Source organism: Corvus moneduloides, chromosome Z, assembly GCF_009650955.1.
Source record: "Corvus moneduloides isolate bCorMon1 chromosome Z, bCorMon1.pri, whole genome shotgun sequence".
In the NCBI taxonomy this organism is placed as follows: Eukaryota; Metazoa; Chordata; class Aves; order Passeriformes; family Corvidae; genus Corvus; species Corvus moneduloides.
In genome coordinates this window covers 35,624,325-35,696,413 of record NC_045511.1, presented here as the reverse complement: position 1 = coordinate 35,696,413, position 72,089 = coordinate 35,624,325, and the positions used below count along the sequence as shown (strand labels likewise).

The window sequence follows — 72,089 nt, the reverse complement described above, 5'->3', positions numbered from 1 at the left end:
CTTCCTAAACCCTACGATTTCTTTGAAAAGGGGTTAATTGTGTTATGTTATTGATTTTGATATGAAACACATGCTTTTGCTTCAGTTTAAGTATTTCATGTATTAGATCATGTATTATCCATTATACATATAAAAATGATTACCGATAAAGAAATCATAATGACAAGATAAAACATTAAATCCAGAGAATTCATAGTAGTTGGGGACAATCCAGTAGATCACCTCTCTTGTGTTGTTACCAGTCTGTGTAGATTACGATGTTCCCCACCCCCGCTGAGTCTTAAAATCATAGAAAGATGAGATGCAAATCAGGAACAAAGAAAAGTTCGTGAAGTCAGTCTCTTGGTTGCAGTGGTTGGAGGAGTTCATTAGATGGTCAGAACTCCTTTCACTTTCATTCGTGCTTCTTATTCCAGCGTTCTCTTTTAGTTAAGTTCAGCATTTCACATATTCTTGCCCAACATGTCAAGTGTTAGAAAATTTTACAATAACCCAAACAAATATATATGTACTACATAATAGTCTTGTTGCTTCACGGGGATCAAAGATGTAATGAAACTCAATTGTTTCTACCTATTCAGCACGTTACTCCAGTTGGGAATTTTATGCCTTACCCTGAGGAGGCAGGAAGAGGTATAAAATACTGATTCCATAATCATATGAAAATTCAAGTTACTTTTAGGGTGGAATCTTTTCTATCCACAACCAGAGTGAAGACACAAGCATTCTAAAGCAATACTTGCAGAAAACTAAAAAACATATACAAGTCAAACAATTAAAAACTATCAAATTATTTAGTACCTTAACAATACTAATCATGATTTTTAATACTGTGTGAACCAACTTGAGTAGAACAGTTGTCCATCATTCCAAGACCCTTACAGGAAAAAACAGTTCAGCATTTGTACATATTGTTAGATCGAATTTTGCAAATTTGGAATAGAATCCATAAACCAGCCATTAATGTCAGAACTACAATAATTACACTGATGAAGTTTCTCATGGCCACGTTTAAATTTGGAATCCATGGGGTTATGCAATTAAATATATCTTCCCGTTGATATTTTTTTGTATTTCGTGAAAGATTTCGTGAAAGATTTCTTTCTGATCAGTCTGTATTCTCAGAGCCTGATCTATGTATATACGGCAACTGCTGTTGATAACTGTGCCAAAAGCAAATCCAAAGCCATTTGTTTTTGTTTAATTACCTTTGAAAGGTTGGTAATTCTTTTTGCAAGGCACTGATTGTATTACCAAGCTTTGCTGATTTATGGAGATTTGGGTTGTCTTTCTTTCCAAGAGGAACATCGCTCCAGCTGGAGGAAGACTACTAGAAAATATGGTGTTGGAATTCTCATCATTTGAAGACTTTCATGAAGTGAGTGGAAAATCCAGCTTGGAAACACAATGCGGTGTGTTATCAGTGTCACAACTTGCATTAGCTTTAGGTGTGAATTTCCCTTCCAAGGGTCAGGTAGTATTTGTTCTAGGAGTGTTGTATTAGAGTGGCCCATAGGAAAATTGACATTGTTTTCTTTCTGTCTTTTATAATCATTAGTTGTAAGTTTTTGTTGGGATGGCTGACTAATCCAGGCGTGAACAGCCATTCTAGATTATTGAAATCATTAACCTCTAAACAATGAATATAAACAATGTTATAATTATTATTTTGGCTACAGCAGATTCATTAGTTACTACGCTGTGTTGCTTCCTCTGTATATGGAGTTGTCTTTATTTTTTTATAGGAGTCCAGGAGTCTCCATTAGTAGTCTTCACAGCTGTGCAGATAGTGGACAGTCCTTCCCACTGCTGCTTGAGTGCCTCCTTGACTTACATCCAGGTATACTTCTACTCACTCTTCTGTCTAGTGAGCTTATACTTAAATATACAAAGTTATTAGAGAAACTAAAACAAGAGAATTTATGAATTATGCACTAAATTGATGCCAGTGTTGTGGATCAATTTTTTCTATCCAATTTTGTCAGCTGATACAGCTTGTTCAAATAAGTTAGGAAACTTGGTCATTTGCATGAGCTTTGACCCATCCTATGTGGATTTGTTGGGACTGAGCTTGAGTGACTTTGGTCAAATATCATACTCTGTGAAGGGTGGTTGTACCTTGGAGGCAAGTAATGTCAGTATTATATCTGAGCTAACCTTGAGATGGAGATACACATCAGTATCAAATCTGAGGAGAGTGGCTTCATCCCAGCTGCTGGTTCAACAGAAAGACATCCACTTTTATCTCCCTTGGTTGACAGCTGCTCTGCAGCTTATCAGATAAAAGTACAACTGAGTTCTCTTCTCTAGAAGGATTTCAACAGGGTGTGGCTGTGGTGTCTCCACTCCACTCCACCCTCCATTTAATCCCTCTTTAGCCTGTGTTGCATGTAGGAAGCTGGGCATGCTGACTGCATTCTATCCAGGGAGTAGCAACCTCATTTTCCCCTTTACCATAAACTGGGGGGAAAGGGGGAGCATAGGGCATCCTGATCAGAATCTCCGGCTGTTAAAAGGTAATTTTACCCCCAGTCCTTTTCCCACAAAGATGCATCACAATAAGAGGCATTCAGAGGTTCCAAGATGCTGGTCCCATATTTTGCTGAGTGGAAATAGTAAACGAGAACCGCACTGTAGAATCCCAGAAGAAAAGGGGTTGATTTGTGAGTCTCAAACACCAGTCGCTGGATGATTGTGGAACCATTGTTGGTAATAACTGACAAGGATTGTTAGCACTAACCAAAGATTGTTGGTAATAACCAAGAATTTTTAGTAATAACATGCTGTGGGAAAGAGCAAGATGTGGTTAGAGAAGGGGCCATGCAGAGGTAGGGCAGCAATTTTCCAGGACAAATGTCTTTCTTCTAGTTCCTGGAGATAAGAACGACATAGTCCAGAACAAGCTCAGCAAGGAGACCAAGAAGTGGGCATGGACTGTAGGAGGGATCAGGACCCCCAAAGCCCTTCAACCCATGTGCAGAAATGTCTAAAAGAAAGAATTGGCCATGATAACTAAATGTCATAGAAATTTCTTCTTTCCTTCCTTTCTTTCTTTCTCGCTCTCTTTCTCTCTCTGTCTTTCTCCCTCATTCTCTCTCCTTCTCTCTCTTTTACTCTCTTTCTCTTTTTCCCCTTCTCTCTCGTTCTCCCCTCTCCTCTCTCTCTTCCTGTCTTTCTCTTTAATTAGTCTCTTTCTTTCTCACTTCCTTTTAATCTTCTACCTTTATTCAAAACACTCTGCCGTGTGCTTACATAATAAATCAGGAACTAACATACCTATTTCCATGCCAAGTGTGTTATTTACTAATAAAACTTCTTTTATTAGTCTGGTTTTACAGACCCTCTGGCTTTTGTCCTTTCTTTCAACCACAAGCATTTGCAAATCTTGGGTGCTCTCTTTCCCTTAAGGGTAGTGCATCACACACACTGCAGGCATCCCGTTACGCTTTGTTTTTTCAGTTACTCTTGTTTGTGAAATGTTTGAGAGTGTCACATGCAAGACATTGCTCAAAGATTGTCCTTGAGGATCACCAGGTTCTTCCATTTCCTGGCCATCCTTAATGGTCAAAATGGAATACAATCCCTACAGATAGTACAGGAGATAGAAATAGCTTTGCCACCACATTAGCCTGTTTCTCAGGGAGCTAGTATTTCTGATCATTATTACTTCAATACTACTCTCATAAGGAATCTCTTTGTTAAACATAAAGCCTCTTCAGGGCTGCCACAGGAAATCACTAAAACAGTACATTGGTCCTATTCTAGAAAGAGCACTGTAACACCAGAGGAAATATTTAAAGGAAGTTAAAGCTGTTGCAAGAGACTCTGCTTTCTGGAATTTCTCACAAAATTTAGAATCAGTTTACATTTTTAACGGGTGTGCTGCCCAACCCTAACCATGCATGATGCCTCAAATGACTAAAGAACAAAAAGAGATAGAAAAAAACAGAAAAAAACCCACTCTAGAGACAGGCACAGTCGCACCCAAAGAGCAAAAGTAAATTAAAATTTAAAAACTATTGAAAAGGTGAAGCAGTTTCTCACATTTAGTGTGTAGTAGCCAGCTAGCAATGCTCTATTCTCTATTTGTGCAAAGTAGACCAAATTCAAAGAATTGAAAATGTGTTTGGCAATCCCAGTAGAACATTCATTTATCTGCAGCATAAACCCACAATTTTGTACAATTTAGTATGTCTAGCAAGCATCTTGGCTCAGGAGCAGCCTAGAAATAAACTAGACAGTTGATATTACAGAACAGGATTGAAGCGCATTAGCAGAGCTGTGTGGGAGTTGTGTATAAAGCATCTGCTTGCATTTTGACTTGCTCAAACCAATGCCATTTACCTTTGCTAAACTGGCCACAAAATTCCTGCATAACAACTGGAGCAAGGGAGGTGAAAGAAGGAAAAGTGCCTTGTATATGAACTTCCAAATGCAGAACAGTATTTTGCAGCCAGCAAAAATTAATGGCTACTTTTTGTCTACTCTGAGCCAAAAATTCATAACATTCATAACCATAAAGATGCCCAAGGAAAAAGAGTTTTACAAACAAGTGGGAACCTTATCAAACATCGGCAAACTCAGAAACTTGCAACAAAAATCTATTCTGTTGTTATTAACTCCTCTTCCCTAGACAGGGTGGTAACAGTACTTCACAAACTGCTTCAGTGCCGGTCCCTTCCACATGGCACAGTCCTTCAAGAGCAGAGTTCTCCAATTTGGGTCCCTCACCATGCTGGTCTTCAAACTGCCTCACTATGGTCCAGGGACTGGAGGGGTGTAGCAATTGAGGCACAGACCCACACCAGCAGGGAATTTGAATTGTTTATTCAAAGAAACGAGCTGGTTTTATACACTTTTTCAAGGCACAGTACTTGCTTACATGGCAATTCTCACTATGTGACCTATCCCATGTTGCCACATCAGCAACACACTTCCTCCTATGGGATGATCACTCGCTGTTCATCTGTCCCTCAGCTCCCGGCAGGCTCCTCTGTGTAGGGCTCTGCCGTGTAACACCTCCTTCCCCCAGGGTCTGGTGGAGACAAGCCTCTCTGTGCTGCCCTGTGCTTCTTTGTGCCACCTTGTGCCTGTGCAGGCACGTTCCACAGCTTGCAACCCAATTCTATCTTATCTCTCCCCACAGAGGGGAACCTCTGCTCCAGAACCTGGAGCATCTCCTCCCACTCCTTCTTCACTGGTGTCTGCAGGACTGTTGCTCATATATATTCCTCTCTTCTGGATACTGTTCTCCAGCAGGGCCTTTTTTTTCCTCTTCTTAACCACATAGTCCCACAGATGCTACCACCATTGCTGATGACCTGAGCTGTGACTGTTATCAGGTCAGTCTGAGTCAGGAGTTACCTGGCGGTGTCTCTGTTAGACACAGCAGAAACTTCTGGCATCTTCTCACAGAAGCCATCCAAGTAGCCTCTCTGCTTCCAAAACCTTGTCATGTATGCAGAACCAATACAGCACTTCAACAATTAATAGAGCCAGACTGTATGATTTTATAATCAATACCAGATGAAAACAGCACACTAGAAGTAAAACTGAAGTTGCTCTGAGGAGGCAACTTTTTTTACTTACAAATTCAGTGAACACTGATCGACTGTGTTATTTTTAAAAAGATCAATATTGTTATTGGAGAAGAGAGAAAGACAAAATAGTTATCCATTTGAACAAGTCAATAAAAGTAGAAACGCTTAAAAAATTCCTCAAGAGGAATAATTACATTGAGAGGATTTCATTGGTGTGGAGATTATCTTGAAGTAAATTTCAGCATCAGAAGTCAATAACTACCCAGACTGTTTTGTCCTTATTTTGCCATTTTTCCACTAGAGACATATTTCTGTGGTAAAGACAGGATAAGGTAAATAACTAAAATCTGCCACAGTATTTTGAATAGGAAAACTAATTCTAATTGTTTTTTTTTTATAGTGGTGGTATTTGCTTATGTTATACCCTGCTTTGACAGTCAACAGAAGGGATGAATTGTCATGTCAACAAAAAGCTCTTGTTCTGTCCTGTATTCAGCCATGAAATATGTAGTTCAATATCACCTATTAAATATTGAGTGCATGTTTATAGTGTTCAGACAGTTTCAAAACCTGAGAAGACTCAGTCCTACAACAAAACAGAGTTAAGAGAATTGGTCTCCTACTTGATTTTTCGTTTGATAAAAACCTGTTGGGTTAACTTTCATATCTAATACTTGGCTTTATTTTAAGTGTTTTTTTTGTATTAGGAAGGATTAGAATACTTCATAGCTTTTAGTTTGTGTCTTACAAAAAATATAATAGGAATTGGGATAGACAAAAACAATAAAGGAAATTACGGCTGAAGGAAAGCAAGATTTTTTTTCTTATCAGCAAACTGGATATTGTGGTGGTTTACTGTATATATCTAAATGATATCTTTTGTTCGGTCCTGTTTTTTGGTCTCAAAGTCTTTGGCTACTTGTATCACAACATATATTCATAATAAAGGCAGAAAGAGTATATATTTAAAAAAACAGTGAGATACTCTGAAATTTTAATATTGCGCCGCCTTATAATTAGAAATACATTTAATAAGCATGCATGTTTATAATGCTATAAACTATACTGTATACTACACTACTATACTACATCACTACTATACAACTATTTCTAAACTACTTAAAGAAATCTTTCATCCATGGATTTGGAAGCTGCCATATGTTCCTGAAACAATGAAAAGTTGTTTCTTTACCCAGGGGTGGAACTGCTTTTAAATGCAAAAACGAGACTAGAGTTTTTAAGAACTAGAAGTCGGTACATCCAATACAAACAGATGAGAATTATGTGTTTATTTGTCCATAAAAGATACTTAAGTGAGTTTAAGTGGCTTCATATACTAGGATGAGTTTTTCTATGAGTCAGCAAGACTAACAGTAACAATGTAGCTTCTTTTGTAGACGTTCACCAAAATAATAACTATTTTTGAGACAACACTTAAAAATAAATGCATCCCTTCCCGCACTAAGAAAATAGTGTTGATACTGGTATTTAACATCATTTCACTAATCTGACTAAACTAAAAGTTGTGTGTCTTTTTGTTAATCTGTGGGAGTTTTCATACTTTTCAAGACCCACAGTCTGATATTCGAAGTACTCCAAAAAGTCCTTGGAATAATGTGAGATTCTGTAGACTGGAGCCTGCCAGTAAGAGGATGTTTACTCCCCCTGCACCCATACATTAGATTTTACTAAAAGCATTTAAGTTTTAGAAAATTATTGTTAAATGTTCAATTATTTCCATGCCAAGTTTATTTCATTCCAAATTCAGGTGTACATGTCTCAGTTCTTATTTTTAAAGACATTAATATCGGCGGAATTCAAATATAACTAGTTTGGGCTAAATGCTCAATAATCATTATCCTGCCCTTACTTTTCTATAGATGGGGATATTCAGTCTCTGAATGATGCACCTCAACTCAGCACTGATGCCTGTAGCTTGAAAACATGCTCCAGCAAATGTCCTCTGAAGATTTTCACACTCTTCTCATTTAGTATCTTTTTTTAGCAGCTCACTAGTGTCAAGATCACCTTTTTTCTTTAAAATCTATTCTTTGCCCACAGTGACAACTTATTTTTATGGAGCTGAAGGGCAAAAAGATAAGTAATCAGACTATCTTTGCAGATACAGTTTTAAAGGAAAGACACTACAAAATTATTTTTTAACAATTGCTGCTGCAAAACCTAGAAACCACGTGATCTATATGTGGTCCTCTTTTATACCAAATCTCTACAGAGAAATTCTTAAAATGATTCAGTTGATATAGGTGTCTTAAAACCTACCATATTTACCTGTGTGAATTCGAGGATGACCCCTAAATAGACAAGGAAGTATCTCATAGAAGCAGATGAGTTGTTTTCTCCCTAAGAAATAGAGCCTTCTGTACCAAAATTTAATTTACCAAGGAAGTATTTGGAGAATTATCACACCAATCCATCTATACATCTTCTCTGATTGATAGAAGGACAGTCAATTAGAAAAGGGTAATTCATAGCATCCTTCACCAATTCTTTGTCTAAATTATCCCTTGGAGTATTTACCTTCCCTCTTTTTCTGTAACCTGTAAAGGCAGTTAGAGAGGAGAGGGCAAAAATGTTGTCTACATTGACTAAATCTATTGCCTGCTGGATGGTAGGACAGTAAGTTAAAACTCTTCCTTTTCTCTCCCCATTCCTAATTGCTATCATCTGTTTGCACATACCCTTGCCCAGCTTGTTTTGTATCACTCAAATACAGCTGAATGAAATCTGGTAGCTTATTTTTAGCTAGTACCTTCCAGAATGCAGATGATGTTTTTTTAGAGAGGTGAAGGATCCACTACTGCTTATTTCAGGGTTTAATCGTTTTCACTGTTCAAAATCTATTTCTTGGTTTCATTCCAGTTTCTGCCTCTGGGTTTTTTTATGTCTTTCTCTGCCTGGAAAATTGCAAAGTACTTAAGCAATTGGCTTTTTCTCTCTGTGAAAGTACTTATAAACTGCAGTCAAGTCACTTCTCAGGTTTTTCTCTCAAATGTAGAGTGTGAACTCTTTATGTATCTCTGTGATAAACATTACTTCTGCCTCTTGGAAGTGACTCTTTTTTGCACTTTGCCCAATTCCATATGTCAAATTTTAAAATGTGAGTGTACAAACCCTACATACTTGTTTTGATAATGCTTAATTTGTACGCAACAGAAAAGGTCACTTATCTTTTTTAACTTACTCTGTAGAAGCAGATGATAAGGTCACAAATCAGGGTCAAAGGGAGGTTTAAAATCAGTTATTCAATTTCTGTGATCCCTTAATGTGTATTATTTCTTTACTATACCAGCTTAAGCACTTATGTATGCTAAATTTCACAGAATATCTTGTTTCCAGTATTTTGATGGAGGGAAGTACACCCCAAAACAGATCATCACCAGTTTTCTCTTACAGATCCCCATTTATAAGACCAGTACCTTAAAAACAAATGGTGAATTATTGCTTGGAAAAACTAACAAAGATAAAAAAAATCCACGTTATAAGAAATTTAACCACAAACTGTACTTTATGCAGAATATACAGCTCTTTCTGTCTTATGTGCAAGGGGCTCTATTCTTGTTAAAAACAAAAAAGTGACATTTTATTCCAGCAAAATAAAGCAGAACTAGAGTTAACTTACAGCTAATGTAATTTGGCTAACATTTTTATGATATCAGTTGCTGTCAATTATATATTCTCACAGTGTAGTTGAAACAATTTGGATAGAATAAATTACTAGTTATTCTGAAACTATCTCCTCATAGCATAGTACTCTAAATGTGCTATAATTGCCTCTGATATCTCTCTGACAGGTTTTGGTATTTCATACTCATTGAATGAACAAAGCATGTACTCTATCCAGCAGGGTGCATTAAGAATAAAATGAAATCTGGCACTGACATGCCACTGCCATTGATATTCATGAAGGAAAATGTAGTTTAGCAGCTCAGTCCAAGACTCCTCAAAGTGAATGGGAAGAGTCACACCAACATCTATGACAGCTGAATCACAGAGGCTCAGCAGAGGCAAGCTACCTATGACACATGAAAATGAGACGGCAAGCCCAGCACCCATACTGGATGAAAAATAACAAGACTGTTCTTAATCGTGTTAATCTGTCTTGCAGTAAATATCTAATGGCCTTCTGCTTAAGTTCAAATAAATAACCAAGTCCTCTAATAAATTATTCAGCCATTTCTCTGCTGCCTGTTATGTACCAGACACATTTCTTTGACTGTCAGCACACATACCCCATTAGCATTCTTGTAGCAACTTTTTATTTTTGAATGAGAACAAAGTCCATTTCATTTCTCCTTTTATTTTTTCTTTTTATGAATTTATTTTTTTTTATTGCTGTGGTAACATCCAATGTCACTGAAACCGAAATAGCAACAGAAGTTTATGCTACCAAATGAATGGGATTTTAATGAATGTTTCTGACATATAAAATGATACCAAGTACCAGAAATAATTTCTTTTTACCTTTTGGACTGCATATTTACACTAAATTTTATGGATTTTGGAACAGTTTAAATTTTGGAAGAAATATATTTCAAACCTCAAAGGTGTTTTGAGTGTCTCAGTTGTCTTTATTTCTGTATGTGTCTTTATTTCACGGTTTCCAACAAGAGTTTGCATCAAGAATTTTCAATGTTTAGACAGGTATCTATTCTACTTCTTGGGCATGACTCCTATAAACACACTGGGACACACCTTGCAAGCTACTTCCAAGACTGTAACATATTAATTCATAAGAATTTCTCCAGTGCTTTCCCTAAATTATTACTCAAGTTATTACTTTAATGGAATTGACAGAATTAAAGAACGGCCTGTGTTGAAAAGCACCTTAGAGACTATCTAGTTCCAACCCCCCTGCCATGGACAGGGACACCTTCCACTACATCAGGTTACTCAAAGCCCCATCCAACTTGGCCTTGAAGACTGGCAGGATTGGAGCATCCATAACTTCTCTGGGCAACCTTTTCCAGTGCCTCACCACTCTCACAGTAAAGAAATTCTTCCTAATATCTAATCTAAACCTGCCCTCTAAACCTGTCCTATCACTACATGGTCTTTTAAGTAGTGTCTCTCTGTCTTTCTTGTAGGCTCCCTTCAGGTACCAGAAGGCTGCAGTTAGGTACACCCTGATGCTCTTTTTCAGGCTGAACAGTCCCAATTCTCTCAGATGTTCCTCACAGGAAAGGTGCTTCATCCCTCTAAATTCATCTTGATGGCCTTCATCTAGACTCTCTCCAACAGGTCCATGTCCTTCCTGTGATGGATCCTAGAGCTGGATTCAGCCGGATTATCTGTAGAGTAAAAGTTGCATGTGCACTTAGGTTATGAATCCAGGTCCAGTTATTTGGTTTAATTTCCCTACATGTAATGAAAATTTTCCATTTAATTTAATTTAACTAAGACTTGATTTAATCTTCCTGAATAGCACTAATTCTCTTCCTCATTTTTATGAGGAATTTGTTGCCTTTGATCTACTTCAAGTTGGCGTGAATTTCCTGACCTGTTACTGTCAAGAAGCACAGCTTACACCTGTCATTTCAGTGAGTGACTCTTGTCAAAAAGCTTCATACTGGTAACAAAGCAGTTTTAGGCTTGCCAGAAGTGTAGTATTTTCAACTGTGTTTATAAAGTAAACACTTTTGAGATAATCTAGGATGCTTCAATATGTGACCATCTGGTTGTAAAATTAGGGAAAAAAGCTTCAACATTGCTTAGTATAATCCATTTTCCAAAACTGCTAACATTTTTATTGCCATTTAAAGCTAGGGATAATAAAATTGACACAATTATTCTAGTGCAAATTTTTAGAAACTGGGGAAAAATATGCTTTTTCTATAAATACAAATATCTTCTTTAAATCAGGCTTCATTTCTTCATACTGCATGGAACTTACAAACCAGCCAATTAACCTATCTTTGCCTCTACTTACACACCAATTTTTGATAAGTGTAATCACTATACAAGTTATTAAATAGAGTAATCACTATACAAGTTATTAAATAGGTAATTAATCATGAAACAAACTATTCTATTGGCAAGATCAATTCATACTTCATACTCTTTTGAAGATCTGAATATAGGGTTTAATTTCTTTCCTTGCTTTTCCCTGCATATTGCAGAGTACTAGTTTTAGAGATGGTATAATGCTTTCTATTAATAATATATGTGTAATTCCTCTGAGATAAATATCTACTAAAGTAAAAAGTCTTTATGAAATCCTACTGACAGTCAGTTTGAAGGCAAGTTCTTAGGAAATAGTTCAGAAACTTTGTTTTCAAAACCTTTAGCAATACATTTCCTTAGTGTTAGGTTATTGACTGATACTAGAAAATAAATTACTCCAAAGCAATCTTTTTCCTAGACAATGTTGGTTTTGTAAAATCAGAATAGTCTACAGCAAGGCCCATTTAGTTTTGACAAAAGATATAATTCTTTGCCAAGACAAGAAAGGCCATTTAAGTTATTCTAACCTGTAATATTCTCCACTATCCAAGCATTGCAAATCAGTTCAATACATCTAGATTTACATTTTTCATTAAATCTCCCCTCTTCTCAAATGGCAGAGAACTTGCATGATCTCAAAGGAGATACCTTACAGCTCATACATCATAGTATTTGTATTTCCTCCACCAACCATAGTAGACAGAAGTCAAAACTAGTTTCAGAGCCTCAGTAATTCAGCCAAGCAAATTAACAACTAGCAAAAATGCAGTTCACATACAATCAACTTGAAATCAAGTTATGTTAATCATTTTAAACCAAATTTTAGGTTAGAAACAGGTCTGAGTGAAATTATTATTGAAAGTTTTGTTCTCAGAAGAACCTTTTTATATAAACCAAAAGTAAGTCTACTTATCCTTAAGGAATATACATTCTGAATTTATTTCAGTTCAAACAGATGCCCAAAAATCTTCAGGAAGAATAATATTAGTTATAACTTCATAACCCTTGGCGTGTTTTAGATGCTTTGGAAAAGGAAACATGTATTTTGTGTTACAAAATGTGTTGTGTTGGAACTCTGGGTTTAGAGAATTTAGGTTTCTGGGATATTATATATACATGTGTAACAATATGGAGGATTTTGGGTGGGGATTAGCTCTTCTTCTCCTTCTTCTTCACAAATCTGAGTGTTCTTTTATTGGGTTAAAAAACCCACACTGCAGACCATGAATAGATAGTTATTGGATTATAAATAAAAACAAGTTTTATAATTGGGTGATTTGGACCTTAAACAGACTTGAAAGTTAGAACTCGGAGCCATTTTCCATTGTGTTACCTTGGAGGCACATCCCGTGCAGCTGTGCTATAGATAAGAAAATAATAAACGTCTAAGTCTGAAGAACAATCTAGCGTCCTCTGCCTTTCAATCCAAACTGAGTAAAAGAACCTACGATTCAGAGAGACAAAAATGAAAACACAGAGAAAACTAATAATTGGTGACCCGTGTGAGGACTCAGAGTTTGAACCTCCCTGAAGAAAACGAGAAAAGAAGAAAAAGCAGCTTCGAGCTGGGAAAAGGAAGAAGACTATTCCCCGGGGAAAAAAGAAAAAAAAAAAAAGAAAAAAAAAAAAAAAAGAGAAACAGGATCTCGGACCCTAGAGGCTGGTGGAAGGAACCAGGACCGTACTTCTGAACAGTTACGGAGCAGAGGGAACTGAGGAAAACTTCTGACGTCACTGTCAGGTATGGACTTTATGCTTCAGGATTAATCCTAGAGTCATAATGGGAAATGTTATGTCAAAATCGCAGAGAGATGCTTTTAGTAAGTTAATAAGCAGCCTCCCGTGGAAATGGTCCAGCTGCTAAGCTTCTTCCTAACTGCAGAGTGGTATATGAAGTAATTGCATGCAAAAGTCAGATGGAACAGCGCAGCGAGACGCCTGCAGCTTCTCACAGCGACGCGGCTTGCGCGCAGCCTCTGCTGCCTGCACGGGAGGGAGAGGGGGCCCCGCCTGCTTCCCTCTCAGGCGGCGGGAGCTAAAACTCAAACGGAACAGAAGGCTATTTGTAACACATCACGAGCTGCCCAAAATGCTAAACACCCAGAGCAGCAGATACGGCAAAAGCGAAGCAGATAACGGAGGGGGTGCAGGGAAGCCCGGGTTCGTCCCTGGTCGATTCGCGAACCGTGGCACAGACCGACCCAGGGCTGGAGCAGTTAAAGCAACAAAAGCCGTCCCAGACACGCCAGAGAAAACTAATTGTGTTGTACGGGGCATGAGCAAGGAATATGTTCTGTCATGCATTCTGAAATCCAGAAACATGTTTGCCATTCTGTCTCATACCTGTAATTTCCTTCAGTTTAAGGTTTTCCTGCACACAAACACAGTGACCTGTCATTTATTTCTCCATGCAGAAGTAAATAACCTACAGAGAACATAACATGCAGAGTAGCCACAGTGTGAAAATTGAGCAGCAAATATAGGGGAAAACCAGGCTCAGTGCCACATATATGCAGAGAAGCCACACACACAGAGGAAATACGTGACACCAAAGAGCAGAAATATCTCCTTGAAAAATGTGGCTCAGCTGACTAAAACCTGTCCCTTAAAAACCTGCTATAACCATGGGAGCTCTAAGGTTGTACTTTAATGTTCTGTGTATCTATTACAGTGTTATTTTACAACTGTGAAGTAGATTTTTAGAGCAAATATATAACATTCTGCTAAGGCTTTTAACCTTAGCCTGTTCCAGCTATACCTTTGCACCCCAGAATTCACCAAATTGTCCAGATTTCATCTACCTCTATGGAAGGATTTTAAAAATAAGCCTTTCAGCTTTATCCCTTGAAAAATGGAAAAATATTTGGAAAAAATATTAAAAAGAATCTCTGGATTTTCTCACCCACTTAAAAAAAAAAAAAAGGAATGATAACTTTTATTCTTTACTATGTTTTCCAAATTTTACAGTTCTGACACAGAGTTCTTACAAAAACTGTTGCCTTGTCAAGACCCTGGGACAAAGACAAGAGAAGTGTACACTATATAATACTGTTTCCCATTAATGTGCTGTTTTGTGGGCGATCTGCATTCCCTCTGCTTAAAAAGGCAAAACCATCACACTCAGCCTGTGAGACTTCTAGAATCTGCAAAAGATAAATAATGAAATCAGGAAAGACAATTGTTGAGGAAACGTTAGCAGATGTATTTTTGTTAGTCTTCAGCAGGCCTAGGCTTTTGCTTTATTCATGTCATAAAACATAGCATAGACCTCCTTTACAGCACAGCACTGATCACTGTGTTGATTGTCAACATATGAGGTATTATTTCATGTCTATCCTACAGTTTTGACAGGGATACCTGAGAAAACCAATGACAAAATACAAGCTGTGCCTGAGAGACTACCATTTGGAATGGGCAATAGTTTGTCTGAAGCAGAGGTTATCAATAACCATTTCCATTTCCCAATGCAACAGTTTCCCTACAATACTATGATTCAGGCTGTCATGAGAAGGTTAATTTAAACCAAAAGCAGTTACAAAGGCAAAAATATCAAAAAACCCACAAGTGTTAGTCTTTAGTAGCACGTCCCAAGAGAATGAGAAAGAAGAATAACAAACAATATAACTAGTGCAAATTCAGTTGGCTGAACCATATTTGATTTGCATTGAACCTGGCAGCAGCAAAGGCAGGTAAGAAAGCTTTCTTCTTCCCCCTTAAAACCTTTCTTTAAAAGTCTACACCGAGTGTGATACAGCCTGAGGCTAAATACCAGCATGTAGAGAAATAGATGACAGCTCTGTTCATTTCAGTTTTTCAAACTTCATCTCAAAGCTCTCATTCAGTATGTGTTGAAAGAAAGCAGAAAGAACCACAGCAACTATAATTCTAAGACTTGCAGGAAAGCATGCATACATAATGTGCAAGCCTTCAGCATTTTCTATGTATTGTTCTGGTTTGATGTGCTCACAGAACTTGAATTGAAGGGGAAAGCATATGTACATTTCAGCCCATAAACAGACAAGAAAAGGAGCGTCATGCACCTCATCCAAAGTAGTAAGGCAAAACAGTCTTTTCCAATCACTGTTGGCAGATACGTGTATATGCAGGAATGCATGCAGACTCATACTGTCAGTGAAATTAAAACTGACAAATGATAACTTTGCACTGTATGATGTTTTGCAAATTTGATAAACCCACAGCAGGACCTAGAAACTCTTAATCTTTGCATTTAACTTTAAATAAGTAATTGCCTTTTATTAAACTGCGAGAAGCAGGGACTTAAATTTCAGCTAAAACCTTGACATTTCATGTTGATCTTTGTTCCAAACTACCAATGTAAAAATCCAATGCGAGTGTCAGTTACAAATAGATGCAATACAGATAGGAACCTGGGAATGTCCTCTAGATACAGGTTATGGTATACTTACTGGACTGGTTCACAGTTCAGAATACACATACCTTAAATAACACAATAAATGTTTACCAAATCCAAATCTAAATTTAAGGTTTGAAAACAGTTTGTAAATGTTTGCAATGACAGTATTCTTCACATTTCTTTTAATTACAGTATTCTTCAAATTTATTTTTTAAAAAATTGACTGTTCACAGAGCTTCCGTATATGATTCATGTTCCTGTTCTCAGGTATGTTTGGAAGAAAGGACACATCCTTTTATTGGCTGCCATTTCTGCAGGATTCATGAAAAGGCCTTTTACTTAATAAACTTAGAAGTAAGGGCATCCATTGTCCCTTTGAGAAATTCTTTCAAAAATGGAAATCTTTTCGAATGCTTATAATGCACGAGTCCAGTTAAAGAAGAGGTGACTGCTATCTCACAGGTTAGATTGTTAACAATAGCTTTCTTTATTAAGAAGTAAACTACCATCTAGCTCTGGGTTTGGGGTTTTGAGACCAATATTGGGCAATGCTTAGGAGCTGTTAAAGACATCCTGATTATTCTCTTTGAACCATATTGGTAGTACTTTTATATTACCGCAGTCCTACGCCCTAGGGTATATCACCGTGTCCCACAGCTGTAGGGAGGAGGAGAGAAGATCCAGCAGGCAGGAATTGTGCAGCAGATTGATTTATTTAATTATTTTACAAACTCTTTTATAGACTTTTTTCTTCATAGTCTAATTGGACAAAGGATCAGCCACCCTCTGGGGTGATTGGCTAAAATCCTAAAACATCCATTGTCAAAATATTTTTCTACTGTACCATAAACAAGACTTTTCAAGGTTGTGTGTGGTTGTTCAGATGTGTGGTTGTTTACATAACTCTGCTACCTCTTCTGTAAGAGAGAAAAGTCTCTCACAGGCTTAGAAAACAGCAAGAAAATCCTTGCTAGCAGCATTTTTGTATCCACACTTTTATAGTTATTAATACAAAATAGGGACAGCAGTGAAAACTTCTAAGGCCTCTAGGTGAAGCACAAGAGCATAAGAAAACATTTTTAACTCTTGGGCGATATCTGGAGCTTTAGATTATAATGTATTTGACATTTCCTTCTCAGTTCATCATATTCCAACTTTGTATATGGTATTTCTTTTACCTTCATTTGATCTTTCTTAGTCTTCATAGATATTCTGCATTCTTGTGCTTGCACCTACTTGCTACCACACTGAAAGTAAGTTCTCAATGTGAAGAGGCCAGCACAAAGCACTGCACTCTTGGGGTTCCTCCCCCCTGGCATGGGGTCCTGGGAGAGGGGCACTGGGAGGAAGGCATGGGGTTTCTCTAGCCCCTGGTCAGCCTCCTTCCCCATTGGTTGTTTTGTGTTCCCCTGCCCAGCAAGGACCCTCTGGTCCCATGATTGCCACAGTTCTTCAGAAGTCACCAGCCATGCGGCTGAAAATAAACATCTCTCTGAAACATCTACCAAGAATTGGTCCTTATCTTTCTTTTCCACGGGCCTCACTGTATATACGTGTTGTAGGAACCCCCACTACAACACTGCATTGGTTTTTTGATCAGTGTTGATTTTTTTCTTAACGATGGGTACTCTCAGCTGTCTTGTTTATTATATTTTGTTTGCAACTGAACCACTCTCTGAGAACCTGGTCATCAAAGGTTTTAAGGGTGCAGCAATTTATGCTTTTTACTTAATAATTCACCTGATGCTTAAGAGGTCAATGTAAATTACCAAAGGCCTGTAATTTAAACATTTGCTGGCTTTCTGCTTCACAAGTTTGATGGACATCTTAATGGTATGACTAAGATTGTTGAGGAACATAACAATCACCCTTTATAAAGAGCTCACAGCTGCAAACACTCTCACAATAAGCTTCAAATTACAGTTGTGTTGTCTGAAACTAGATTTGTATTTTCTGTCAGATATACTTAATACCTGCAGAATGCTTCTGCTGCATGTGTCATTAACTTCACCTGAAATGTAACGATCCATCCCTTGTAAAATTACATCAAATGGGCTGACACTTTTCTGAAATGAACTCCTGATATTGCAAAGGCTGTGCTTTATTGAAGCTTTTCTTTAGGTTTTCTACTGAGAAATCTGTGAGAAACTGTTGACAGTTTCACATGAAATTATTTGCACAGACAATGACAAATTCTTGATTAAACAATCTGGCAACGAATTTTCATTAAATTGAAAAGCTATTAAATTATATAGACTTACTTTACTTTAGCACACAGGCTGCAATCTACATTTAATAGTTGCTAAGCATTATTCTGATGTCTAAACTATTTCTAGACAGAAACAAAATGGATTTTGTAATAAAAGTAGAATTAAAGAAAATAAAGTAATAGGAATCTATTAATTTTTATTCACTTTATTTTGTACCATCTGTATGCTAAGGACTTTGTAAATGGTATAGTAAACAAGTGCACATATGGACAGGAATATATGCCAAAAAAATTCTCCAACAAACTGAGAAGTTAAAGTAAAACGATAGGTAGATAGTTATCTTTTTTCTATTAAGAGATGACTTCTATTACTGGCGTGTTTACTGGATTTTTGGGATTTGGGATGTTTGTTTTTAAATTAATATAATCCTTTATTTCATCCACTTAGTAAGGTTTTAATTTTGTCCCAAGACTTCAAAGAGACCAGAAAGCTATACAAAAACCCCTGCCACTTTTGGAAAGGACTTGTAAAGACTGTTAGCTGCATTAGTAATTATATTTTACCATGCTTTGCAAGTTATGAATTATAGGGATAGGCACTTTATCTGTACTCTGCTAGCACTACCTTCTGGAGTGTCTAACTGATCCTAGAATTATTCAGCATACATATGATGGGAAGCTTTTCCTTACTCTCAATGCACAGTGCAGCCAGGTTTAAATAGCACAGAAAATTATTCCCACCTCAAATAAGAACTGAAGACAGCAAGGCATTAGCAATTTCAGGGTGTTGTTGGAGTAACATCCACAGGTCATGCCCAAATGAGGTGACAAAACTGCCTTTCCGTCTAGCGTCATCCTGTGCTGAGGTTTCTGTTAAGGGATGAAGAACCTCAGTGCAAAGGGCTGGACGATGGGGGTGGTCAGAGTGTCTGATCACTACTGCTTGAAAGTCAAAATGCCCATGCCCTAAAGTCTTGCTGGCCTTAGAATCTTGTATCAGTACTATCAAATATGCAAATCAATATTCAAGAAGTATCTACCTCTTGTGAGGGGTATATCAATTTGGCCTCTGATATCTGGGTTGGAAAATAATAAGTCTTGCAGGTAACATTCAAGCTAAACCTACTGGAATCTGCTTTAACTCAGGCAAAGACATATATAGAGTCCCTGCCTACCTCAGAGCACAAGAGATCTGAGGTAATAGGAGATTTTCCCTCCTTTATTTTGCTGAGAGCTCTATGGAGCATTTTCAACCAACCCTGAAAGCTTCTTCAAGTTTCACCAGTAGAAACATGCTTTTGCCTTCTTAGATGTGGGGTGCATGCTGGTAGCAATAGAAATAAAAAGTAAAATAAAAATTCCTTCTGTTTTCTATTTTTTTTTATATGACTAACTGCTGAAACATGGAGTGGAAAACTGGGACTGCATGGGTGAGAGCCCTGTCCCTGATCCTTCCTACGTCAATACTTCTTGTGCCAGAGCATGAGTTCAGCCTCCAGGCAAATCATTTACATCTGTGAAAGACACTTGTACCTGAAGTCAAAACACTCATGGCAATTCCTGAGGAGATATAAATAAGTTCAAGGGGCATCTACAGAGCAATAACAGTGTGTTTAGGCTCAAAGAAATATTGATAGCTGCAGACTCTTTCCGAGTCCCACGAGGCAGTACTCAGGCCCTCAGTCCACTCCACAGAGCTATCACAGTAGCACTAAGCACTGTTGCTGTGAAGGCAGTTAGCCATAAAATCAATATTTTCTACTACCAGAAAAAATCTTGCCCATCTTTCGCTTGTGCAGCTGCTCTTTCTCCTGCTGATTTGCAAGCAGGGAACAGGTATGTTGAAGCAAGTACTGGCAAACCTCGACCCAATCTTCAGCTTGTTATACAAAGGCACTAAGGCAGAAGAACTAGGAAGTTATTTTTCAGCCAGTGAAGGACAGGCACATGAATTTTCTCTTTCTCTCTCTTACATGTCAGAAAAAAAATGGGAAACCAACAAGTTTGATGCATTTCCTTTGTGATTTAGTAAATCTCCAGGTTGTTCCTGAGGCAATACTGTGATGTACTATTTTTCCTTCAAGGGAAAGGGAAACTCACAGCAGAGCCCCCCTGCTTAAATGACATTTCAGAAACACTTTTTTCAGTTAGCATAGCTCCCAGCAGAAAATACCAGCTTCCTATTTCAAGAGAAATACCCGAATGAATTCGGTCTAAGAAATACATTTTAAACTGTGTAAGTCAAGCCCAGGAGAAATAAAGAGGGGAAAACACATAGCATGATCAGTAAGTTTGTGTTCTAGTATAACCACAAACTACAACATTTATTCAGTGCTGGTGGCAACATCAGTGCAGCTGGCATGAGACAGGTTGCTGAATCTCTGCTAGTAAAGCTGCGTCAGTCCTGTTCATATATATGTTACTCAAGAATTTATTGTCCTCAGGAAACTACAGCAAAATACAATCCAGAAATTATGAGGGAAAAGGACAACATTTAAAGAGCAAATGTCGAATATTGAGACACACATATTGTTGTGTATGTTGGAAAGAAAAAATAACTGATTTTTCTCACAATTATCATCTGGTTGCAAAGAAAACAAGAAGAAACTCATATATTGTTGATTTAGAAGACAAGATAAAGATGACTGCATATTTGGGTTCTCAGTAGAACTCAGGTGAATGGCTGGCAGAGGCAAAAGTTAAAAAGAAAGGAGTTATGAAAATGCTTGACTCTATTACCTTATTAGGTCTCCTTCACCTTGCATAGTTAAATGTTTTGCCCTTGAGTCTTAATGTGTCATTGGGCAGCATTTTTTTTTCCTGCTGTTTTCTGTAACCCTCCTCCAATCTGGCTGTCTGGTTACAACTCTATATGTATATTTTTCTAAGCAGAAAATTCCTTCATGCTAACACACCATGTCATAGAGTTGACACAAAGCACATAGGAGAGGTTAGCAAGATGGGTTCTATTTGTTGAAGTTAAATTGTTCATGCTTTAATGTACCAACAAGTCTCAGTAGCAGGCCGTAAAAAGTTCTTTCAGATGACACTCAGTATATTTTGCCAAGAAATTACAGTTGAAACATATTAAACAGCTGCCCCATATCCAATGTTTCTCTCATTCTATTAATTTGAAGTGTTATTTCCTCCATTAGAGCAACTATAAATAACACTTGGCAGCAAAGTGCCCCATATTTCTATTTGCCATGACCTATTGATACACCATGCGATGTTAAGCTTTTACTCACCCAGTTTTTCTGCCTAGAGCTCTTGAGCTGATATCCTAGCAGACAGCTTTGCTTTACAAAAGCAAAAAAAGGGTTTCAGAAACAGCAATATTTCCATAAGATGGAATAAGAAATCTAAAAAGCTGAATTATGTTTTATGTTGTGACATACAATTTTTTATCAGTCAACAGGATCATGACACTGAGAAAAATTTGTAAGAAGTTTAGCTTTTGGGCATTTTTAAATACTATTTAATATCTCAGCAACTCCCTGGGCAAATTAGAATACAGCCTTTCTTAAATCACCATGAAAAAACTTCAAATGTTACAAGAGATGGTATGGTCTTGGCCTACCTGTCAACCTGTGTCTTGATTACAGTGAATTTTATCATTCTCAATTTCATTTTAATGCCAAAGCAGAACTTTAATTACCCAAATAAAAAGGTGAATGAGGGAAGAAAGGACAAGAATGTGAGTGGCTAATAAAATAATTGGGATAAAAAAGGTATGGGTTAATTAGGGATTTAACTTCCATGAGTTAAAAAGCACTGCTTAAACACTCATATAGAAAGCCCAATCTGTATCTCACTGAGGTCTACAGACGAAAAATCCTCTTCAGCTTTAAAGGACTTTGGATCAGCCCCATAAATGTTAATTTTGCTTTACATAAGTCTGTGGACTAAGGCTTTCCTTCCTTTCAGGGGAAAGCTGATCCACTAACAGTGTCTGGCAGCTTTGAGATAGTGTGGGTTTTTGCGTGCGCCTGCTTGCCCCAGGCCAGTTCTATATTTATACACCTTCTCCTGAAATGCCTCACTGTCTCATAGGAATTACCAAAAGGAGGCACAGCATGCCTCCACCCTCAATTATGAAAAGCTTCTTTTTCTAAATGGCATTTATCATCCTTTATAACAGTCTCTCATCTGGCCAAGCATACATAGTGCTTTATAGGAGACAAAGTCTAGGCAGTAATGTGGGCACTCAGGAGGTAGCAGAGCATCAGAAATCTAAATATCTCTCTGAGAAGATCTCTGTAGTATCCCCAGTTCAAACCATTTCCTAAAAACCTAGCACAGAAATGATCTGATACAGAAAGAATTTGATCTTTTCATGTCATGCTTGAAAAAAAGCCTGAAAGAATAAAATCTAGTAATCTAATTATCTCTCAATAAACATGGGTTGTCATCACATTGTCTTTCTTCTCCTAAAATCCTTACTTCTCTAGAGGGTGATAGGACTTTTCCAAGAGAGAAAAACCAGAAGAGAACACAAATTTGATTAAAATGTGGTTCACAGATATCCAAGCAGACCTGGGATTATTATTTTTCACTTTATTTAAATTTCTCCCCCTTTCCCACAAAAGTATAAACACAAAACATGGAGGACTGTCCCTGTTTGAAGGTACACGTACAGGCGCACACACACACACACACACACACACACACACACAAATCCATCGATCGATCGATCTCAGATGTTTCCTCTATCTACCTCTATCTACCCAATCCTATCTATTTCTTCCCATAAGCTTCACTCCAATTTTCTTCTGTCCTTGTGCTCCTCCACAGGATTCACTCCTCAGGTGAAGAGAAAATAAGCAAGTTCTAAGCCTTGGCTCATCCTTCTCTTTGCTGAAATTTACATCATAAAATCCTCATGGAGTGTTTAAACAGGCTCAGACAGTCACAGCTCAATTTTCAACTGAAAGAAATGAATATTTTTCCCAGATCTCATCTTCTACAGAGGTGTTCAATAACCTAACTCTAACCTGTAGTGAAAAGTAAGGAAGCATTGCCTTTTTCTCAAATTCTTTAATTAATCCCCTCTTAATCTAACCAGCTGCTGGTTCCTCTTTGTCTGTTCTTCAAAAAAACAAACTTTCTCTAGAATCAACTTTCTTCTTAACAAAAGCATAATGTCTTTCCCTTCAATTTTCCTTTTGACTACTCCAGTAAAGATCTAAAATCCTGAGTAGGCTGACAACTGCAGGGGAGTCACTTTTGCAAATGCCTGTACACCTGATGCAAAGAGTGGTTTGTATGTGCAGTTTAACTTAACTTGTTTTCCACTCTTCAGAACAACCTTTTTCATACCTGTAGGTAGTCTTCAGGCAATAGTCATTCAAATAAACCATGTCAGCAAGCAAGTTTTGCTTTTGATTTTGTATTTTACTGTAATTATATGACACTCATCTATTCTCATAGTGCAGTACTTGATGAGGGCTGCTTAAAGCTCTGCATTTCCATTTCCACAATTTTTTTTTACTTTTGCTGTCAACTAGAATACAGAGATTAAAAAGTTCAAACCACATATCATCAAGCTTCTAAAAATGAAAATCTTCAGTACATTTATTTTAGCTACATATACTGATCTTTTTAATGTTGCATCTTACTAAGCAAGATCTCATCTTTGACCTTACTGTATTTTTCTTTCCTAAAGTACCAATAACAACACAAATAGGTAGTGGTCATCACAATGAATATTCTGACTAGCTGCCACATGTAGAGTCAAGGAAAAGAAAAACTTTCCCTCAACATCATAGTTCCTTGACCCTAACTAATACCTTTAAATTTTAAAAGAAATCAATCATGGTAAGTTTAGAATCTCATTCTGTGCACTTCAGCACAGCTGTCTGGGTATGCTTCCTGTACCAGTCTGCCTCACCCAGTGTGGTGAGCTATTGACCAGAGCAGACTCTCTCTCAGCTGATCAGATTTCCTTCCTTGTATGCCAAAAATACTCTGAGCCTCCTGAATCCCTTTCTAGCATAACTGATGGAACCCAGGCAGGATTAGAGTTACTTCAAAATGAAATGTATCTTATACCTTTTTAAACTACATGAAAACATGACACAGAGAGACTTGTAATCAGATTCAGGGAAAAGTGGAGAAGTCAAACTCATGATTCACCCATTTGAATTTCTCAACATGGGTAATAAATGAGGCATTTCTGGAGCAACTGAATAATTTGTACATTTTCACCGTAGATCAGACTCATATAGCAGAAGCTGGTTTTGTAATTTTGACACATTGAGGGAAATTCAGTGACTTAGTGTTCAGTGATTTTCATTTCCACCTTGATGGCATCCTGTTGAAATACAGGCTGGCAAATCTTATAAAATAAGCCATCTAGAAACACTTGCTACCTAAAGAATTTTACTGTCTCACACTATCAGTGATTCTTTAGTTATATTTCTTGTGCAAACCTGAGTCTCACAGTAAGCTACAAAGGAATTTTTATACAGTTTTAAAAGCTCACATTAACTTTGTACCTAAAGTCACTTTAATCACTGATATATCCTTATGCCAGTAAAGGAGAGAATGAAAGAAGTTAACACTTTCATTTTCTAAGTAGAAGAACACCATAACCTTTAAATTAGAATAATAAATATCAGTATTAATTTATACGGACTGTTACCCAAGGAAGGATAATGCAAATACATTGATAATATAATAAAAGAGGTTAATTGCTTTGCTTCCTTCTGCACACAAAAACCAAGAAGATGTGACTGAACAAATTACTTATACCTTAAGCTGGAAAAGAAGTTCCTTTATATGTTTCAAGACAAAAAAATAAGAAAGTGTGACTTAAAAATAAACGAACAGAACACAAACATTTTCTTCCCTGGTGGATGTTTAAAAGGAGATTGTTGAGTAACAAAGTCACTGGAAGGATTTGCATTGATATGAGCTGCAGAGAAGATCCTGAATATTAAAGAGGAACCGGAACAGCAAGAGTTCATAACATGGCTGACTGACAGAATTTCTTTATGTCTGTTCAGAGGTAAGTTCAAACATAATGCCTTTAGGAAGAGAACTCTCCACTGTGTGACCTGTTTCACAGAATGGCATCAGAAAGCAGTTAATTCATTCTGAAGGGTAGGTATTAATCTACTTTAGGAAATAAAAATGAGCAGTTGAAAGCATAGTATAGTCAGGTTGATTTTCTTCTCTTACCTGTTTTTCATTTTTTTGAGATCTTATGTTTTACCACAGCAATCCTTCTCCACCAGTTTTAAATCTGAAGTGTAGATAATTAGTCATTGCATATACTTTTCTCTTCCTAACTTGCCTTAGACAAAACTAGCTGAGGCCCTCCTCCAGAAAACTAGGCTGCATAACAACGTGAGGTCAAATTGGAACCTACACATACCAGTGTTTATTAATGATGCACCTGAAACCATTTGAGAGGGTATTTGCCCAAAGCATGGCAACTGAAGTGGCCAAAAATCAGCATATTAAGTGGTCGTGGAAAAACTACAAAGAGCCTTTTGCAGTAAAAGAGTGAGCCTAAAGAGAGGTCTAGGAGAAGCACGAGGGCAGCAGTGGCAGCAGGGATGGTGCTGCAGGAGCAGATGCCATCAGAGCTCAGTTTGACACCACACAAGTCACCCAGGGGTGTCCTGGCCTCTGCCCTCCCAGGGGTGCCATGAGCAGCCTCTCCTCCTGTCTGCCTGGTCCAGGTGCTGGGGCAGGAAGAAGGACCCGTGCTGGGGTGCTGGCTGGGAGCTCTCAGGGCAGCTCCACCCCAGGGGGGTCTGCAGCCGGGGATCTCAGGAGGGGCGAGCCTCCATCACCTGGGGGCTTCTCCAGAGGGGCTGCAGGGTATTGCACTTCCTGGGATTAGTGACAGAGGGGTGCTCAGAGACTGGGGATGTTTATCAGCATTTTCTGAAGGGGTCACAATGTATGGTTTATGATTTGCATCACTGACACTGATATCTCTATAGCTCATCGATTGCCAGTTAATTACATGTCATTAATAAATCAATAAACCACTTCAATCCCGATTCAGTTTAACAACATCAAATTAAAATCTTTCCACTGTGAAACCTCATCATTTAGGGACAAGAAATTGATTCCGTAATGTTTTATAATGTTACATTTTCAGATGTATTGTAGAGATTTATTCCAGAAGAACAGAGTCTTTATAGCCAACAAAGTTTTGCTCAGTTTATACCACTGCAATTCAGAACATGGTGCCAGATGCCTGTGGCTTTGAAACTTCTAATGAATGTTACCTTCAATACTTTGGAAAAGGGCTCAACTAACTCTATAATGAGAGTATCAGAGTTAAAGCAACAGGTATGACAGTAGAGAGATTTCTCTTGCTGGCTTTTTTTATTCACTTTTGGCCAGATCCTTTGCCAATTTTTTCCCCTTTTTTTTTCTTTTACTGTGTCTATCTAATTTTAGAAACAGAAAGTGAAGTACGCGTTTAAGCAGATTGTGTTTGCCCTTTTCAGAATTTTTTCCTTCATTTCCATGAACTCTCCAGATTACATAGCTCTTGATCTTTTGCAGTCACTTGAACAGCAGGTGGGAAAACCAGCTAATCTTAGAGACGTATTTTAGAAACTGCACACAGATAAATATGTTCTTTAGACATGATTATTTTATATAATTAAAGCAATGCTACATAAGAGGTCTTAATAAAAAATAATGTCATAAAAATCCCCACTTGCATATACATACAGAGGGAGGGGGTTTAGCTAAAAAATGCGAGAGGAAAAATATTTTATTGAAAGGACAAAAGTTTATTAATTAAATCCTACATATTCTCAGGATTTCTACAACAAAGTTACTGTCTCACTTTATACATAGCAAACTATATGATGAAATCTCAATTAGCAGACGTGCCCAAGTGTCTCTGTTCTGTCACATAAGAATATTTTAATGTTTTTTGTATTAAAACATTTGAATCATACTTGAAGTTAAGCCTAGGGGTCTATTATGAAATCATTTTTCTGGGAGAATAAGTGGGTCTGATTCCAGATATTTAATTTTTTTTAAAATCCATTTTATAAATCATTTGTTTTCAGTCCTATGGTTTTTTCTTTCATGAAGGAATGCAGTGAATAGTTTATATATTGTGAGCCTGGATAGTTTCTGAATCACAGAAAATGCAGACATCATAAAAACTGACAGAAAGCAATTTGAAAAAATAATTGGCTCGAACCAGACTGAAATATCCCTCAGGAACAGTCATGTCCCTTGCCTTAGGGCTCATGTAAATATGAGGGGGGCATTCATTAAGTGTCTCTCAAGAACAGGACTGAAAGTTTTCTTCATATGTTTGTGTTTCATGTAGGTACAGGTACACAGGTACAGGCAAACACCAGCATGGTAACACCCAAAGCTGAAAGCCACATGGCTGTTTTGTTCCAGATAAATGCACACTAGCTCCTTTAATGAAGCCACATGTCTTCCACAAAAAAAGCCAACTGGTACATAATTTGTCATGCACAAATGGTACCAACTTGCAGGATGTTCTCTTGGTATGTCATATTCAACATGCACCCATCCAAGCACAGGTAGACATGCCCCTTTATTTAAAACAAGTAAACAAATTAATAACTAAATTTAAAAGTTAGTCTGATACATCATTGTGCTGAGTTGTGGTTTTGGGTCTTGGTTTGGATTTTGTTATTTTTTATTTTAATGCTTTCTCAATTAAAGAAAAAAAAATTTAAAAGTTGATTCTCAGTCCTCAGCCTCTCAAAGCATAGTGAAAGAAATCCTTATAGCTTGCATGTTAAGTCTGATGCAAGGTTCACCTATGTGTATACAAATAGGGATGTTCTTCAGCAATTCCAGAAACATCCCTTTCTCACTAGTACTGTAGAAGTATGATATAAGGAAAATACAGATTCCCTGCAATTAAACTAAATTTAAATGTACTGAATGCATAACTAGCAGCCATCAATAAGCTACATTGATGAATCTAAACAGAACCAAAATTTCAGGCTGCAGCTCTGCCTGGGAAATCAGATACAAAATGTAATAGCCAGAGTTTCTTAAGAAATCTTATGTCAATATTAGTGTACAAACATGGGGAATCTGAAGTATTCTGTTAAATTCTGAGGATTGACCAGGAATGTGAATGTGACAGTTGATCCTGATGTTCAAAGTATATTGCAATAAGCTGAATTTGCCCAAGCGTTCCATTTTAGCCCCATGCCAATGCACCACTTCTGTTACAGTCTGAAAGAAGAGTTATAGAGCAAGCGAAGAATCATCTGCTGACAAAAATGACAAAAAGAAATAAGACATTTAACAAATTATCTACACATTTTCAAATTCTTACAGACATTAAATCTTAAATTCAATCTCATTTTAGTGTATTTTCATGCAATTATGCTATAAAATACTCTCTCCACTAGTGCTACATCATATTGTGGTTTTAAAAGATGAAGCCCTGGTTTGATAGTGTTTCAAGAACTGAATATGCAGAAAAATGCTTGGCTAAAGAAAGACAATATGTTTTTATATGTCAAACATTAAAGTATTTTTTGCTTTCTTCCCTGCTGTATCACTGGTATCAGAGATACCATTTCTTATGTCCCATCCACTTGAAACTCTACAGAACCTTGTTAGCCTACACTCTTTCTTTTGAAGTAGGAGACTTTTTATTTGTGGATACCATTAAAACACTGAAGTGTAAATAAGTGACTTCTGTCTCAGAAAGCATTTTGAAAATTTTTTCTGAGATATTTTCATGGAAATGATGAATCCCTTTCGTCCCCAGACTGTGAGAATATGTACCTTCAGAACCAGAACATGTCAAACACCTCTGAAGGGCTGGGACTCACTTCAGAAATCTGGTGAGGGATTCTGGCATTTCAAACTGCTTTCCTCCAGTTGAACAGTTTTTCTAATCATAAAATTAAAACAAAACTTTGCAAAGTCTGCAAAATTGCTGGTTTTGATAAAAACACATTTTTGAGAGATTTTTTGAGACGTACAATAAATAATGATCATAATTTATTTTAAACACTGCCATTTTATTAGTATATCAGTAAGTATGGGAAATTTATGAGTTCTGAGAAGGCCAGTTATTTAATGGCATTTCTAGCTAGCTAAATACTGTATAAAAAGTTGTCTCTTCTCTATTATAAAAATGTGCAGCTAGGTTCTAGAAAATCAAACAGTGGACAAAATTTTAAAGTTGAAAAAAAAAAATTGAGACATTACATAGACACTAACCTCCATGAGTACTTGGAATTTCTTTGTTTGTTTGTTTGTTTGTTTCTTGCTAATAAGAAGATTGACTGGAAAAGGAAGACAACTGTAAGGAACAATTTGGTGACAGCTTTGAGGCCACCTGGTGCAGGTATGCCTGGCACATACTACCAGATGATACACCAGGAGCTAAAAGATGTTGTGTATACCCATAGTCCAAATACATTGCTGAAAGTGTTAAGTATCTGTAGGCTCAGCAGAACTATAATAACCATCTGGTCTCCCTTTTTCTTTTCTTTTCTTTTTTTTTTTTTTTTTATATCAAGCAGCCTGCAATTTCTCCTACAAGAGCTCTTTTCTGTTGTTATGGAGAGATGCCTCTTGTCTCGCACTCCAGTGTGGCTGTAATTGCATTCCAGCAGTATTGAGAGCAATGGCCACAAGGGTATGTACATTTCTCTATTTATTTGTTTAGCTATTTCTACCAAAGTCACATTTCTACCACTTTGTTAAAGGTCAGGTTTCAATACAAGGGCTCTACTATCCTACGGTCCATCACAGTAAATAATAAAGCAGATAAACAAGTCAAAATGCCTGCAATATAAATGTACAAACATTGATTTCCATTTTCTTGTCCTAAACACACACCTTCTTGTGATCCTTTGCTGCATTCTTTCATTATACATGTTCTGTTATGTCAACCTTCTGGCCAGCAACACAGTAAAAAATCCAAAGTTTTCAGTTAGTCAGTTACTCTACATAATTTTAATGTCTCTATTTTAAAATACATTTTTTCAAGTAAGCTGTACACTAATGTTTTCAACAATTTAGGCTGAAGCTCTCCTTTAAAAGAAATTATTTTAGACTGAGTGATTTTTCTCTACTAAATATTTTTACCATCATAAACTTTACTCGGCCTAGAATGAAAGAATAATCAGATTGCCGACATTTCATTTCCTAGGTTATTTTACCATGTTCCCTGTTGTAGTTGTCTAAATACTGCTATAAAGATTATGCACAGCAGTGTAAGTAAGCAAGCCCTTCTGGCCTTGCTTACTTACAGAGTCAAACAAGAAAACATACATATACTAGCTACACTGATGTGGTGACTATGTCAGCAGACAAGAAAAGGGCTACAGATATCATTTGTCTGGACTTCTGTAAAACCTTTGTCACAATTCCCCACAACAGCCTTCTCTCTAAACTGGGGAGAGGTGAATTTGATGGGTATACTGATGGAAAAGGAATTGGTTGTACAGTTGTGTCCAGAGGGTAGTGTCAATGGCTAAGAGTCCCAATGGACATCAATGACAAGTGGTGTCCCTCAGGGGCCTGTACTGGAACCAGTGTTACTCAATATCTCCAGAAATGACACAGACATCAGGATCAAGTGCACCCTCAACAGCTCTTCAGAAAACACCAAGCTGAGTGATGCAGTTGACACACCTGAAGGATGGGATGCCATCCAGAGGGACGTGGAAAGCTTGACAAACAGGTCTATGGGAATCTCATGGGGTTTAATAAGACCAAGTTCAAGGTGCTGCACCTGCGTCAGAACAACATCCAGTACCAACACAGGCTGGGGATGAACAGATGGAGAGCAGCCCTGGGGAGAAGGACTTGGGGGTGCTGGTGGGTGAGAGGCTGGACATGACCCAGCCATGGGCACTCACAGCCCAGGGAGCCAAACGTGTCCTGGGCTGCATCCAAAGCAGCGTGGGCAGCAGGGGAGGGAGGGGATTCTGCCCCTCTGCTCTGCTCTTGTGAGACCCCACCTGGAACACTGCATCCAGCTCTGGGGTCCCAGCACAGGAAGGACAGGGACCTGTAGGAGTGAGTCCAGAGGAGGGCAACCAAGTTGATTAGAGGGATGGAGCACCTCTCCTATGAGGAAAGTCTGAGACAATTGGGATTGGTCATCCTTTAAGAGAAGATTTTGGGGTGACCTAATTGTGGCCTTCCAGTACCTGAAGGGAGCCTACAAGAAAGATGCAGAGAAAGATGCAGGCTCACAAGAGCCTGTAGTGACAGGACAAGAGGGAATGGATTCAAACAGAAAAATAATAGGTTTAGGTTAGAAATCAGAAAGCAATTCTTTACTGTGAGAGTTGCGAGGCAATGGAAGTGGTTGCCTGGAAAAGCTGTGGATGCCCTGTCCCTGGAAATGTTCCAGGTCAGGCTTGGGGGCACTGAGAAACCTGCTCTAGTAAAAGATGTCTGTGTCCATGGCACTGAGATTGGAACTAGATGATCTTTAAAGTCCCTTGAAACCCAAACCATGCCATGATTCTATGATTCTCCCTATCCCAATCCCTGGGAAAAGTTCTCTTTGCCTAAAGACATAGTAAGCATTCCTGTCTTCTGAAAGGTCAGAATTCAACTTCTGACCACACAGAAACAAATGTGCAATCTTGGATTTTTGTTTTTGCAAATACACAGAAGTTTTTCTGAGTCATACAGTATTACATACTGAAGAATTTGCTTCTGAGTTTTGAAAACCTATACTTTGTCAACTTGTACAAAAGGTAATATAAGAAAAGGCACATAAATCAGCTCCTTTTCTTGTTGAAACTCCATTCTAAGAAATACAAAGTCTCTACATATTTCAAAAAAAATGCTTAGATAGAGACTCTTGTGCCATCTCAACTTTTGGAGAAGCATATACCTACCGTGTTAGATCATGCTCAAGGAAAGAGGAAATTCTTGTTGTGCAAAACCAAGGTATATCTCTCATTTTAGACAGCAAAACTAACTGTTTGTCAGAGGGACTGACATTCAGATGTGATAAGTAGTTTTTGTACAGCATAGACATCGAGTGTCTACCAGCCACTGAGGAGACAAAATGTTATATGAGTATCATACAAACATCTACTGAATTTCAAAATCAGAGAGGATTAATTAAGAAAAACAACAAATAAACAAATAAAGAAACAAACAAATACCCCCCTCCAAAAAAACCCCACATGCCTAACATTTTCAATGTGTTTGAAAAAATATTCGAAGACAGTCTTTCCTATAATGTTTCAACATCTCCCTTTTAATCAGAAAAAGTATCTTTACAAATCTTTTTTGAAATGGAAAGGAACTGAGCTACTAATTCTGGAGGTCCATAAATATTCTAATTGAATTTTAGAATTGCCTAACCCAAAACAAAGACCAGTATGATGGGGGTTTAGGAAAAAGGCAATTGTTTCTTTAAATATATTTTATCTTCCACACTGGTATATTAATTCTGTCCCTTGCTTAGTAATGACCCACAGATTTTTTTAATAATAAACTCATATGTGGACTATTCCAAACAATGGAGAAAAGAAGCACAAACATTTTTAAACATTCCGAAAACAAGCCCAAGACTTCTTGCTGTTCATTTTCTCTACTTCTGCTAATCCAGGTTTTGCAGAGAACTAAATATTACCTGTAGATTTACTTGACCTTTGGAACAATAGGTCTCTTAAGTTCTTCAGTTGTAGCAGGCATCTCAGTGTGAGGGAAAAAAGGTCATACTTGCAACATTACTGAGAACTAAATGGATATAATTATGTAATTTACAGACCTGGTATGCAGATTTTACTTCATGCCAGCCAAACCTAGATCCAGTTGAACTCCTAACAGTGTTCAGAAAACATGATTAAATATCTGATTTTCCTTTCTCAAGTACCTCAGAAATGTTGGTTTCTATGAAAACTATAAATTTCGTAAGACTGCATAAAACAGAACAATGCTGATTCTGCTGGCCACAAGGAAAAAAAATAATTCTTTAATGTAGGCTCTTCCTTTAAGATACAGTTTATTATCCATGGGAAAAAGATAACAGGATAATAGTCCGCATAGTAGGAATGCCTATTTGCACTCCAAACATACACTAGAAGACCACTACAGCTTGTCTCCAATAATAACCAAGGCTTTTGTTAAGTATCTGCTATTCACTTCCAAAGTAGTTCTGATCCATGAATTTAGCCTATGGGTCTTAAAAAGACAAGTCATTATGTGACAAGTAGGAAAAACTTTAGAAGATAGTGTTGCTATTTCAGGGTGAAAGTACTCACTGTAATCAGTTTGTGACTCTTTCAGTTTGTCAGAATAAAAGGTTTTTCAGCTAGCACTTGGATTTATTCATACAACTGAAGAAAAAAAATTAGTGTAAGCTTAGTGTCTTCTCTCTTATAGATTGTTTCAAGCACTTCCAGGAAAACTGAAGTAGTCCTAGCTTTCCCTCTCGCCTTTGCCATTCCATGTTTAGCTTCTCTTTGGGTAAAAAAATAAATAAGCCATTGGTTTAAGAATATTACTTCAAAATATGAAAAAAAGGCAGTAACATTTTTGTCAGCAGAGATAGCAACTTTTGCGTGGATGCATTAACCCACTGAGTCTTAACAACTTGGGAACATCCTAACCTCCCCCTGTGGATGTTGGCAAGTTACGTTCTGACTGACTTTGCACAGCTCTAGGATAGCAACAAAATTATGTTTTTATGTATCTATATATTTCAGAAATTGTTTTGCTCATATGGCAGTCCATACACTGTAATTAACAAATGAAACTGAAAAAGAGGAAACCCAGACTCCTTGATGGTATATGATTTTGTGGTTTCATGAATTAGTGTGTTTTATTTATTTGTCTTGATTAATTTTCATCAAAACATTGTTAACTCAGATAGTCTGAACAGGATGTGACTCAGTGTACCTGAGAAAAAATGTTAATTGTGTTTTGGTTTAATTACTTAGAACTTCTATATTTTTAGTGGTATTTTGAGATACCCTTGAGCTCCCTAAGACCTTGTTATAAACAAAACATTGCATTTTAAGTATATATTAAAAGCCAAAAAATTAAAGAAGGGAAATTTAAAATTTCCTTTTTTAGAAGAGAGTAACTGCTGTTGAAGTCAGCAACTTACTGATCTTTGAATGAAACAGAAGATTGCTGGAATATTACTAACTCTGCAGCTGTACTGCTTCAAAGGTCATTCCATTTGCTTTCAGCTGCACCTAGCGCTTAAGCAAAAGAGCATGAGAAAACAATAATGAAGGTCTAAATGACCCAAAAGCAAGTTAATTTTGAAGTTTGCTACAGCTGAGCCCATTGTCAGAGATCACAGAATCACAGAATGAGTTAAGCTGGAAAAGACCTCTGAGATCATAGGGTCTAACCTTTGACCAAACACCACCTTGTCAGCTAGACAATGGTACTAAGTGCCCCATCCAGTCTTTCCTTAAACACCTTCAGAGATTGTGATTCCACCACATCCCTGGGCAGCCTGTTCCAATGCCCACTCACCCTTTCTGAGAAAAAATATTCCCAAAGTCCAACCTGAACCTCCCCTGGTGCAGGTTTAGACTGTATCCTTTTGTCCTGTCATTGGTTGCCTGTGAGAAGAGACTGACCCTCACCTGGCTACACTGTTCTTTCAGGTGGTTATACAGTGATGAGGTCTCCCCTGAGCCTCCTTTTCTCTGGCCTAAACAACCCCAACTTCCTCAGCTGCTCCTCATAAGACTTACCCCCTAGACTCTTCCCCAGTTCTCTCTCCCTTCTCTGGACATGCTCCAGCACCTCAATGTCTTTCTTGTAGTGAGGGGCCTAGAACTGGACGCAGCACTCAAGGAGCGGCCTCACCAGTGCTGAGTACAGAGAGACAATCACTGCCCTGGTCTTGCTGGCCACACTATTGCTGATACAGGATGACATTGGCCTTCCAGACCACCTGGGCACACCTGGCTCTTGTTCGGCCGCTGTTGACCAGAATCGCCTGATCCTTTTCCACAAAAAAACTTTCCTGCCACTCTGCTCCCAGCCTGTAAAGCTGCTTGGGATTGTTGCAACCCAGGAGCAGGACCTGGCACTTGGCTTTGTTGAACCTCATCTAATTGGTCTCAGCCCATCAATCCAGCCTGTCCAGATCCCTCTGCAGAGCCTTCCTACCCTCCAGAAGATCAACACTCCTGACCAACATGATGTCATCTGCAAACTGACTGAGGGGGCACTTCAACCTTTCTGAATAAAATTCAAACTGAACAAATAAAATACCCATCCAGTTTATACCACTGCTCGGGCTGGTTAGTGATACTTTATGTATAACAACATTCTTGTGATTCCAATTTTTATTATTGCATATAGTGCAAAAGGGATTAATATTATAAAGGATACCACACTAACTGATGCCACAATAAATGCAAATGTACTTGGGCAGCTGCCAGTACCAGCAAGCATCATTCAGGGCAAAAGACTATCAAATGAACACAAGGTGAAGGGTTTATGTTTTCAATATATTTCAAAATCAATTACAGGGAGCTAATTATTATACGGTGCTTTGAGGTTTGCTCTTGAAAAATGCAAATTCCTCTTAGGACCTAATAAGTAACAAATAGTACAATACCTACTTTAGGTACACAGTGTAGGAGCATTAGCAAGGCAGACTGCAATAAAATCAGGATCTTGACTTTTATTAGCTATTTTAATGCAAGGAAAATATAGAGAGTATTTAAGGTTCTGCTAATGCAGTAACACTTTATTGTTTTTATTATTGATGATGACAGTGATGACATTAACATGATGACCTCTTTACCCAGTGAGGCTGTATTTTTGCTACTGTCACTACAATAAATAAATCATTGTTTAAAGCCAAAAATGGATCTTGAGCACAAATTTTTCTGCCAGTTCTAACCTCTTGATAAGTACATACACATGTGAAGTACAAGTTTTAAAAAATATATTTTAATCATAGATATATTTGTGTTCACGTTCTATGTTTTTTTGTTATTCATAATCTAGAGGATAATATCCATCAGGTAGCTGAGAACTTAAAAGAACAATTTTGGCAGCAATTAAGTATCTAGAAGCAAGATAATCCTCAAAGTTTTTTTCAGCTAAGTTGAACAGTCTCCTTCTTTTCAACATTGAAATCTCCGCAGCACATTTATCCAATCTGTAAGTCTGCATGTCTCACAGGTGAGGACAGTTCTGAATTTATTTCACACTCAAGAATCATCCTTATTCATAAATGAGATGTGAGGCTCAAATCTGCATTTGCTGAACCCTTGACATGTCAGGGACAAACCCCTTACCAGCTATGTCTTCCTTTAGAAACAGATCAGTGAAAGGGTGGCAATGGAAAGTGTTGATGATGCTCAATTTCTAATAGTGAGGAGCACTGCATTTAAAGGTAATATAAAATCACTTGCAAAACAGTGTCAGCGTACAAACACATAATTTTCGTCTTTTGCTGAAAGCCAGGTCCCTCTTTCACAGAAAGTCCCCCTTTTGCACTTTGAGCACAGTTCCTTATCTTCAGCAAGTGATGCGGACAGCATCTGGGGCTATTGCACTCTCTCTCTAGAGAGGCTTTAAATCCCATATCTGGAAAATAACTAATTTCCTGAGCTCTGTAATGCAAGCCTATCATATAATAGAAAAGAACATATCCCCTCTTTTCAGACCATTGGGTTTTTGAATGCAAGTTTGAACATGAAAAGGATTTCAGGTTCTTGATGTGGAATAGATAAAGATCTATAACACTCCCTTGCTCCACACTTTTCCTGTTGGCTGTCTTCAGTCAGAAAAATGCCAACAGCTCTGGATTTGCTTAGCAGGTTATTTCAAAATCCATTGGAGTATGCCTAATACACTTGGCATTTTTCTACAGAGAGCTTTAGTGCTTCACTGCAGACCTTCATGATAGGAACTTCAAAGTTCAGCTCTTCTACATCTGCTGTTTCTGCAACTTACTGTGCAAATTGCTTAAGATTACATGGGAAATATGAAGCTCAAGTGGATATTTAAACACTGATTCTCAAACCAGTCCTTTAACCATAAGCCAGTTCTACCCACGTAAAGATACAGATTGAAAAATACAAAGATGGAACTAGTCTACATCAGTCAGTTTTTGCTTTGAGCACAGGTAGAAAACAATTATATTTTCCATGTAGCTATCACTCACATACCTAGAAATAATAGCATACAAAACAAAAGTCTTAAAACACTGCAATGATTCTTTTTAATGATAAGTAAATAAAAATATCTCTAGTTTCATAAACTGATACTAGGGACCAGGATTTAGCATGTAGAGTCCCCACATGTCAGCTGGAGTTGAACAGGCACAAGAGAAAAAAGAGTAATTAAAGGCTACTGACTGATGAGATATAACAATGCTTCCTGCACTGTAGTCCAGGGAGCACAATCAGCAATCTGTGGAGCCAGTTCTGCCATACCAAGGAGGCATCTGTCAATCTCCAAACAGAGATGTTATGCAGCAATAGTCAGGTCACAGTTCTGTCCTACATCCCAGAGCATTTCTTCAATTAGCTAAACAACATAAGTCAGGCACAAGCACTGTACTAAAAGCTTCATGGCTGCATCCTTACTTGCTTCAGTTGAGCTTGCTTCAGTGCTTGGTCTGACAGATGCAGAGCTCAACAGTTAAAATGAGAATCAGACAGGAGGTTCAGGACGAAAAAAATATTTTCAGTTGCCCAGCGTTTACTATCAGACAAGCTGGAAGAACACACCTTGCACCTCTACTCCACAGAACATGCTAGTTGGAGCCCAAGTCACTGCTCCTTCCTCTTCATAGCCAAGTCTAAGAGCCAAATACGTGGTATCACCTCAGAAGGGTCCATCAGTTCTGTACAGGGAGTGGGCAAGGAAGCAGGCAGTACACAAAGAAACACCTCTTACAAGCCTGGAAGGCTACACGGAGGCCCCTTGCACTCCAGGACTGCACAGTTCATCAGTGAGTGAGAGGACTGCCATCAAGTTTCCAGGGAAGCAGGAATGGAAGTGAGTAAAAATTTACCTGCCCCAAGTCCTCCCACAAATTTTCTGACTCACAGGTCAGCCCAACACCCATACAGACACACCAGCGTGTTTTGCAGTTCCCTACCTCAACAATATCTCTTTATGGCAAGAAGAATGGAAAACACCTCTTCCTCTGACTATGGAAGCAAAATTTTAATTTCACCACTCACTTTTCTGATGCAAGATGTGATCAAGTGTTTGCAAAGCATTCTACTCGTATACTTCACCATATAAATTGCACAGAAACTGAAAGCAAATTTGCCGAATGAGATGGCAACCTGAAAGCAGTTGGAGATTCACTGCTATTTTGAGGATACAAAACAAGATCCCATTTCTCAATACATCAGAAATTTTCCAATATTTGGATTTACAGTTGTCAGCGATTGAGGCACGGACCCAGACCGGCAGGGAATCTGAATCATTTATTCAAAGGAGTGAGTTGGTTTTATGCACTTTTCTAAGGCACAGTATTTCCTTATAGGGTGTTGCCACATCAGCAACACACTTTCTCAGTGTCCTCCTATGGGATGATCACTCGCTGTTCACCCATCCATCAGCTCCCGGCAGGCTCCTCTCCGTAGGGCTCTGCCCTGTGACACCTCCTCCCCCAGGGTCCGGAGGAGACAAACCTCTGTGTGCCACCATGTGCTCCTTTGTGCTGCCATCTGCCTCTGCAGGCAGGTTTTACAGCTCACAACCCAATTCTACCTTATAATTCCCCATAATTCCCCCTTTTCTCTTTTATACAAATAAGAATAAGACAGTGATTAAACAGATAGAACTTTGAGAAACAACTTAAAGTTGTCTTAAACTTTTACCATCACTCAGACTCTGCAGTGGCTGGGAGGTCCTGTTTCACAGTGAGGACTTAGAAAGTCTTTCTTAGGCAAGACTTTCAAGCTTATTTTGAAAGAGGGTCCAGCTTTTCTAAGATCAAATTAGCAAGTCCAAGTGACTTGATTACACTTTTAGAGCAGAAACACCTGAGTGTGATGGTATAATTCCCTAGTCAGCCAGGGTTAGGGCTTGGCCAGAGCCTTAAGCTTTGATTGGGAGGGTTTCTCTAAAATACTTACAAAATTGCCTAAAAATTCTATTAATATCTTGTGACCATTCTGAATGCAATTAAAAAATTAAGAACATATAAACTTCTTCGCAGTCTTTCACAGGGGGCACAACCCACCCTGCACCCCCATTTTCTGTTCTAACAATATGTAACACGAACATCTTTCAACTTAATAAATTCAGGAAAATGTGGAACATAACATGCAGTTTTCTTACTATACACAGTAAAATAATACATCTAATACAACAACAAGTGCGCCCTGAGTAAAAATAAGCAAGGTAATATCATCAAATGCTTAAATACTTCACCGTTTTACAGAATATACATAAAACCAGGCCTTGGAAAATTACAATTATAATAACATTAACTCTCTAAGTGGTTTCAAAAGGTTTCAAAAAGTAACAAGCCTAATTCTTGCTTAAAAAAATAGCTTACAAATTATAATTATTATCCATCACAAAAAGAAAACAGAACAATGCAGGGGGGTCACAAGGTGGTGTGGTAAAAAAGCAATCTTTGAGATAGGGTCTAGAATTGTGGCAACATTTTGAATAATGAAAACAGAAGAGTTCTACGGACCAGCTGCAGGAACAACATACTTAGTCCGCAGCCACTTCTGCACAAGCTGGTGCAAATGCTGCAGCCCCCCCCCTCCCCCAAGGAAGGGGCCATCGGTCCACTCAGTCCTTTTCTTCAGCACAGGATCAGCTCCCGAGGGTCCGCAGGGAACAGGAGCCTGGCTGTAGAGGGTCCAGGGGCCAGCAGAGGTCTGCCAGCCCCTCTCCTTACTTCTCACATGCAGAGAGCCACTCACGGCCCCTGCCATGTGCTGAGCAGAGCCATGGCCCCGCCACCTCCCAGCGCCGCTGATCTCGCCCGCCCATGGCATGGGGGCGGCCGCCAGGTGCGGCCACAGCTCTGCCATGTGCTCACCACCGCTTTCTGGCTCCACCATGTGCTCACCAGGGCAGTGCTCTCGCTAGCGCCACACCACCGTAGCCCCGCATGCTCGCCCACTGCTGCTGCACTCTCGCAGCGGGCAAACAGAGAGGAAACATGCTACCAGGACAGAACCCCCCGGCTCCAGCCACTCGGCAAGACCTGGCTCCAGCTCATGCCGCATGGCGCAGGGCAGCGCGAGCTCTTCTACGATACCATCTGGTTCCCCTCCAGGGTCAAATGGGTCAAGGGACGAGGGGCCATTTTCTGGTTCTTTTCTTACAAACCCAACAGACTTACGGTCGCTCGCTGCCGGTGCAGAAGGGCTCGGCACAGCTGCTGCAGTGACACAAGCAGCTTTCTTTGTCTGGTCTCTGGGTGCCACATGTGCCATGAGCTCCTTACATACAGCCCTCCACGGACACAAAAGCGCTGTCAGCACTGTGTCACCACATGTAACTCGGTCCCACAATGCATCTAAAGCGTCCCATGTCTGAGGATCAAAAATACTGGTACTCTCTAAAGTTGAGTCACAGTTCTTTGTCCAGAACAAGAGTCTATTCAAATCTGTAGACTGAACTTACCTGCTGTGTTTCTTTAAAATCCATTTTAACATCTCTGTGGTGTTCTGTTCTGGGGATACAACCATTCCCCATCATTCCCTGTAGCTCACCTACAACTTGCAGGGATTAATTGCTGGCCAGCTTTCCTGCTACTTTCAGCATCACTTCAAATCCCATGGGCTCACTGATGGACGCACAGTTAGGTGTATAATAAATTCCTCACACAGGGACACCGTTTGTCAGCGATTGAATCATGGACCCAGACCAGCAGGGAATCTGAATCGTTTATTCAAAGGAATTAGCTGGTTTTATACACTTTTCTAAGGCACAGTATTTCCTTATAGGGTGTGACCTATCCCGTGTTACCACATCAGCAACACACTTCTTTCTGTGGGGTGGTCACTCACTGTCCACCCATCCATCAGCTCCCGGCAGGCTCCTCTCCATAGGGCTCTGCCCTGTGACACCTCCTCCCCCAGGGTCCGGAGGAGACAAGACTCTCTGTGCCACCATGTGCTCCTTTGTGCTGCCATCTGCCTCTGCAGGCAGGTTTTACAGCTCACAACCCAATTCTACCTTATTTCTCCCCATAACAGTTACTTAACAGCAAGAAGATGGTGTCTGTTTTTAATGGGAGTTCATCTTTGAAATATTACAAAAAAGGAAAGTGAATCTAATAGCCCAGTTGACCCTAACTTTAGGTCTGAACTTTGAAACCTACATTTAAAGATTTGCTTTTAGGCCCTTTAGGCCATTTACCTGAGTGTTGTTTTTCCCTTAAAACAAGTGATAAACATGTGTACATGTATGTCTTGGTCCAGAATGTATATATCTCTATAAATACCTACCTACAGTGGGAGTCACTGAAGGTTTTAGGGCACGGAGGGTTGCACATGGGTGTTTGTGCCTGTATGAAAGGCCCATGTTTGAGGCCCAGTGTTGGGAACAAGTGATGGGCTGCAAAAGAATCCATGTCTGACTATTCCTCCAGAGAACATCAGAGATCTGATTTGTGTTGATTATTTCTTCCATTTTTCTCCTTGCCATACAGTAAAACTTTCACCTGTTCTCACCACTATCTCTGATCTTTGGATTTCACCGGTTATCCTGTTGGTTGATAGAAAGATGTGACAGCCCAACCTTCACAGGTTTCTTGGTCACTCTTGAAGTTCCATCCTGCAGATAGGATCTCTGGAAGAGTGTTCTTTGAAAAGATATCCAAAGAAGGTCAGCCTACTAGAGAACATTATTTAAGATTAAAATAGTTGTGAATACATTTCTCTGTGCTGCAGTACTCTTCACTAGATAAGTGGCCAAAGCAAAGAACCATCTTTTCTTTGCTGATGTTTGAAATTCACAGAGGAAGCAAGTAGATAGATAAAGGTAATCTTCACCTTTCAGGGAAAAGAAAAAGTACTTTAAGAAGCATTTTTTTGAGAAAAAGAGTTTAAAAGTTTTTCATTATTCTATGTGCACAGGTGTTCTTTGGTTAAATCTGTTTTTAAGTTCATAGTTTATGTTGGTTCTACCTGGATCAAAGGTTAATAACTATCAGGATCTTGCTCTTACATCACTTAGGACTCCGCATACATATGCAAAGATAGAAAGGTCACTTCTTAAGTTGATGCTTTCTTCTTAGCATTAGGATATCAGAGTCTCTCATCTGTATGGGCACAGCATTCGCCCTATTAATTAACATGGTTAAGGATGCCTTGTCAAGGTGGTTACAAGCTCCCTATCTCATTACTTAGCAGCCCCATTCTCTAAAGAATAATAATTATCTCCTATTTACTATACGTTTTACAACTATTGAACATGGCTTTCAAAAAGACATTTAAAAAGAGCATTATTTTCAGCTTATGTCTTGTAAACAAGTGATGAAAAAAAATTCTGAAACTGCTTACCATGTTGAAGTCCAAAAAACCAATTATTGTCAGATCTGATCTGACATGTAGTAACTTACCATGTCAGCAGCAAATCATGTGGAATTGGTTTATATCCATGTATAATTACGTACCTGCCAAGTTCAGGATAAATTTCATATATTCATTTTCTACAAGGCAACCACCCTTCTTGTTAGCTCCTGATAGTTTATTCCCTGCAGTCTGCCCTTAAGGGTACTATGTAAACAGTCCTTTTTTTGTTGTTGTTAGGTTTTGGGGTTTTTTGTTCCCACTAATTCAAATCCAAACACACTGTCTTTTGTGGACATACAGTAGGAAAATATGGAAATGGTATAAATGATATCCAACATTTGATTTATATATCTAGCCCCACAGACTTTCTTATGGGTGCAAATGGCAGTGAAGCAAAAAGGAGAGTAGTGGTTAATGGCTGAAAGCCCAGATGGAGTTTCTTAGGGGTTCATATGGGGACCCATAGTGTTTAATATCTTGATTGATGAGCTAGAGAGACAGCAGGATTTAGTGCACACTCAGGAAGTTTGCAGAAGATACCAAGCTGAGTGGTGTGATTGACATGTCTCAGGGGTGGAATGCCATCCAGAGGGACATGGAAAAGCTTGAGACTTAGGTCTATGGGAACCTCATGAGGTTTTGCAAGATCAAGTGCAAGGTGCTGCACCTGGCCTATGGCAACCGTTGGAACCAGCACAGGCTGGGGGATGAACAGATGGAGAGCAGCCCTGGGGAGAAGGACTTGGGGGTGCTGGTGGGTGAGAGGCTGGACATGACCCAGCCATGGGCACTCACAGCCCAGAACCCTGGGCTGCATCCAAAGGAGTGTCACGGCGGAGATGATTCTCCTCCTCTGCTCCACTCTGGTGAGATCTCTACAGGAGTGTTGCATCCAGCCCTGGTGCCCTCAACATAAGGAAGGACATGAACTTCTTGGAGTGAGCCCAGAGGAGGCCATGAAGAGAATTCAAGGGGGAGCTTGGAGAAGAGAATTCTCTGGGGAGATCTTACAGCAGCCTTCCAGTACCTAAAGGAGGCCTGTAAGAAAAATGGGGACAGACATTTCAGTAGTGTCTGTAGCAATACAACAAAGGGTATTGAGTGGATTGAGCCTAGATATAAGGAAGAAATGTTTTATTTTGTGTATGGTAAAACAGTGGAACAGCCTACCCAGAGAGGTGGTAGATTGGAAACATTCAAGGTCATATTGGACAGGGCTCTGAGCAACTTGGTCTGGTTGAACACTTCCCTGCTCATTGTAGGGGACCTTGGACTACATGACCCTTAAAGGTCCCTTCCAACCCAAGCTATTCTATGATTCTAGCATTCTATCATTCTGTGACAGTGCCTGAAAAATTAATTTTCTGATATTAACTGTATTCTCCTGTACTTTCTTTACACCCAGACATGACCACCATGTTCTATTCAAAAAATATTTAAGCATTCACCTTGGGCAGAACTCATACAAGTGTTCCTCACATCACACCATCTCTCTGAAACTGGCTAATTTCTACACATAAAGGTATGGTACACAGTACTCTGGCTGACATGACACGATAATTTCTTCTGTGACAAGACCAAGGAAGTTCTTGGCAAAGATTCCAATTACAAATGTCACCTTTACCCTATTTTATTCTCCAAATAAGAATTGAAGCGAAAAGCATTTCCCTTAATCTTTCTGGAAACATTTTGCTTCTAAAAATGAAAATTTAACAGGGTCCTTGTTGTCTGAAAAAAACCACAACATTGGAATAAAAGCAATTATGTAATTCTATATCTATCTAATTATGAGCTCCATTTTGCTCAAAAACTGCACATCTGTATAACATTAGTCAAAGAAAGCAGAAGAAATTAACTTATGAAAAATTATTTTTACATGTTTTGACCAGAAAAAGGTATCAGGTAAAATTGACAAGGTCTCATTTCAATTATTTTCTACTCTCACCCCTGATTAGGACTCTGGAATGAACTTTCTAACTCTAAAATAACTCTTGGTACTGAAACTAGGAGGTTCTTCCCATGCCCTTCTTTGCAGCAGTCTGCTTGCATTATCCAGTTCTTCTCACAAACTGAATGTCAAGCCTCCAAAAGACCTTCATCCATCAATGTCCTTGCTTTCTAGGTTTCACAAGCTCCTGAAGTTAAGGAAAATATTCTCTGCAGGTACTGGGAGTAGTTCACCAGCACTGCAAGAACAAGAATGTAAGCAGCAATGAGTTTCTCTGCTGGGAAGAAGTCTGCAAGAGTGATGTTTTATTCCTTTAAACAGGAAAATACACTTTCCTCATGTATTATATGTGTAGATTTCTACACTTTTTTTTCAGTAAAATCTTTCCGAGAGGTCACTTCACACACAAAGATGCAAGAGTAGAAAAAACCTGAATGCAGAATAGGTTCTGAGTTGTAGCATAGTAATTTGAAGTTAGTGATCCTTTGCCTGTAACAACTTTGAATTGGAAATCTCTGGCTACAGACATATCTTTAACATCATAGAGGCTGTTTTCAGAGCCAATATGCAGGTCTGCAGAAGTCATTGAGTCGTCCAGCACTGTTCATATCATTGCTAAGTATGTTTCAGGTCTTCCACAAAATATTGGTTACTCATTTGGCCATAAATATGTATACACACACACACGCGCACGCACACACACACACATTTTAATACCTGTCCAACTTAAATTGCCAGATCTTTGAGATATATTTTCACTGTTGACAGTGATTTCCTTAGTAATGCTTCATCACTGAATGATACAAAGGGAGATTTATAACATCTTTGGGTGTTTTTTATTTTATTGTTTTATTGTAATAAGATGAATTGAACAAAATCTTCACAAGTGTCCTGAAACAGCTTCTCTGTGGGTCCTAGTTTTTCTGGGGAAATTTTTACAACCCTGGACCTGGATTCATAAACATGACATGAGTACTGACAGAAGCCTTGGCTGCATTGACCAAGAGGTATAAAGAGGACATGCAGAAAAATTGTGACATTGGATTTATGGAGAGCAACTTGTTCAGGTTAGATGAGATGCTGGCAGTGCCTGCCCTACAGTTAATTTGTGAAGGGAATGATGACAGATGGTTTATTTTAAAGACCAGCTCTTCAAAAAAAAAGAAGCACAGTAGCGTTCCTTTTTGATGACCTGTATTTCTTACGTTTCTTACAGTTCACCTTTATTTTAAGGAAGTAGTGGTTTCATGTCTCTAACTTCAAATGAAAGTTTTATTACATGAGCTACACATTATCACTCTCTAACAGTTTTAAAGTACTATTTAGTATGATTGCATTGTCAGAATCAAAAGGTAATGCTAGTACAGATTTTGTTGTTGCATAAAGATTCTGTTATTCTTTATTGGAACTCAAACTTACTTTTATCTTTTCCCAAGTTTGCTATGTGTCAGTTCCAGAAATTGAAGAGTTGGGATTCTTGCCAAATTCAAAACAGCCCAAACATGCACCACAGACTGTTTATGTAGTCCGCCTCGGTTCTGAGGAGTCAATAGGCACCCCCCATTTATCTCTGCAAAAATATTAATTATCTAAGAATCAGCTAAACTGAAATGGAGAATTTTCTTATTTTGAGAGACACCAACACCAATTATAAACAAACACTTCAACCTGTGAAAAACTGTATCGGGGACATAATGCTAGACAAGGACCAAAGAGAGCAACTCAAATGAACTTATATCTGCAGAATATTGAAAAGGAGACAAAAATTCTTTATGGCCTAAGAAATATTCACCCTACAATTTCCTTAGTCTGTATACTAAAGATACTTAATTGGATTTATAATCCCACTTTTGTGCAAAATGGTGGGCATAAAGCCTAGGAATAGGGGCCTGTTTATTTTAAAAAAACCCAAACCAAACCAAAAGAATAACACCAAAACCCAAAAAAACCCAGAAACATTTCCTCAAATAATTACTTTTAGAAAAATCTGGCCATAACAGTTCTACTTTCAATGTTTGTGCCATCTATCTGCCTCTTGTTTTCCCTTTCAGAGACTTGCTATTATTGATGATTTGGTGTATTACTCTTTATTGCCTAAAACCCAAAATAGTTCAAGAACTGAAATCTAAAGCTGCATGAAATATGACTGCTTCAAACCCCTGAGGTTATAATATCATGAGAGATTCATCTGAAAACAAAGACTAGCAAATACTAGAACTTCCCCCAGGATAAAGTAACATTTGCTACCAATTAGTAGACTTTGTTTGAAACATTTGCATAATTTTGCTTACAAGCCAAACTGTGGGTTCCTATAAGATGATGCAAGAGGACTCTTTTTCCCTCTAGGGCAATTCAGTATCCTGTATAAAGGCTTAGAGCTATCTTCAGCAAAACAGCTAAGTCTCCAGTTGCCTCCCAAAAATATGTGGAAGGACAGCAACTCCACTGGTTTGTCTTCTCTTTGAGTGCTTCCCCATGCCTACATAGAGAGACTGTGCCATTTCCAGTGCTGTACAGTCTTACTTTCTGTTGCCATGTGGCCACTTAAGAGTTCTGTGATTTTATTAAGTCAGATAGATGCAAAAGTGCAGAAAAAAAAAAAAAAGAGTAAGTTAGAATCCTCCTGACATAGTAAATACAATCCCTACAAAGAATGAAAGGGCAAAAGCACTAGGTCATATTTCCAGACCCAGAAGTCCATCATGTTGGCATAGATCTACCAACAGGATCTTAGGTGATGTTTTGACTGAGTCAAAGAAGAAAAATCTTTATACAGAATCAAGTGTCTGCCAAAAAAAGTAACACAGACTTCAGACAATAAGGAGCTGGAAGAATCAGGATCAGAATCACAGATTTGTTTAGGTTGGAAAAGACCTTTAAGCTCATTAAGTCCAACCATTAACCCAGCACTACCAAGTGCCCCACTAAACTATGTCCCTAGATGCTGCATCTACACATCTTTTAAATTCCTCTTGGGGTGGTGACAGAAGCACTTCCCTGGGCAGCCTGTTCCAGTGCTTAGATACATTCAGATGTTTTACATAAAAATTGTAACCTTATCCATCCCTTTTTTGCCTTGTTTATGGCACAACGTAACAAATGCAAATGAGAGAAAACATGTGGAAACTGCATATAAAGATAGAAAAAGTATTGTAAGCATTATATCACATAGATTTTTTTTTAAAGCAAACCCTTTAGCATCTCATGCAAAACAATTTCTATAGATTCTCAGTTCCTAAGTGCTGTAGAACCAATAACAACTACTCTTTCCTAATTAGCTCTGCTCTTCCCACCATTAGAGCTATTTTTTAATTCTTATTAAGTATTAAATATAGAAAAAAAAAGGCACACTGCTTGTAAAACTCTGGCAACCACTAGGCATCTTCTTCATATTTCCTGCCATAATACTCTGAAGTTTGTCAGGCTGAGCCAGGATTGGCTGCTCACAGATACACTTCAAGCGATTTTTTGATATGAGACATTACAGCAATTTCTTCAAACTGTTAAAATGGATTTTGCTAGCCCTTTGTATTATGCCATTACATTTAGCCATGTCATTATTCTATTCATAATATTATGATAAGTTACCACAAATGGAATTCCAAACAAAAATATAGTGGGATTGTTTTTTCCCTTAGCTTTCTGTCCATCCCATACATTTATACACCAAAATAGCAGCTTTACAGAAGACAGCAGGTTTGACTTTATCCAGACCCCATTTCACCTGAAATGCTGCTATGACTAATGCAGTTTTTATTCTCATCCTACCCTGCCGAAATGCCAGTGACAAGATTTGCTGCTGCCTGAGGTCTGTGCCTGAACTAAAGCTCTTGATCCGTGGAAATTAAACTTGCAGTAAGGAGAACATATTCAAACCAATCTGGTAAACACAGAGGTTAGCAGGAGTTGTGATGAATTCCCAGACAGTGGCCTGAAGAGGGGGGTTGAAGGAGTCAAGGTATTCCTAACACAAGTGTTCTAGAAGGCTGCACCCTGCCCAGCTGTACAGTCAAGCCAGGACCGCTGGGTGGGAGGTGGCACTTCACCATAAGCATAGGTCAGGTTTTAAGAAAACAGTGATTCAGATCATGGTACACTGTGACTCCCCCTAAAGTTGTCTACAGTCTTGCAGGCACAACTAATTCTACCACAGCTGGGTGGTGAAAGAGTTTACCAAGAGAGAGGTCAGAGGAGAGAGAGATAGTTGTTTTCAGCACTACCATACTTCTTCAAATGCTAGTCATATTTACCACTTCCAAGCTACTGAAATCCACATTTAAAAGAATGTATAGCCTAAATGTTATTGTGTTGGCAAACAGCAAATAAATACAGTATTTAAATCTTTTTTCAAGCAGCCTACAATGCATGTCGCCTCAAGAAAAAAAGGGATTAACCTCAGCATTTAAATATAGTGACTAGCAGTTGCCACAACCAGATATGTATCTAATTTTGTCACTGCAGGCTGTACATGCACTGGTATTTTTGCATCCTAACAATCTAATTTTATACAATGGCAGCTGAGAATAGATTTTCAGAATGGTAAATATTCCTGCATGTCTAATTCGCATGCAAAATTTTCACGGAACCATGTACAAGTATAGTAAATAGGCATACAAATTTGAGTATAACTATACATTTATGTAATTCCGGCAAGCAGAGTGTCGTAATTATATAAACCTTTTTGTAACAATCACTATTGTTGCAAGAAGCACAACATGAAATATATAAAAAACTGTCTTCTTTTTTTTTTCTCCATGATCAAATTGCTTTTTTTGTACTCCCATCTAGCAGGATGAAAACATGCTCTTTGTTCAAAACAGGTTGCTTATTCAATGTATCCTGTTTTCTACCTACGTTGTATGCCTATGCAATTCAGAAGTTTCTTTGTCTGAAAAGAGGATTATACATTCTAAACTTATTAGGACCAGTCAGGAAATAATTTGCACAACCCATGATGATTCTTACAGGTTTCAAAGCCCAGAGAAGTGGTTAAGGACAGCACTGTTTTATTTGAATCAAAATATTTTGCCAATAGTGAAGTTCATATACATGTTAGTATAGACTGTCGAATTTAGAAGCTGATTTTGTCTGGTGTTTTTCTTTTCAGAACTTTGTTGTCTTATTAATTAATTCAAAAGTTTCTATGATTTTAATTTCTATTTTTATAAAATAAACTCAACTGAACCAATAAAAATGCTTACATCTAGTTTCTGCTCTCCATCTTTTACATTTTAATGCAATTTAATGTGTTTTAATGACTAGGTTAGGATAGATACAGATGCTAAAAATAGGAGACAACCAAATATAAAGAGCTTTCAGTCCCACTTTTATGCAGCATTATGTGACTAATGTTCCCTTACCTTCTAATCTTTAGACATTATTTCAAATCAGTCCATTCTCATCATTCTTTTTTCAAATCTGAATGAAGCAGTCAATTTGGCTTAAAAAATAACCAAAACACCTGAATAGAAAGCGCTTGAAAAATGGTACTTTAAAATCTTTAATCTTACAAAAGAAATGGGGGCCTGTTATTTTTTCAGTTGTTTTTTTTCACTTGAGGATGATGGAAAGAATGAAAATGCAAATTTTACCAAATATCTTTCAAAAAAATCCCCCATTCTCCTTTCATCTGAAGCCCAACAAAATATACTTTGTAAAATTAAAGAGCCAAAAACTAAAATGAAGAGTATAGCTTCCACATATTATGTATTTCTATGCACCATTTTAGGGCTTTTTTCCTGGTTAAAAATTAATGTCCTGGAATTTGTTTTTTACCCTCCATTGTCAATTCAGTGCATATTTCATATGCAAGCAAGGATAGTATCTTCCAGTATACACACAAAGCAGGAGACACAGATTCAATTCCTTTCTCTGCTGCTTAATAAAGGTCATATATCCTCATAAAAGTGTCAGGCTGTAGGGTATTGTGCACAGGACAGAGAAAGATCTTGGCTGTCTAAACAATTGGACCAAAGCAGAGAGCATCTTTAAGGAATTGCCCTGCACCATTCCAATTGCACTGGGTAATTAGAGCATGAATTTGAAGATGCCCTATTTTATTTCATGCTTTTAAAACATTAGATTCTTCCTCATGACTAAGCCTGATGTGTTAAATGCTGCACCTCATCACCGTTATTAGCCATGCCTAAAACATTGTAAGATGAAGCAGAACTTTGTCTGTGGACTGAGTTACTGTGGGTTGTGGTTTCAAACCTCTGTACTGGGTCTGGCTGGAATAAAGTAATGACATTAATTTTATTCAGAGCAGTCCATATAATGCTGTGTTTTGTATTTGTGGCTTAAACAATGCTGGTAACAGAGCAGTGTTTTCCTGTCCCTGTAAAGAGCTCTCAAATTGCCAGATCTATCTCTCCTCGCTTGCCCACTGAACTCAAGAAGCTGGGGGTGGGCAAGAGGCTGCGAGGGAACACAGCCAACCCCAAGTGACTAAGAATATATTCCACACCATTTGACATTGTGCTCACCAGTAAAATCTGAGGAAAAGGAGGAGAAAGGCACAACATTCAGAAGTACAGCATCTATCTTCCCAAGTAATAGTTGCATATGTTGAGGCCCTTCTTTCCAAGGAATGTCTGGACATGTGGCCAATGATGGGAAGTGGTGGATGAATTTCTCTTTTTGCTTTGGTTGCACTTGCAGTATTTACTTTTCCTATTTATCTGTCATTCTCTTGGTCCATGAGATTTTTTCACCTTTGTTGTATTTTTCCCTCCATCTTCTAGGAAAAGAGAGTGAGGAAGAGGCTGAGTGGGTGTCTGGACACTGTCTGGAGCCAATCCACCAGAGTACCAGGACCAAGCTGGGCTCATGTGTAGCTATTCCAGACATGTTAAGATGCAGAAATGTACTCCAGTTAACTTTAAGCATGGATTTAATGACCTTAGAATTCAGCAGCTGGACAAAGACTTTGACATTCTTTGTTTTGGATTTAAGATACAATTTAAACACCACATTGCAACTCTCAGAACTCACATTTCTTTTTGGAGCTAGTTTTAGCAGCGTGATTCTTGCATATTTGTCCTACAATGTACAGACCTCAGGACATTTAACAGTGAAAGAGAGGACAGCACCACAGTGAGGGTGGTGAAACACCAGAACACGTGGCCTAGAGGGGTGGTAGATGCCCCATCGCTGTAAACATTCGAGCTTAGGTTGGACCAGGCTCTGAGCAGCCAGATCTAGTTGAAGTTGTCCCTAATCATTGCGGGGGTGTTGACCTTTAAAGGTTTCTTCTAACCCAAACCACTCTGATTCTGCAAGGTCAGCCTTATGTTTTGAATGACTAAGCAGGGCCTGTGAAGAAGCATGAAATATTCGAGCTTTGTGCTTCGCTCAGCTTTCCTTCATCAGAGGTGGAAGGATTCTGTCCTGATTTATATTTGAACAAAATATAATAGCTACTGATTTGAAACATTGATGGACAGGTGGAAACTTGATAGAGTGAGTTATTCAAGCTGATAAAAAAGAAAAAACATTATGATAAAAAGAAAGAAGTTAAAGGTGACATAGAAAGAGAAGCCTTGTAAAAAGAAAAGTACCTATTTTATACTGTTTTTTCTCCCATTTGCCTCTTTTCTCCTGTAAGTTCTCTGTTTTCATTCTTAGCTTTGAGCTAATTTTCCCAAAAACTCATATATGTTTAGTTTTTTGTCTTCCTTTTTTTTTTTTTAAACTGGGAGATTCCACTTGCTTGGCACTGGTTTTTGGTTGTACCCCATCATCAGAATCTGTACAAGTTACCTCTCTGTGTGCTTTCTTATGGTCTTCATTTTTTGACTTTCAAAGATCTATTCCTTTTCTTTTATATGATGCTGTTATATCTTGCAAAGCATTTCATAGCCCCTGGGTGGTCAAGATTAACTACAGTAAAAGGGCTCTGTGTCTCTTTCATGTATGACTTTTATTTGTTTTTTCCTTGGTGAGGAAATCTACCACCATTCCATGCTGAGAACTGCAAGAACATAATCTGTGTTCCTGGAGCCCAACAAATTTTTTAACAATTATTGGTATAAAGGGGCTGTATCATATTACCATTTATAGATATGCAACTTACAGCTCTCAGAAGTAATTAAGTAATGACAAATCATACATATCTACCCTAGTACTTGCCCAAAGGTTAAGTAGCTTTCATGATGCCATTGTGCCATCATTTTCCTTTATTTCGATTGTCAGTTCTGAACATCTTGGTAACATACAACCTTGCATGCAGGAGAACTTTACTGATAATTACAAGTATGTGTGTAAGGACCAGAATTTCTTTAATTATTTAATTAAAAATTAAAAGCTTCTTTTTAATAATCTCTGTCTATTACAAAAAATTAGTCTTGTTCATGCCTCTCTACAAGTAACTAATTTAGTATCATAATAGATTTTAATCTGCTGCTTTTTCAGTTTTCAATCAAGGGCGATAGAAAAGCAAATCTTGAGATATATATTTGAATAAGCTCTCTTTATCTTAACATACATATATGTTTAAGTTTTTCTTTCATGTTTGCTATATCATATCCTGTAATGAAGGAATGCAGACCCTGGAAAGATCCGAGTGCAGTATTGTATAAGTGATTGAAAGGTCAAGTGGAACTATTTCCTCCTCTTCAGAAAACAGCAGTCTGGGAAGTTTATATCAGAAAGCTTCTAAGATTTTCCATTTTACATGGTTATTATCACAGGTCATTATGCTGTGAAAGTGGGGCCTGTGTACCATGTGAAGTGACAGCTGCTGTGTAAACTGTAACCGTTGTTTTTCAGTAACTAGGGGGTTTTTTTAACTCCAGCACTCCTTAAAACTCTCACATATCAAACCAAATTTAATTTCAAATACTTAGGAAATGTAAATCTTGGAAGCTTTTTGAAACAATAAATAGTGATTTCCTCTCCCCACCCCCCCCCCCCACTACTCCATATGTAGAAAACTAAAATTTTTAACTACCAGAAAGGAAAATAGTGATTTTTTTTGTTCTTCATGGTAAATTTTCCCTCTAAATACTCTGCATGAATTTTTTCCTCACAAAATATACTTCTACAAAATTTATGGAGAAAGATAAAGTTTCACATAATCTTAGTTCAAATCCATTTTGATTTTATCTGTATTTTTCCAAGTTTCATTCCTTTTATTGCTTTGTGTATGGCAACATTTTTTCCTATTTGTAGGTGGGAAGTTATATGCTTTAATTTTTTTTACTTTACTTTTTCAGAGATTTATAACTATTATTTGAAATAAGTACCTCCTTTTGTGCCTAATGTCTACTTGCTGTCAGAAAAAGAACAGAGGACGTGCATCTTATCCCAATTCTGATCTGGGAATTGACTCCAAATGGAAGGTGGCTGTGAAGAGTTGTCTAATGGCAGGGAAAACTTCTCAGCTGTATCTAAAAACTGGTGTGTTGTTTTTTTCTGTTGGAAACTTATTCCTAGATAAGGGTTAACTAGCTTTACAGACATGTCTTGGTCATCTAAGTGGAAAAATGAACTCGTATAGATCCTTTGGATCCTCCTGTTAATACCCAAATTCTTATTGGTCCACTGCTCACCCAGTGCTTATTCTTGTATCTCAGTAACAAAATGGTCTGCCTACATGTTAATAAATGGATTCATGTCTGTACTCTACTCAGTAACATTCAGTGAAAACTAAATAAATCAAATCAGAATATTAAATTAAATTAAAAATAGGTTTTATAAATACCAAGCACTAAGATATGGTTTACATTAAAAATATTGTGTAATATATTTATATACTTTTGTAATATATGCATACAAATCTAAGGCAAAACTCTGGCTTGTTCTGCATGTCATACTTTCCTATCACAGTATTACCTGTCAACATCCATATGTTGAAGCAGAATACATCTATGATCATAAAATGTTGTATCAGCACATGCCAGCTTTAGACAAGCTCTAAGAATATACCACAATCATGCTGGAGTTAGGAAAATGCCCTTTTATTTGATTCCTTAGCTAGTTGTCAAGACACCATTGTATTGAGATACTAAGTGTAGTGGTTTGGTTCAAAATATTCATTACTATTTACCTTCTGTGAGATAAGAATTAGGTGAAATGCAAAGCAGGCACCAAACTTGAAAGAATATAAAGGAGTTTATTAACAGACCTAAAAGAAGAAAAAAAATCATACCACACCATCAGAACACGTCTCCCCCCCCCCGCCTTTTCCCTTCTCCCACTGACAGTGTAAAAAGACAACCCTTGAGATGTTCAGTCTGTTTATCACTTCCATAATAACCTTGTTCAGTCCATTTAGGAAGAGGAGTCTCTCTTGTCCATGCTATGAAAACATTATCACAACGAGACAGCCGCCTGGGTTGGTTCTCTGCTCGCATGTGAGTCCCTTCCCATGACTTGCAGCTTTTCCCACAACTGCTTTCGAGGGTCCACTCTTGAATTACTGGGGTATAATTTTAAGGTTGAGCTGTTCAGAAACAAAAGTTGTCTTCACCTATCTCTGGGAGCATTTCATCTCTAAGAACAGAGGTCCTTCTCCTTCCCGGGGAGCAAAGGGTCTTCCTCATCTTCATCTCTAGGACTATCTCTGGGAGCATCTCTAGGAACTGAGGTTTTCTCAGTTTGGAGAAAAAGTTTGGTTTTCCATTTGGAGCAAGACTCCTCATCGCTTCCGTCTCTCCCTGTTCAAACTTCTCATTAAATTACAGCTGCTTCAGCATCTGCCTATCTCAGCACAGGTGCTTTTGCTCACAAGTACACGTTGAACGCTCCACCCCTCATTCCTTCATGAAATTACAACGGGTACTCTGATACATCATAGCTTTACAACAGAATTTCAGCTTTAAGCATCTCCTCTTTCTCTTCCCTCAGGTTTCCAGCTCTTCACAGCACTAAGAGGGTTAATCTCGCCCGGGCCTTGCAGCTGGAATGTCGCTTATCGCTGTTGGTCCCATGATCTTTTGCTGGACAGCAGGGCAGCTTCAGCTGAATCTTGGCTGCACTGGAGAGGGGGGGAGCTGAGCCGCTCTGGCTGCCCACAGCAGGGCTGGGGGGGTGCGTTCCGCAGGTAGAACAGGGCCCATCGGCTCCAGGATGGCCGTGGCCCGGCCCGGCCTGGCCCGAGCAAGGCCTGGGCCGGGCCCGCCGGCCCCCGCACGGGGCCCGCAGCCACCTGTCCCAGCACGGGAAACGAGAGAGGGCTCTGCCTGGGGTGTGTCTATTCTTAAATGTGGATCACAGAGGCGGTCACGATTTTAAGTGGCTTAAAGAATTGTCCATATTCAAACTGGCCAGCTGATAGGTTCTGTCAGGTCACAGAGGAAGCTGTAAGCACCTCTTTGCAAGAACATCACTTCCGAGACTATGCTTGCTAACCCATGACACTAATACAGTAAATTCTTTTTATCTGTCTTATGTTATATAATTCTTTTGCTTTCACAATCCTAACACTAAATTTCTTCCCTGCCTTTCTACCCAGCCACAGTTGCTACTACACGGCCCTCGTTGTCCAATTTATCAGCATAAACTGAAGAACATGTAAATATGCAGGGAATTATAGCAAAATTTAAGCCAGCTTTACATTTCCAGGGAATAAAAATTTTGCACATGTGTCATTTTGAATAGAAGCACAGTTACCACCATCTTGGATAACACACTGAGAATTTACTGAAAAGTTGTAAAGCTAAAATGACAAGCTGTTACAGCTGATAATCTTCACTACTCAAGATATCTCATACTATCCATCAACAGGACAAAGATAAAATGGAGTGTGCAATCAAAAAGATAGGAAATACTGAGTTTCATCATGTTACAGGAGAAATTGCAGCAAATTCTCCACAGCACAATCCAAACCTTTTAGTCTTGTAATGGGTTAAACAATTTTTGGTACTTAGACACCATAAAAATTTCAGCAACAGTCTGGCAACATATTCTTTGTGATATACTTGTCCAAGTAACATTTAAAAAACATTTTCAGCACTGTGGTGCCAAATCTGTGTTATGTACTGTTCCCTTTTATTCCCTATGTCCATTGAGAATGTAAACTTTTTAGCTGTTTCCAGAAAACGCCTGAACAATGAACAATATTTGGAATGTAATTATGTTTGTGACTTGGTCTCAGTGGAAAATCAGTTGTAATGGCTTTTAAACAAAAAAAAATACTTCTAAAACTGGGAAGGGGTATGCATGTGGGAGCAAATGATCTACCAAGTTCTTATTGGAAATGAAAACAGCAAGTTAGTTTATTTCTGTATTTGAGTTTTCTGGGACTGTACTGATATGCACAGCCAAGAGGAGAGCTAAAGCTATTTGCAACTGGTTTATGCTTGCAGCCTGAAAATGAGTATGTGTGGTAAAGCGGAAGAAAAAGGAAGACAGGATGTTCCTTCTCACAGTCTGTCTCTTGCTAAACAGAAACGTACCCCTATCAACTCCTAACCAAAGGACCATAGGAAAAGTTCACTCTTCTGAGAGGTAAAGTTGAACAGCAGATAAGAAGAAGGCAGAAGCACACGCCTTCAGTTTCCATACTCTCAATTTCCACACTGACTAAGATAAATTACTAGGAACAAAAGATAAAGCAGGCTACCCTGGAGGGCACTGACACAGAAGTAACAAATACTGCACTGGGAACTCAAGAGTAGATGAACTGATTACTGCTTCTAGGATAAAATTATCCTAGATTAGAAAGGGATAAATTCTCATTTGAGGACAGTTATCTCAGTTTAAAGAGTGGTACCAGTATTTGCTTATCAATTACTTTCTGGACCTAGAAGATGATATATTCAAATATGATATATTTGAATACATCATGTATTCAAGATCTGATGCAGCCTGAAGTTTTAGGTTTCTCTTGGCCAAACCATCATGTTTTAGAGCATGTCTCCAGTGTAATTCCTTCAGTTCATGCAGATGTACCTCGTCTAGCTGTGATGCACACTGTTCAGCACAAAACAAAAAAAATCTGCCTCAAAATACGGGTAACAATCCTGGAGGTGAGGTCACCTAGAGCTACAGGGAAATGCTGTATTTAGCAATAACCAAACTAGTTCAGAGTTCTCTGGGGTAAACCTGCAGTCACTGCAACAATATCTGAGGCTCCTCATCCACAAATGGACCAACAATATTGACAGAGAAGTGGTATATTCTTGAGGAATTGCAAAGTTAGCCTGCACTTTGAACATGCTTGCAAATGCTAAACATTGTTATAATTCTCCCATAGGCATAATGAAGTCTGAGGAATGATCATCTTTCTCTGACAAAATGAAGTCTTCCACTGCCCTCACTGTAAGTCAGTATGTAAGTTACAAAGAGATTTTGGGGGCTGATGTTCAAAGATACAGAAAAATTCCTTTGAAATTACCCCTCTTTCATCCAGACAGCACTTTTTAATCTATTTTTGTTTTGTAACATAGCCTCACCTTTCAAGAAATTTTCTTTGTTCATTCTGCTCTAACTCAATAGTTAAAAAACATCTCTGAAAGCACTTCCACCTGAAGGTTTGCTCCTCTAATGTAACTTGCACCAACTGTCACCATAGTGATTCCTCTAGGACTGTAACACATTAAAAAAAGAAAGAAAAAGAATCTGCTGTCAAACACAGCTAGCTCTCACATCTTGAACATCTGATGACGTCTCCATGAGATAATGCAACTTCTTGCTGGGAAATCAAAAGCACAGCTGTACATTTCACACATACACACAGGCACCAGGATCCAGAGACAGTGCCACTTTACCATCCTGAACATCGCAGCAAGGCTGGTGCTCTCCAGAATAGTTTTTCTATAAGATGTTCTATAAGATTAATTTTAAAGTCCACTATCTTTAACCTCGTCCCTCATTTGTACTGAATAACCTGAGGGACTCTAAATGAATGTGGCAACATTGTATGCACTAAAGTAGCAGTCTGAGGAATAAATTTTGCTGTTTGTACAAGAATCAAACCAAACAAATGGAACTGTTTATGCTGCACTTTTCTTTAAGCTGGAACAGGTGCATAACATGAGTCCTAAGAGCGCATCCATAATTAACGAGACTAGAGTTGTCTTTTAATCGTGACCTTTTGACATAACAACATTTTAATTGGAAACCAGCAAAGAGAAGACCAGACCAGAATCACCTAGTTAGTGAAGCTGTACAAGGGACAAATTGACTAAGTCCTAATTTTCTGTCTAACAGGCCTAATTAACATCCAGCTTAGATTTGGGGTTTAATGCATATTTATGACTCTGCTATGTCGTACTAGAAACACTTTTTGTAAACCATGGAAGATGCACACTTTTCCTTAAATGGATGATAATGATAAGCAGTGCATTCTCTTCCAATTTATCAATAACTTTTAAACATACCTTGTGGTTAAATGCAGAACAAAAAAGGGTTTGAACTACTACAAAGAACAACAGAGAAAAGACACTTTGCAATTTCTTTTTCAATCTGAGAAAGTTAAGGAGGTGCAGATTTATATCACTAAATGTAAAAATTAGGCCAGAATTGAAACATGACTTTTAGAATCAATTGTTCTGTGAAGATATAAGTATGGTTTTACTGTCTCCAAAAGCCTTTAATATACCCTCCACCAACAGTTTTCAAAGTCTACAACCAGGGTAAAAGATCAAAAACAGATCTATACAGAAAAGCTCCCAGGTATAAAAAATTATGCTTCTTCTCTTGAAATGCTGCACCATGGCAATTATATTCAAGGTAATCATTATGGAAATTTGGTTAGAGTTAACCTAGAGATGTTTTGAGATTGAAAACAACATAATTCTCTGATACACGGGGACTTTGTGAAGATCCATATTTCTCTGAAAATTTAAATGTCTGGTACTTTAAACTGAGACTGCTCAGGTTGTTCATGACTGAAAAACAAAAACATAAGACCTGATTCCTTGTACAGAATTAGATGGCTTTCTAAATATAAAGTTGCCAATGGGGGGTGGGGGAAAGGTTATTTTTAAAAATTATCCCATGCATAAATGGCATATATTATCATTTGATTTAAAATATATATATATTTATCCTAGCAGATCCTGGGCCTGCAGCTTAAAATCACACAGACAACTGTGAAGTAAGCAGTTATTTAGGATTCTGGAAATGCTACTAATCCACAAATTAAAATTGCAGTTTGACTCAAAATAAATCCAACACTAAGTACCTCTTACATATGACCATGTCCCTATGCTACCTCTCAGATGTTTTACATTCCTAATCTTTCTTCCAGTTGTCTATCAAATTCTCTGTGCCCTGTTGCAAATTAACTTTTTAAAAGACAGTTACCTTTTAAATTAGAAGTGCCACAATTTTACAGGAAAACAATTTTCTTTTCTTGCAAGAGACTTTATACATACATGGCATGGACATGTGCTGTTCAAGATACTCTCAAATTTCAATGATATAGAAGTTAAGAGATATGGGTAACATGCTGGTGAAGAATGGTTTAGCTATGACAGGATTAGCTGGTTTAGCTATGACAATGTGGTGTGAATTTGCCAAGGAAACAAACATTTACTTTTGCCTTTTCTGTGTTTATCATCTTCACTGCTACGTACAAAAATAAGCTATATACAAAAATTATTACTATAATGTTATTGTAGTTACCTGAATGAAAAGAAGTGTCACACTAACATGGTGACTCCAGCATCATTCAAGGCTTACTTAGTAGTCAAAGAAAGTCTTACGTTAATACAATGTTTAATGTGAGATGATGAGTTCAAGTGACTTACGACACCTCTTTTTTCTGACTTGAAAAGCAGTAATAATGGCACTTGATTTGTAATTCTTTTTGTAAGGCACCCAGCAAAGTGATGCTAAATAGTGAATAAATCAAAATTAAATACTGCCAAATTCGGTATGTGGAATAGGTGAAGTTCTTGAACCAAAATTCATTTATCTGAATGAAGATAGCGGGCAGAGACAACACCTCTAGGCATCACCCCACTAGGAATGTCACACCAGGCATTGCTGCCTCTTAAACTTCTTTCAGTTCATGACATGCTTACCAAAATGTAGAAGTGTCCTCACAGTTTTTCATTAAGCTGTACACCATGCTCAATGTAGCTCAATGCTATATTCATTACTAACGCACATCTACTGCTCATGGAGTGTCACAGAATCCCTCACCACCAAGAGGAAGTGAAAACATGTATTAGGCAAACTCTGTCCATGCAAAAAAACAAATTGGAGGTCACAACTTGAAAACCGTCCCATCAGTCCACAAAGGGATTTAACAAGCTCAGTCTCTCCTGAAATTTTCAGAAGTAACAGAAAGTATTTTTGACTATATATGTAATTCCAAAACTAATGTAAAACAGAGTGATGAATGAGGAGATATACTCACCGCTTTTTACTGGCTAGGCTCGTAGTTCAATGCCTTAGAAAGCCTCGGGCGGCCTAGAGAGGTAGCACGGGCAATCCAGCATTTCAGTAGCTCTGAAAGCAGCAAATATTAGCTGCAAAACTGATACCAGATCCAGCAGAAGCAAAGAGGGAGAAATATAGCTTTCAGCTTGCCTAATTCCTGCAATTGGAAGCTTTCAAACAGAAACAGAGACAAGATGTTCACAGAAAGGGTGCAAAGCCAAAGAGAGCAGGCCCCCTCTTGGGTCCTTCTTTTATTCGGAGAAGGGGAAAGGGGAGGACTGGGGGTGACCCAGGGTGACCGGCCAATCAGACACTGCTAAAGAGTCTGAGTTACATTTGGTTTTGCCCGCGCTTGGAACAAAGGAGTTCAGAACACATGGCAGAGGCAAGTGTCTTGGGGAGGGGGAAGGGAAGCTCGGAACAGGCAGCAACAGATTAATACTTTCTATTCAAAGTTACAAGTAAGACTTTATATTCAAACTGAGTCCAAAACCAAGGTGTGATTCCATAACAATTTAAGCACCTTACAAGGAACATTTGAGCACCAAAGCAGGAGGAATTGCCACTGTCTTAGTTTACAAAAGCAGTGCTTTGTTTTTATATTTGCCTTTTTCCACTATTATGCTTTGCTCAGATGGCTGAAAACTCCCCCTGCTCCTCTGGCTTCTACAAATATTGCCTTCAGCTTCCATCCCCTTCTTTAAGTTGAAGCAGTTTTCAGGCTATTCAGGAAATTCTCTCTTGAATAGTTCTGATAAGATTCTCTATTTCTCTAATATAGTCTACCCCAGATCAAATATATTCATTTATACAGTTGAAAGTCCTGCTTTCTAGTTCTTCTCATGTTCTCTGTCTAGAATCAAGGTTAGTCCAGCATGGTATATGAAGTTATAAACTGAGTTTGTGCTTCACTGCTTTCAATGTCAGTATCTGAAGCTAGGGTTTTTGAAGGAAGGCTTCAAGAAGGAGGATTTAAAAACAATAAATAAATAAATTACTCTTGCAGTGGAATAAATTCACTAGATAATAATCATATAGTTTTAGAATAGGCAACCTGTCACAGCTTTAAGAGAAAAAAATAACAAAATCTAGGTTATTACAAGGGTAAATAAGTTATGATTTATTTTGTGAAAGCATGTACAAAATGGCAAATATTGCATTTATCTGCCTGTATATTTTGTTTGCTCGCCTCTAATCAGTATCCATAAATAATGTATTTACAATAACAAATGCCTCTTAAAATCTTTATTTTCAATATTTCTTAATGATTGTCACATTCTGCAGTTCAGTCAGATCTGTCATGATCACAAGCTACAATATGCCTCCTTAGTGTGCCCTGCGTCATTTTATGAATTATTACTATTCTCCATCTACTCCAAAACCTCTCCTTTCCAAATTATTTTCTCTCTAATTTTATGAATCCATTACATTTCTATTTGCTCTATTTACCCTGTCTTCAATTATAAACGCTTTTACAACCAAAGTCTCTGTGAAATGCTGTATAGTTTCATAACATAATAACTTACTGTATATTTTTGCATGTATTAGTCAGAATTCTAACTAAAAATGATTAGTGATTTTGATCTCTTCACAAGACAGGTCTGACCCAGACAATGAAAAAATATTTCCTAGAATTAATACATGGAATTTGAATGTTTAATGCTGTTGTACATGTGACACTCTGGTATTTATGCGCAAGAAACTGGTGGGAGAAAAATTCTGCAACATGGTGTGATTATCTCTACTTACCAAACCTGAAAGATTAATCTGAAAAGCTACACAGCAGGAAAAGACAGATGCGAAACTGTAATCAGCATTTTCTAAAAGACTACATAAATTTTCAAAAAACACCTTACTCTTTTTTAGGCTGAGATTAATTTTTTTAGACTGACAACCTCAACAAGTAAAAGAGACTGAATAAAATGTTATATTTTAAACATAATGTGTATAATTTAAAGATAACTATACCTGAAACAGGTGTGCAAGACTAACGGTTACATGACTGCAATCTGGTCAATAGTACTTTTATTAATTCTTTCAAGAAACACTGTAAACATAATGTCAGAGTTTAAATTTTTGCACACATCCTTTGTGTAACTGTGAAATCTAACGCATACATGCACAGCTCTATCACTTGCACAACTGGCATGGCTCAAAGCTGTATGTCCTGGTTTTGGCTGGAACAAAGTTAATTTTCTTCCTAGTAGCTGGTACAGTGCTGTTTGGATTCAGTATGAGAATAATGTTGATAACACACTGATGTTTTGGTTGTTGCTAAGTAGTGCTTACCGTAATCCAAAGGCTTTGCAGGTGCACAAGAAGCTGAGAGGGAGCATAGACAGGACAGCTGGCCCAAACTGGCCAAAGGGGTGTTTCATACCATGGAACATTATGCCCAGTTTATAAACTGGGGGCAGTTGGCTGGGAGGTGCCAATTGCTGCTGGTCTGGCCCCTCGGTCAGTAGGTGGTTAACAATTGTATTGTGCATCACTTGTCTTTCCTAGGTTTTATTCTCTTTGTCTGTTGACTTTCTTTGCACCCTGATATTATTATTAATGTTGTCACTATTATTAAATTTTATTTTAATTTCATTTCATCTTATCTCAGCCCATAGGTTTGGGTTTTTTTTTCCTGTTTCTCCGTCCCAACCCACTGTGTGGTTGGGGGCAGTTAAGTGAGCATCTATGTGGTTCTTAGTTATTGGCTGTGGTTATACCATAATAGTGTGTTTTAAGCTGGCAGGGAAAAAAATCAACAGCTTCTTCCTAACCATGCAGTGCCTTGCTTTGGATACTAAATACTTTGTCACTCTCTGGTTGCATGGGTGCTACGTCGTATTTGTAGGGCCCCGTTCTTAGACTCTTTGATTCCAGCATAATCAAGTAAAAACCCACTGCCTTTTTAAAATACTCAAGTATGTATAAGCCTCTATTTTCTAGCCTTTCTGTCATAGAATCAATATTTCACCCATTTTAATACGCCTTTATCCAGGCAGAAACAAAATAAGTGGCTTTAAATGAAGGACATCTCATACTATAGTACATCCTAACTCCTGGTGACAGCTCAGGGTCAGTATTCAGTACTAGGTTATAGAGAAATGCTGATTAATAAGCCTTTGCAAGACTGCTTTTAGGTACCTTAGTACAATGACAAATGCCCAGGTTCTAGAACAAATGGTTTAAGACAACTTTGGTTGTCTTAAATGGTTTACAGCAACTCCAGACTGCATTTTCAAAAGCTGAATAAAATTTCCAAATAAGTGAAAGCCTGTTATTGTCTTTAGGACTTCAGACTTCCATACAGCATGCCAGGGTTTTCAACTCACTAGATTTATTCTGCTAAAGGAACTGGAAAGAGTTTGTTTCACACTGCCACAAAAAACAGTGTTTACACAGGACACTGCTGTTAACACACAGAAGTCTACATGGAATATGTAAAACAAAAAATCTTCATAAGCTATATGCAGGGAAATTAATGTAATTCACTAGGCTTCGAAATACAAGTCTATATAACTTACATTAAACTGACTAAAAACTAAAAATATATTAAATATATGAAATCAAATATACTAATTTCTATAAAAAGAGAACTTTTCTTAAGCTTACAGGAAACCTTTTAAAAAATCTTTACACATGAATTCTAAAGTCCTTCCCAATCCTTTTGTTTCTGCTGGCAAAGGCAAGTCCAATGAGATGTGAGCATGTAAAGGAAGTCAGGTGCCTTTTGTCATTATGAAAGTACAACAGCACCATTCCGAAATGCAGCACCCTTAAACAGGGAAAGGCCTTGTTTAAAAGCAGTCACCTTGAAGAGGGTCAGTATTCCTGGAAACAAAGAGATCATCTCAAGAAACATGAAGAAATCCTCCTTTAAGGCTAGGTGCTTAAATTATGTTTATTTATCTGTCATCTTAGTAAGACATAGCATAAATCTCAGTTCAAGTACCACACACTTACAGGTTTCTTCTTACACAGTGATAATATATGAGCACGTATTAATTAATCAACACACCTAGTGAATTCCAGATTTAACCAACTACACTGCTCCTTTCATGTTTCTCCGGTACAAATGTTCTTGGCATTTATTTCGGTAGAAAGGAACAGAGTGGACTTACTCCATACAAAGTGCTTACCTACTGTCTTAAAATAGATGCATCAAAAAACCCCCACAATTTTTAAAAAATAAAATATATATTGGTATGCAATAGCAAAATTATGTATGCTTTCATTGCAGATGAAATAATTGTCTTAAAACTGAAGGAAAGATATTCAAGTCAAATCACAATGTTTCATTTCATCTTAATGGCCAAGAGTGTATTTATTATTTTAAAATAAAATTGATGTACATTTCACAAGGATAACTTCTTTTTAGTAAGAAAAATGCCAATATTTAAGTTGGAAATTTTCTACATAAAAAAATTTTAAGAGGTCAGAATTTGGGGAAAAAGGGTGAGCATTCAGATGAGACTGTCTGATGAATAGGAGATGCAGTTGCAAAATATTCTAGCGAACCAGAATCTACATTTTTCACCCTTTCCAAGAAAATTCAATTTTCTACTGCAGCATAACAAAACTAAGATACCAGCCTTTAACTTCTGCCAGTAATTATCTATTCCTGTTATTTCCTGCTCACCCATTGCACAGCTGAGTTTTCGATTTCCACATCTCCATCTGTGACCTTCTAGGCATTCCCACAAAGATGACATCAAGCTTGGAGACCTGCATTGTGAGAAATAAATGGGATGTATCAAGCTGTTGCTGCGGTCTGCTGAGAGAATCTCAATCTCCTTCTCTTATAATACCCAACCAGGTTCTTGAGCTGGGAAAAGGATGTTGTTGAGATCCTTTGATTGCCCAAAGAAATCCAGAAAAACAAAGAAACTTCTCGAAAAATTTTGTGCTGATGCATCAGATGTCAACCACTCTTGACAGGAGATGGGATCTCAGTTTTCTTTCCTCCATTGCAGAACACAATGCAAATGTTAAATAGTTCCTTGCACATTCCTGAAAGAATGGCCATGTTAGAATGCTCTTTTGGCTTTTTGCTCTCACTGTTTTTTGTTCTGGGTTTTACCTAGATGTCTCAATCAAGCCAATGAACCAGAAAAGATTTTTCTGTGCATTCCACTACATTTCAAAGTTTGTTTATTCCTTCATATTATTTTGTCTTTGAAGACACAGAAATCCACTGGGACTAAACAGCAGATGTAATAGATGTCCTGCAATTACAAGAAATTAACAGTTTCTTCTTATTTCTTTCTCACCTGAAAGTAATAAAAATAGAGTTTTACTCACTGAATGTCTGTTTTTTCTGTGGTGGTCTGAGGAACAGAGCATTTATTTCCTAACAGCACTGAGAATTTTTAATAGTATTTTTCATGTGATTTTCTCCTATTGGCAGATGCTACCATTTGCTTTATGATATGCCTGCAAGTCTACAGAGCTGGCCCATTATTTTCCAAATAATCAGTCCACCCATCTTTACATTTTTACACTTTGGGAGTTCCAAGATCAAAAAATATACATAGCTTTCACAGTTTCATTCTGAGCCTGCATACTCTCTACAAAATGCTAGAAAGACTGAATGTAACACACTTGAATTAGCTCATGGGTTAGAAAACTGTCTTTTTTCAGACCTTTCACATTCTGCCCAATGTTTAAGAAAATGCTGAAGGAAAAAGATGAAGCCTGAAACTATTCAAGAGCCTTTTTTCAGCATACTGCAAACATACTTTGTCCCTACAGATATTCAGGGTTTGTCCATACACTCAACACCATCAATCTAGAAACAGAATTAAATAGGCAGGTATGTTCAGAAATGCCATACGCTCTAGATTTGAAGGAATTATTTCAAGAGTTATCCAAACAAGGAAAGGACTCTTTTATTTTCTAATGAACTGTCTTGCACAACATTGGTTTTCTTATAAACAAAGACATTGGTACCCGGTGCTGCAGGGGGACCTATGCAGTGGCGCTTGCTAGAAGAGTTTGTACAGAGGTAAGCAAGCAATAGCTTTGGAAAGTTCTTCAAAACCATTTAAGGTAAGGATTCTCTATAACTACATTCTCTTCCATACAATTGTTGTCAGTAGCTCAAATTAGGCTAAAATGGAGCAGTTTGCCACCTTAACTAGTGATCTGCTCAGCCAGCTTCATCTGGAAATTGAGTTTGTAAAAAGTAGTTCACAGAGTATGACTCAAGAGAGAGCTGCTGACACTTAATTTTTAGATCTGTTCTCATTCACTTTCTTGAGATGTACTTTTGAAAACATTGTCAAGTATTTCTCATTTGCCCGTGCACCTCTGTAATTTAAAAGAACAAAGTTGTTATACTCATCTACAGTAATTTTTTTTACACTTTTTTGTGAGGAAAATCAATTCTGTTGACTTGTAGAAGTTGTGTGGAAAGAAAAATCTATTATATGCAATGAAGAAAAATTATTGGATTAAATTAATTTTCTTTAAGTGTCAAACTGATTTTCATCTTGCACACAACACATGCACTGCAAAGCCAATTTTATTGTTAAAAACTGCAAAACCAAATTAATTGCTAAAATTCTAGAATAGCAATCTGTAGTCTGTTACTCAAGGCATTTGAAACATTTTCTCATGACCCTCTCCTTATAATGGACCATCCATCCAAGTCAGTGTGGTGAATTTGGTTTAACAGACTAACAGTAACTTTCATAATATGCTGCAGATCTCAGTAACCTAAGGCATATAACACTTCTTCTTTGACAGCATCCATATAAACGAATTATTAGTAATTATGCTGATGTTTTGCATTTTCCATTTCAATGACAGATATTTTGTCATAGAATCATGATATAATTGGTGTATTCCAGGAGAGAAGACAAAAGGAAAATATTCGCTTGCATTGCTTGTCAGCTACAAAACCAACTGGGATTTAAACATTTTAAGCTTATTAAAATAAATCTGTCATCTAAACCAGCCAAATACATGAAAACGATATAATTTTACTTTCCACAGTGGACTTGATCTTAACCTAAATTATTTGGGTTGCATGGACCTTTTTGGGAATCTGCTACTCAAATTACATGTGAGTCTTGAGCACCACATAAGGAGTGCCTCACTGACACATTATTTTATTGATCATGAAGTCAAACAACTGAGTCCATCTGTGCAGCACATACTGTTTTTACTTCTTCAGGGTTCCTAAGATTCATAAGCTAATCTGTTTCATCTTTGCAAGTGACTTTAAAAAGTTAAAGACTGTCTCATATATCAGACAAGTAAATAAATAGTGAAGGAATGAGAAGAAGCACTTCAGATTTCTAGACTAAGCCCATTAACGTTCTACAGGATGAAAAATGGGAAAGCCACAAACTAACACTTCAGAAATATGTAATGATAGGCAAGCCCCAAAATACATCTTTTTTTGTAGGTAAACATCTATGTTTGGTCCAAAATATAAAGACTTTAAAAGAAAATGCCCTTGGCTTCAAGAAAGATGCTAGTCTTTCTTATGCTTGTGTCTTGCTTTCAATGCAACTTTCTTTTATAAAATATAAATGGCCTTTACAATCTTTTCTTCGTTTAAGTGAAGGAAAAACCAAAAAAGCAAGCCTTGCTGGCCAGCTAATGTTATAGTATCTTAATTTTCCTTCAACAAGGAAACTGAAAAAAACTGCTGTCATGGTTTAAGCCCAGCCAGCAGCCAAGCCCCATACAGCCGCTCACTCACTCCCTGACCAGCAGGATCAGGGAGAGAACTGGAATGGTAAAAGCCAGAAAGCTCATGGGCTCAGATAAAGATGATTTTCTAGGGAAAGCAAAAGCCATGCAAACATGCAAAGCAAAACACGGAATTAATTCACTGCTTCCCATGGGCAGGCAGGTATTCAGCCATCTCCAGGAAAGCAGGGCCCCATCACACGTAACAGTGACTTGGGAAGACAAATGCTACCACTCCAAATGTCCCCCCCTTCCTCCTTCTTCCTCCCACTTTATGTAGTGAACATGATAGTCTGAAATATTCCCTTGCTCAGTCTATGTCACCTGTCCTGGCTGTGTCTCCTCCCATCCTCCCATGCACCCCTGACCTCCTTGCCATAGTGACAGTGCAAAAAGCAGAAAAGGCCCTGGCTCTGCATAAGTCCTGATCAGAAAAAACAAAACCATCTCTATATTAATCAACCCTGTGTTCAGCACAAATCCAAAACAAAGCCCATACCAGCCACTGTGAAGAAAATTAACTGCACCCAACTGAAACCAGTAAAATGCCCCATGTTCTATATAAGAGGTTTAAACAAAACTTAAGGTATATTAGAAGAAAAAGATATATTTGGGAGGTGTCATTGCAATCATACTTCATTGTTTTTAAATTACAATATGATACAGATGCTGGTACTGTTTGAAGATTAAGCAAGAACTTTTTTTTAAGATGGTGGTGATATTCATAAAAAAGAATGAGCGCTAATGACATTAAATTTGTTATTTAAAATGGAAGACAAAAAGCTACAATGATCTGTGCTGTCAGCCTTTCTATCAGGACATTATGTTCCTGTGAATATGTGATTCCCAGGCTGCTTAATGAAAAATACCAGGTGAGTATTTGCTGAAAATTCTAATTAGGTTTATACAATGACCAAAGAACAATACAGGAACCTACTAACAACATGACAATTACAGTTTCTCCTGGAAAGTGTCTGCAACCAGCTAAAGAGCAAGCTGTATAAAGCAGATGAAAGGAAAATATGGGCTAAATTTAAAAATAAGTGTGCAGTGTATTGACAGTAAATTGATTCTGGTAATCATACCTGATAAGCCAAATAAAAACCTGTTGTTGACTTTCTTTGAGTCCTTAGACAATGTACTTTGGTAAAACTGATATCTGAACTAATATAATGATCTTTGCTTTAATATGTCTTCTGTTCAAGAGGCCTCTTATTTCTCTTCCAAAGACCTCAGAGGTCATACAATGAAAATGTTACGGGGGTGTGGGTGGGGGAAACAAACAAAGCAAAAACAAACAAACAAAAAAACCTACAAAACCCCACAAAAATACTCCCAGTGGTTCAGGGAGTTTAATAAGCTTTTATACTATTTATAAGCTTAAACCTCATTTATAAAAGAGCTGTAGGAACAATGAAAGAGCTAAAGAACAAAGAGACCATTATGCTGTTTCCTAAATATGTGCAGTTGTATTTTTATTAAAATGTTCTTTAGGTGTTTTTAGACTTCAAACCTGCATCGCCAAGTCAAATATATTAGATTTCACAGAGCTTCTGGATAAAGACATTTTTTCTTTGCCACCTCCTAAAAATATTTATTCTTTTCATAAAATCAAGCATACAAATAAGCTTCTTCCTATGATTCTGCACCTCAGTATATACAGTAGCACTCCAGATTTATGTGCAGAAAACTGAGCATGTCACAAGCATTGAGTCTTCTTTGTGTCATATGTACTACAGCCTGTGGCTGAAGCCTGATGGACTCTGATCAAAACAGATTTTGTTTCATGCTGTAGGAAGGACTCTCCAACATCATATAACATCCCCTCCACACACAAAATCCCATTCACTGCAGAAAAGTTCGAAATCAGGGTCTTTTATGCAGTCCCCAAATAACACTGCTATTGACCGCAATAAATTAACACTTGTGACCTGAAACAAACAATATAGTAGCTAATTGAGTTAGCAGGGAGTACTTTGACATTTCTTTGCTTATTGGCAGAATTTGTAAAAAAGTGAAATACGATCTTTTTCCCCTGTTAATGTGTAATGAATAAGGAAGAAGAAAATTAAGGGAAGATCTCCAAGGAAGCTTTTGGTGGCACACAACAGGGATCAGAGCAGACATTGCTGGAGTACCAGACAGGGTGTGAATGCACATGCCAATGCACGAAAATTCAAAATTCAGTGTTATCATGATACAAGCTGAAGATCATTAGCAGATGGTATATCTAATTAACACAACAGAACAAGAGAGAAGTGTTGAAATGGGGCTTTTTAGCACTGTAAAAAAATTTCTAACAGTAATTATTCTCTCTTGTTCCACAGAAGAGACTGAGATTCAATTCTTAAAAGTATAGTGAAAACTATAGAAAATACAAAAATCTACATCACAAAGTATCTATGACATTAGAAGATCACTACTCTAAATTACCAATTAAAAAAAAAGACATCTCAAAACTGAAGGCCACAAAAAAGCTTGTTCCTTTCTCCAGCTTAAAAAATTCCACATGCAGAAACTTGGAGAGGTATTTTTAAGAAGGTACATTCTATTCACCATGCACAATGTAAATGTCAAGCCAGTACCTTGAATTTCATCCAGAAACTCACAAATAGGTTTTGAAGGTCACAAAAGTCTAGTATTATGCCCTTCATATTGGGTTTTTGGCTTAAAACTAGGACAGAGCAGTCACTGACTTTGAGGGCCTCCATTGCAACCCAAATGCAGAAGATTAATCAATTAATATGAGTATGAACTCGGAATGAACTATAGCAGGAAAAAGGAAGGCAGTACTGATGGGCTGGTCAATCCAGTCTGAATAACAGATGTATTCAGATCTGTGTTTTTAAAAATTGTTGCTGTCTGTAAACAGATGGAGTGCTTTAACAGCACCACAGGCTCTTTCTGGGAATTGAGGTGACATGAATACATAGTCAGAGGATCCTGTCTTTCCCCCTAATATTTTTTATATAGGCACACGACATAAATGGGAAGAATTCCATGTAATGGAATTTATTTCACATTCTCATGAGAAAATACTGAGCTGAGCTTTCTGATGCAGAGCCTGCAAAGTAGTCTGTGTCTTTATCATCATAAAACAATTTATCTTGTATCTGCTTCACATGAGACTGAGCTACAAAATCACTCAGGATAAGCAGGGAAGGCTGTGGTAAATGGTCAGGTTTTCACAGTATTGCTTTAAGGTGGTGAATTGATGAAGTTGGTTGAGGAAATCAAGAGCTGAGTCTCTTGCTTACCTTGCACCTTGCTTAAGCAAAGCCTAACAACTGAACATTGAAGCAGAGGTCTCATGGCCTGATGTTATTTCAGCGAGGCACAGAAAAACACCTCACCCCTGTACCAGCCAATTTCCACACTCTTTTTAACACAAGAAAACAACCCTTGTTATAAATCTGGTTCATTAACAAGATATGGTTGGGCACAAAGACCCTCTGAAGAAGGTCAGGCAACCTTTACTGCAATCTCAGTATGTGGAGGAGGACCAAAGTGTTTATTGCACCACTTCTGCCAATTATAAATCCTGACTAAAAGTAAGTGAGACCCT

At 38.0% G+C, this 72,089-nt stretch overlaps 1 long non-coding RNA gene across 1 annotated transcript; it reads left to right on the top strand.

Annotated features, from left to right (window-relative positions):
* The first annotated feature begins 12,835 nt into the window (after nucleotides 1-12,835).
* Nucleotides 12,836-66,124, top strand: LOC116438463. Its single transcript, XR_004237761.1, has 4 exons — nucleotides 12,836-13,242; nucleotides 29,602-29,717; nucleotides 57,693-57,757; nucleotides 65,515-66,124. It is a non-coding gene; the product is annotated as an uncharacterized LOC116438463 (long non-coding RNA).
* Nucleotides 66,125-72,089: the final 5,965 nt, after the last annotated feature.